General features: G+C 33.8%; 2 protein-coding genes across 5 annotated transcripts; one reads left to right on the top strand and one right to left on the bottom strand.

Moving 5' to 3' along the window:
• Positions 1 to 14,985: 14,985 nt before the first annotated feature.
• Positions 14,986 to 23,528, bottom strand: LOC127808691 (heat shock cognate 70 kDa protein-like). 4 transcript variants are annotated; one of them, XM_052347262.1, is made up of 4 exons: positions 20,118 to 23,024; positions 19,815 to 19,916; positions 19,241 to 19,403; positions 14,986 to 16,929 (listed from the first exon to the last, which is right to left on the bottom strand). In XM_052347262.1, exons 3-4 carry the CDS (start codon positions 19,362 to 19,364, stop codon positions 15,281 to 15,283), a joined length of 1,773 nt encoding a protein of 590 aa, XP_052203222.1. In that variant the 5' UTR covers positions 19,365 to 19,403; positions 19,815 to 19,916; positions 20,118 to 23,024; the 3' UTR covers positions 14,986 to 15,280. The 4 variants fall into 4 exon arrangements, with proteins under 4 accessions (XP_052203222.1, XP_052203223.1, XP_052203224.1 ...); XM_052347263.1 differs by lacking the exons at positions 19,815 to 19,916; positions 20,118 to 23,024 and adding an exon at positions 23,165 to 23,310; XM_052347264.1 differs by lacking the exon at positions 19,241 to 19,403 and having other exon boundaries at positions 20,118 to 23,011.
• Positions 23,529 to 64,745: 41,217 nt separating this feature from the next.
• On the top strand, positions 64,746 to 65,570 carry LOC127808629 (agamous-like MADS-box protein AGL62). The gene has a single exon (XM_052347199.1). It carries the CDS (start codon positions 64,746 to 64,748, stop codon positions 65,568 to 65,570), a length of 825 nt encoding a protein of 274 aa, XP_052203159.1.
• Positions 65,571 to 72,089: the final 6,519 nt, after the last annotated feature.

Below are 72,089 nucleotides of genomic sequence, written 5' to 3'. Positions count from 1 at the left end.
ACCGCTTATTATGTTGACCAAGCAAAAGATAGATTTGCCTTTACCCACAACTTTTTGATTTCCAATCTATCCATCTTTTTATCTTACTGCCTTTGCCGTTGCCGCCTCCCTCCATGTCCTCTTTGCTGTCGCCGCCTCTTCCAGCTTCGACCGTCACCTCTAACTCTTATGTATCCGTCGGCCATGACCTCTAGCTCATCCATCAATGTCGACAGCGGCCTCCAGCTCCACCATCGCCGCTTTTAGACCCATTCCCCTTTCTTTTATCTTATTGCCTTCGCAGTTACTACTTCCCTCTACCTCTTTCTCGTCTATGTCGCCTCTTTCCAGTTTCGACCGTCACCGTCATCCACTGCTTCTTGCTCCATCGTCCTCCATCAACTGCTTCTTTACTTGTGTACGTATATATATGTATATACATGTAACATATATATTGCTTTAATATATTTTTTTAATAATTGTGCATAATTTTTCAACATTTAGTGGTAAAATTTTATCTCATTTATAATTTATTTTTATTAAAAATTAGGTTTTTTATGAATTTTATTTGCATTATTCAATATGTCTATTTTCGTCTTTTTGTTAAATTCAAATAACTTATTAACTCTTCAAACCAAATACATAAGAATAATGCTATTGGTACACCTTTGTGTACACCTACACAAAGGTGTATCAATAACAAAAAAGTCTCTCATGAGGTGTGTGAGGTGCATGGAGGAGAGGGATATTTTGATCATAATACCCCTTTATGTAGCCCAAGATGTAAAAAAATGATGTACGTGTAGCATGATTCAATACATAACTATATATATAACCGACAAAAAAAGCTGTCGAAAAAAAGGGTAAGCCAACGCCCCCCTAAATATCTAATTAAGAAATCATGGAATATAGAGTGAACAATTGTTCTTAAATAGAAAGTTTTGTTTCGTTCCTTACTTTCCGTGTAACGGTGTAAGTTTCGTTAAAAGCATTATTCTGTAAGTGATAGAGTGAGCGAACAAGCTTCCTCTAAATTAAAATATTACTCTTCCTCTAACTAAATGGTGTCAGATAATTAGCTCAATCTTGTTGTCCAAGGAAAAGGATCGCTATTTGTGCATGCTTGAAAAATAAGAGTACGCATTCCCTTGATTTTTTTTAAAAGATAAGATGTTGAGTGGGGCAGTTGAATGAAGTCTTATGGTCGAGTGAAAAAAGAATATAATCCATTAATAATGTACAAGTTCTAAGATTACTCTGCAAAAGTGTGAAGATAAAGAGATCTCACGAATCAACAACAACAAATTATTTAAGATGGAAAGTGAAGTGTTTGTTGTTGTCTCAATCCCATTTTAAGAAATACTCAAGAGAAATTAATACCCCGTTAAAGTATGTTTATGCGAAAACTAAAATGTAGAAGATTTGCAAATGACAAGGTAAAGATAGAGTAGGGAGAGTGGCTGCAAACAACGGGACGAGAACAGTTGACAAACACTAGTTGTTGCCCAGCCAACTTGACATGGGGTGCTGAAAAAGAAGATTTAAATTTACAAGGGGATATAAACCTAAATCTTAAGTTGGAATGTAACTAGTTGCTTTAAGTGAGTAGATTAATAAAAAAAATTGTCTTAGAATAAGAAATGCATTTTTTTACTATGAAGTATGTTTAAATACGTGCGTTAGTGTGAGTATTTAATATCTGGATTGTGTGTGTTCTTATAAATATCTAGCTAGGGAGTTGTGGAATGTTGAGTGGTGTGAATAATATATTGTTCTTGAATCATGATCCTACAAGTGATTAACAGTGAAGAAGCTTCTTCCAAAATATTCCTCTTCCTCCAACACACTCTTCTTTCTTCCCTGACAAAACCTAATGATATTGGCAAGAAATTTTACAGAGAGAACCATTGCTAGCTAGCTTGTTAAGTTTGCAAGCAATATGAGCAACCAAAATAGATAATGGCTTCTACTTGTTAAAGTTTTATTTTTAGCATTATTTTAGTTAACATTTTGTTTTAATAATAACATTTTTAATGACAAAATGAAGATATGGTGGCGGTGCATATAGCCAATTGCATGCTTCCCTTTGGAGGCTTTAGAGGTGCCAGAAGAGTCATCACTGTCGAAAAAATAGAGGAAGATATGGTGAGGACCAGAGAGTTGGCAATGAAGGGACTGAACCTTTGTCAATTGAGGAAGTCTGAGCGGGGATTGGAACCCAACTGCTTGAACAGATTAAGGAAAATGTGGAGACAGGAAGGTATTGAAACCCAATTGAGTAGGGCATGCAATCTGCTGCCAGGAATACACTGAGAAAGGCAAAACGGGAGGCGAGTAGGAATGGTGAAGGTGGATTGTTTAGGTCATTAATGTTTTCTGTAAGGCGTGCGATTGGCAAGAAAAATGGAAGGGAAAGAGGATTGGGAAGGATGCAGCTTGGGATTGTGTTGCCATCCATTTGCTGTTTCTACCTTTGTCATAGCATAATCTCCCCAACTGTGGGGCAGCCGATTGCCCGAAGTTGACAAATAGGATAGACTGCCATTCGAACCACCGCAATTAGTTTCTAAAGGTTTGAAAAAAAAGTACCTTAGAAAACAAAAGATCCAATCACACTTAATCATAAGAGATTTTTACATGAAAAATCATAAAACAAAAAAACCACATCTATTAGTATGACAAAGAAAAATATCAATATATAGTAAAGTTTATAACTACAGAGCTCAATATTCTCTCTCTAAATTCAAGTCCCAATTACACCCAATTCCTAACTCTCACTGGTCTCTCACAAGTAATTTACACACCTTGAATAACAAGTCAACCATTCTAATTATACACCAATTTTCTTGTTCACCACAGTTAAAGTTTCCCTAGCTACCTATAATACCTCGTATTGGCATAAGGTTGTCACGTAATTTTGAGGGCCTTTAGATACCGAAAAGTAGGTTTAATAGTATAATAAATCGCCGAATCAATTGGAGGGAGTACCCCGCGACTTAGATGTCTAAAGAAAATTGTACATCAGTAACGAGCGTTCTGAGAAAAGAATTATGGCATCGAAAGAAATAAGATCAGGAACAGTTTTCGATACAGCAAAAATATAGCTGCCGATTAGGTTGTAATGCCGAATTGTTATAAAGGACATCTAAAAAGTCAACGGAGCCTCTCAAGGACTAGTATTTTACGTATAGAACAACCCTTAAGTGATTTTGGGTTGAATCGAGTGGATTTAGGGTCAAAACGATCAGTCAGGCCTAAGCATAATTTTTTAAATTTGCCCGAGGGAGGTTAAAACGGTAATTTTTCAAAAGTTTCAAGGGGGAAACGAGAAGTACTAATCTTAGGGGTCCTAGTGATGGTGCTAGGAAGATCAGGGGCTTGAGGGTATGGACCAAAATGCAAAAGGAAATTTCAAGAGGGCCAAACTGCAATTTTTAAAAATCTGCCAAAGCATTGCAGATCTGGCCTCGGATTTGGCCGAAAAATCTAGAGATTTGGCAGCCTATCTTCGTCAGGGCATGACCAAGGACGATCCTGGTGGCATGTAAGAGAAGATATGGCCAGAAATCGGCCACATGGGGGTCAATTTTAGCCTATAAATACCAAGGGTTTTTGGCCGATTTTGAAGCATAAAATTGCTCAGTTTTGAGGGTGAATCAAAGCAAGCTAATAAGGGGCTTTTGATCCTTGAGGCAAGAGGAGCATTTCTGGTAAGTTTCGTGAGTTTTCGAGGTGTTTTGAGGGTAAATCGAGAGCTAATCGAAAAATCGATGCGGACCACCACGCCGTGCCTGAAACTGCCCAATCGGGGGCTTTTCTGGTGGCCTTTTGGCCTGAAACCGGTGGCATCGTGATCGACTAGGGATGGGCTTTCGATCGGTGTAATAAAATCAGGCATCGGAGCATCGCCAACGATAGGAAAAATGAAGAAAACGACCGGCGCGTGACTGTCACGCGCCACCCAAATCCTCCAGCCCACTCGCCCGTGCGTGGGGGCGCGTGCCACATAGGTATTTTCCAAACTTTTTTTCAAAACTCTTGGAAAATTATTTTATGTATAGTTATGTAAAAATATTTGAGAAAATAGTTGTGTAGATAATTATTTTGGATTATTAGTGATAAAAAAATAGGAGAAAAATGAGAAAATATGAGAAATTAAGGAGAAAATTATATTTTGATGGTTATTGGATGGTTAGGGTGCCTTGCGGCTTGAGGTGAAGTGACCGGTGCGGAATTTGAGGTGGGCACACAAATCGAGATGTATCGCGCTTTTCAAGAAAAGTTTGAGTTGCGTCTAAAGGTGAGTGGTTCTACCCGAAAGGACTTATAGGAGCTTGTGAATGGTTTACTGTGAGTGTTCGTCCCTATGGCTTGGTTTATTGTGATGGTTTGTCTAAACAATTATTTACACATGCATTGAATTTCGTACGGTAAATTGCATACATTGAAATGTTGATTTTATATGTATGTTATGATTTTCGGCATTAGCATGTTATGTGTTGTCCATGTGGGACGTGGGTGACGTAGCCCTAAGTGATAGCACTCGGGATGCGTACCAAGGATTAATGCTAGGTGACCCACTTGAGACGGGGCTGAGACGGACTTCATCCTACGGTACTCAAGTGGCGGGGCTGAGAGTGGACACCACCCCGGGTGTTGGCTCAAGTGGCGGGGCTGAGAGTGGACACTACCCCGGATTCCTTTGAGCAATAGCATTAATACCGATGTGTCGTTGATTCCGAGGATAGTGCTGATGAGATACTCTTGGGGGCTAGGGTTGCGTTGGGTTTTGGGAATGCTTTTGAGTGAGAGCGTAATGCCTAACAATGATAATGGGGTGATTCCCGGGTTCATATGCCAAGGTTGTCCCTCTTAAGTAGGATTGTGTTTGCCAATGGGTGGATGTGGTCATGTCGCCCGTAGAGAGATTGCATTTTCCCCGATTAGGGCTAAGTGCTTCGTGGGATTCTCTTAGGCTGGTGCATGTCGGGATTTGTCATTTTATATATGATTTTGCATATATTCATGAAAATATTTTTGAACTCTCACTTAGATGATTCAGCATCTAATTTGGACTATGTCCCTGGAATATTCAAACGTTCTAGGTGAAAGTAGTGGCGCCAAGGGAAAGAATGTCATCGAGATGTAGCTGTTATGTTTAGTTTTCATATCGATGTTCAAAGGTTATGTAATATTTTGATATTTTCATGTGAAACATCGATTTGATTATTATCTGTAAAACGAAATTGTCAGTTATATATCATTGAGGTTTCGATTTTGTTTCCGCTGATGTGTTTGATAATACCTGTCTTAGTCTATTAATTGTTTTAAATTTTGATATGCTGAGAAGGTATAATTAGGATTGTCGGGAAATGATTATGATGAGAGTATGTATATCGAGAGACGTAAGTTGTGTGTTTGATGTTTGAAATATATATATATATATGTATATTCTCGAAATCTCGAGGTAACACACGCTTGGGATAAGGGAGGCGTTACACTACCTAACAACAATTAATAATTGACTTGTAAATAAGATTACATACTAAAAAAAATCAATATTAGGAATAAGAAATAATTTTCAAGACTAATTAGAATTTCTGACTGAAAATCTTAACAAACCCCTACTTCAGCGAGAATTCCTAAAAATAATCGCCCATTCTCTGACGACAACCATGACTATCTATTATCGATAATCACCATGATCTCAATCACCAAGATCACCCTACCCCACCATAAATGGTACAACCATTTGGGCCCATACTGCCCTAAGATTTTCTTAGTGTTGAAAATACCTTGCTGAAAAACTATAGTACAACCCCTATGCTTGACTTCCTTGGGAGCTCTTCAGCCATCGACATGTTTTCCACCACACACCTTGCATCACCGTCAAGCCAATGCTTGCGTGCAAACTTGTGGACTTGCTAGAAGTACCACATCTTCTTTCATGGAAACTTTGGTGGTCTAGCGACATGCCATGAGAATGTATATGCCATCTCTTTAGGGAAATCTTCATCTCCCACAATATTGAGATACGAACTTCTAGCGTCACAATCTTTGGAACCCTTTTCCAAACTTGCTTCATCAGTATGACAATCCCTTTTCACATGACCGGATTGTTTGCACTTCCAATTTCTTCTTGGAGTTCTCTTTCCAATTTCTGACAAGTGTTAAATCCTCAAAAATTTTATCTTCATTTCTCAGCCTCATTTCCTTAAAAATTAATTTATTTGCAACCTCTTCAAAACTTATAGTTGGACCCTCATGCATCAAGATAGGCTTCATGTGTGCATAGGAAGATGGAAGTGACCAAATGAGTTTCAACGTGTTGTCCTCTACTTTTATTTTAACTCTAATTGATTCTCGTTCGGCAACAATTCCGTTTAGCGCCCCCAGATGGTCAGAAATTTTCATACGTTTAGTCATCTGCATGTTTGTGAAACTGCTCTTTCAAATAAAATTGATTGTAAACGCTTTTTGCTTGATACAATTCTTCAAGTCTCTCCCAAAGTTCCTTCGCACCAGATATTCTTTGAACATTAGCAAGAAAATTCTTGGCTAGGCATAATCAAATTGCACTTCAGCCTTCAAATCAAGTTCCTCCCAATCATCATATCGCTCATCACAGATTTTTCAAAATTAGCATTAGTCGTTTCTTTACCAGATTTTTCAGAGCCTTCAGGAGTTGGTTTTTCCCTTCAACACCTTGTCTAACCCATATTTGATCAAGATATCCTTGACTTGTATTTGCCACAAGCCAAAATTGATTTTCCCATTGAACTTTTCACAATCACACTTCATCATGCTTGACATATATTTTGTATACTAGGCAACTGATAACCAAAGCCCTGATACCACTTGTTGGGAAAAAAATAAGATAGAAAACAAAAGATCCAACCACACTCAAACACAAGAAATTTTTATGTGAAAAACCTAAAAGGAAAAAATCACGACCATCAGGATGATAGAGAAAAATATCACTATGTAGTAAAATTTATAATTACAAAGCTCAATATTCTCTTTCTAAACTCAAGTCCCAATTACATCCAATTCTTAACTCTCATTGGTCTCTCACAAGTAATTAGCACACCTTGAATAACAAACCAAATATCCTATTTATAGACAAATTTTCTTGTTCACCAAGACTAAGGTTTCTTTGCCTAACAACAATTAAGAATTGACTAGTAAATGTGATTACACACTAAACATGAAACCAATATTAAGAATAGGAAATAATTTCAAGACTAATTAGAATTTCTTGCTAAAAATCCCAACACTAAGTGTGTGGCTCAAGAAAAGAAGAGTCATCTCAGAATAAAGAGCTATATTTAAAGAAGAATGAAATGTATTAATCTTTAGAGTTGTCTAAGAAAGCATGGTTTTATCATGGGGGTTTGGAACACCTTAAAATTAGAGCTGGGATGACAACTTGGTGGTTCTGTTAAAAATTTATCACAATCACATTTAAGATGGTGCTCAACGAACTACTCAAAGAAATTAAATAGCTGAAGTGTATCAAAAGAAGCCTCTCTATGACACAAATGTTGAGGAATTGAGCGATGAGGATGCTCAAGGGTTGAAAGCTGAAGGATTGGGCATCTCCCTCTCTAGAGCTTATCCAGCTCTGAATGTTGGGGCCCCTTAGGGTTGGGAGTAATGATGTACTAAGATGGCCCTCAGTCTCAGATGGTGCCTTCTCTGTTAGGTCTGTCTTACAGGGTTTGTTAAAGCAACGTGACTAGCTCTTATGACATCGATTGGTTTGGATTGGTTTGGTTTGGGTATGGAATCCCTGCCTATTCTTTTATTGTATGGTTAGCAATTAGAGAACGATTATATACTCTTGACAGTGCTAACCTGTTTCATTCTTTTCCCAATAGATATTTTCTTTCTAGGGCAGAGTCTGAGCAACACAACCAACTAATTTTGGAGTATTCTTATTCTAAGCAGGTGCTCTCATTTTTTTGATATTCAAAGAATTTTGCATGGCCCTGGTGTCAATAGATGACAGGAGTTCTATGGGTGACGACCCAGTGGAAAGGTAAAAATCCTTGGTATGTTTCTAATCAATTGGTTTTGCAGGCAATGGTTTATTTCCTATGGTATGAGCGCAACAATCGATGCTAGCGAGGTAACGAGCGAACTGCGGATCGACCAGCTCACCCATCAAGTACAGTGTGCCATGTAGGCACAGTTGGTTACCATCATTTTTCCACATTCTCTACAAAGTTGTGCATTGGGACATTTCTAGCAGCTTCAAACCGACCATCACTCCTAGTTTAGGTAAACCATTCTACTTATAGTAACTTAGATCAGGAAAAATCCCTATGTGTCTCCATTGTCAAACAATAGATGGCCCTAATGCTGACTATGTTTTGACGGTGTTGGATCACTGGGTTGTGTTAGTAAACATCTTGGAATTGCAAAACTCTAGCGACCAAAGTTGATGCTTTCCCTCAATCCTGCTTTGTACGTGATGTCATGTAGAGTGGCTTTGCTACCTCTTGATCTTGCCTGCTTAGGTTGTCGCCTACTTAGTAACTTGGAGCAGGAAAAACCTCTGTGCACCTCCATAATCAAACGATGCCTCGGCCTACTTAGTAACTTGGTGCAAGGAGAACCCCTATGCATCTCCATAGTAAAACAATAATTCCTAAGTTGGGTTATGATTTGACGGTTGTGGCGTTGAGTGTTTGTTCCAGTATGTGTCTCGGGGTTGATTACTCAGCAACGCTCTTTGATGACACTCACTTATTCATCCATTTGGTCCCAGTTTGTCACCTTGTACACATTTTCAGTTAGGTGGCTCTATCTATGGTTGCCTTTAGGTTTGTTACTTGTGTTTGGTCTTCGTAGTGCCTCATTGATCCAGAAGACATGTTTAAGGCGCCTTTGGCCTTGGAGCTGACATTTTGATCCAGAGCTATTTAGTACCTTGTATTTTATGTAGTTCATTTGTTTCTCCTATGTTGTTTAGATATAGTCTTGTCTGGATCTTGAGTGTTTTGTTTCACTTCTATGATATTATACACAAGGGTATGCCCTAGTTTGGGTTCTGTACAGACGTTTTCTCTCTATCTATGCATATCTCCCTTACTTAAAAAATAAAAAGTTATCATAAAAAAACTCTTACAATATTTTTCAACATCATCAAAATTGTATATAAACTTCTCAAAGTGCCTTTATGACCTTGAAATGTCTCATTTGGCTCTTTTTTTTTTTTGTCAAATTGCCAAAAAAACCCTAACTACTTTGAATTTCTTCTAAAGAAGTTCCAACATTGGAACTCAATTGACAATGGAAAAAGGGCTCTTGTTGATGAACTCCAACTATTGGTAATTGGTATGCGTAAGTGCAATGAGATGAGTGGAGCATGAGGGTGTGGTTTAAGCTTCAAACATTGGAGGACCAACCCATTGCACAAGTGGAGTTTCAAAGTGTCATTGTCATTTAGAAATAAAGGACAAAAATGTAACAGACCTGATACAATTTTGTTTTCCACGTGTTTGTATGTACACTTAAATGGAAAACAGCCAGAAAAATCTTGAAAATCAATGAAAACTTGACTAGGTTTTTGCATGGGTATCTTTTTTATAGAAATAAGATAAGAGGGGTACCTCATGTACAAACTACATAGGTGCTAATTGCAACCTGAAACATTACCTCTAGTGTTTCTTTTACTAATACATGTAAATTTAATTCAATAGGACAATGGGCGAGTGCACATATATTTATCTAAATTGCAAAACTAAATGTTTCTTCTTTTTTTTGTTTTCCTAAAACTAAGGGCATATTTGTTATTTTGCCTCACTTATAGTGTTTGTCTAAACAATGGGTACTCACTACTATTTCCAGAACCTTAGGGGTGACTTTGGTGGTCTTTCCAAATTACTCAATATTTATCGTACAAATAAAATCATATATCATAATAATATCGACCACTTTCTTCAAATATAATGTCAATACTATACAAATATAACCTTGTTTTCAAATATTTAACATATACATAAAGCTATATATGGTAATAAGAATGGTATCTTCTCTAAATATTTGATAAAGCCATATATGGTAACAATATCTTCATTTTTATTCAAAATATTTGATGTAAAAATAAATTTATATATCGTAAGTAAAGATAAAACAATATTTCATAATATTACGATAACTGTAATATGTAACACAAACCTAGACACCCTTTATAAATAGAGCCCACACTACAATGTAAAGCCATTACTCCTAATTGACTAGGTTTTGCATAGGTATCTTTTTTATAGAAATTAAATAAAATAGGAGGGGTACCTATGTAGAAATTACATGAGTGCTAATTGCAACCTAAAACATTACCTCGAGTGTTTCTTTTACTAATAAATGTAAATTTAATTCAACAGAAAAATGGGTAAGTGCACCTATATTTATCTAAATTGCGAAACTAAATGTTTCTTTTTTTCTTTTTATTTCTTAAAACTAGGGGCATATTTTTCATTTTGCTTCACTCATAACGTTTGTCATGTTTGTCTAAACAATGGGTACTCATTGCTATTTCCAAAATCTTAGGGGTGACTTTACAATTAAGGAAAACCCTAGGGGAGGCCTTTTCAAATTACTCAATATTTAAGGCCACGTTTTCTTTATTATTTTTTGACCATTTTCAATTTTTAATTTTCTAAAATATTGAAAACGTATTTATTTTATATTTTAAAAATACATTTTCAAAAATAAGGAAAAAAATTGTGAAGAAAACTTAAAACAACAAAAAGTCATTTTGACTGTTTTCATCATAAACACACTCAAAAATTTTAAAACGTAAAAAACACTATAAACAAAAAGAACATGTTTTTAACAATCTCAAAATAGACACTCAAACACACAAAATTAAAAATAAATTCAACACTTAAAACTAAAAACTAAAACACGAAAACATCAACCTTAAGGTTCGGAGCTGAAATTTAAATTCAAAACAATTTTAATAGTGAAATACAATAAAGATAAAGTCTATTTCATCATATATTTAACATATGGATAAAACCATATAGTAATAATATTGATCACTTTCTTTAAATATAATATGAATACTAAACAAATATGACCTTGTTTTTCAAATATTTAACGTATATATAAAGCCATATATGATAATAAGAATGGTATTTTCTCTCAAATATTTGATATATAGATAAAGCCATATATGGTAACAATATCATCTTTTTTCTTCAAAATATTCAATGTACAGATATAGTCATTTATCGTAATATAAGTCATATATCGTAAATAAATATAAAGTAATATTTCATAATATTACGATAACTGTAATATGTAACATAAAGCTAGACTTCCTTTATAAATAGAACCCGCACTACAATGCAAGCCATCACTCTTAGCATTTGCCTCACTCATAACGTTTGTCATGTTTGTCTAAGCAATGGATACTCACTGTTATTTCCAAAACCTTAGGGGTGACTTTTCAATTAAGGAAAACCTTGTATTAGGGAAGGCTTTTTCAAATTACTCAATATTTAACACCATGTTCTCTTTACTATTTTTATGTTGTTTTTAGTTTTTAATTTTTAAAACATTCAAAACCTGTTTACTTTTATATTTTCAAAAACACATTTTCGAAAATAAAGAAAAGTTTTGTAAAGAAAACTCAAAATAATAAAAAGTCATTTTGATTGTTTTCATCACAAACATGCTCAAAAGTTTCAAAACGTAAAAAAAGCTACAAACAAAAATAAAACATTTTCAACAATCTCAAAACAAAAATTAAAAATGAATTTAAAACTTAAAATTAAAAATTAAAACACGAAAAGATCAACCCTTAAGGTTCTAAGTTGAAATTTAAATTTAAAACAATTTTAATAATGAAATAAAATAAAGATAAGGTCTCTTTCATCATATATTTAACCTATGGATAAAACCATAAAGTAATAATATCAACCACTTTCTTCAAATATAATGTGAGTACTAAACAAATATGGCCTCGTTTTTTTAAATATTCAACGTATATATAAAGCCATATATGAAACTAAGAAAATATTTGATATATAGATAAAGCCATATATGGTAATCATATCGTCTTTTTTCTTCAAATTAAAACAATACTAAAAGCCGATCTTAAATCGGGAGTTTCGGTTGCCAATATGTTCACCTTCTTCCAGAGTCGGAGCTTCAACCCTTCAACTAATTAACCCTTCTCATATTATTTATTTATTTATTTGCTAAGTATCCTTCTCATCTCATGTAATTAGTATTGTAACTTGCGAACTTTTCAAAACAGATGATTCAAGAGTCAACTCTTGACATTTATAATTATTTTTTTTATGTATCAAATAAAAGAAAAGATAAATTTTATGTGGCATCCTTAAAATTTAAATAAAAGAGATTTTTATTATTATATTTTAAAAAAAATAATATACATTTTTCAAATTAGGTGATGAAAAGAATATTTTGCCTTTACTATTAAACTATCTTCCCCTCTTTTATTTTTCTTTTCTCAATTGAAAGAAAGGTTCACTCAAAACCCAAATTGATCTGGATTTCAATTAAAATAGACCCTCAAGGGTATATTAGAAATTTCATAGAAGTCTAAAACCATCAGGGATATTTGTGTTATTTTGTAAAGTGTTTAAAGGAAAGGAATGACGAGGCTTTGGGGGTTTAGTGTTATTTTCCAGAATTTTGGGGGTTTTGGCTTTATATGCTAAACTTGTGAAATGGGAATGCAAAAAAAAACTCAAAGGGTATTTTTGTAATTTAATAGAATTTAAGAACCTATCCCCAAGCATTTTTGGTAAAATTGCAATGGTCTAAAACTTGCCGAGGGTAATTTGGTAATTTTCAAAAGAAAGAGTTTCACGGGTATAGTTAATCAAAGACAAAGGTGGTAGTGCCATTTTTTTAAAAAGAATAGGATTTAGTGGAAAATATTTATTTAATATAAAAAAATTGTTTATATTTTATATTTATTTAAAAATATTTTTTTTATATATAAATAAAATTTATGATAATTAACAATTTATTTTAATTAATTGAATAGAAATTAAAAATTTATTTACATAATCATTAATTTAAAGATAAATATATAAAATAACAAAAATGAATATGAAATTCAAACTAATTAATTTAATTAATAAAATATAATTATAAATATTCAACTAGAATCATTATCATTGAAATCATCATTTTATTCCTCATTAACATAAAATTAGTCTCTCAGTCCAGGTTGAGTCGACAGTTCAAGATGCTGATAAGAATGAATAGACGGTCTAGATTGTTGTAACACCATTATCTGTCTATTTATCTGCTCATGTCATGCCATTATCTGTTGCTGCTATTGATGTAGCTGCACATTCTCGTTTCGCACCTCGGTCATCTCGGTCCGAGCGGAATGCAACTCCTCGTTCATCTATATGACCCTCAGTCTCATTTGTTCTAATTTCGATGACAACACATATGAACCATTGAAGCTATTATCGGATCCAGCCGGGTAAGACTACTTAGCTTGAGAGTTAAGACAGTAGACACAACTATTTTTATTCCTACCAGTGACAGTCTGATAAAAGATGTAACGCTCGTCGACTGTAGGTGGAGAGGACGACTCGCTACCCTAAACTGATGCTGAAGATGCCTCCGCACTTAATCTCTTGAACGCCTCCTATATAAATTAAAACATTGACTTTGTTAATTAATAAAAAAAATCATTAAATTGTACAGAAATACAATTATCGTGGCGACATTTGATCTATTATCAATCCACACTTCTTGTCTTTGATCATTTTTTCGAGTGTGGGTTCTCTTATCATTGTATTTAAAAAAAATAATACACATTTTTCAAATCAGGTGATGAAAAGATTATTTGTCTTTATTCTTAAACTATCTTCTTTTCTTTTACTTTTTCTTTCTTTCTCTTATTGAAGAAATATTCCACTCAAAATCCAAATTGGTCTGGATATCAATTAAAATAAACCCTCAAGGGTATATTAGTGATTTCATATAAACCTAAAACCCTTTGGGGTATTTGTGTTATTTTTTAAAGTGTTTAAAGGAAATGAATGACTGGCCTCGGGGGTTTAGTGTAATTTTTCACAATATTTGAGGTTTCAGCTTAATATCCTAAACTTGTGAAATCGGAATGCAAAATAAAAGTCAAAGGGTATTTTTGACCTCTCTTGTGGAGGGTAATTTGGTAGTTTTGAAAAGAAATAAGTCCAAATGTATAGTTAATCAAAGACAAAGGTGGTAGTGTCATTTTTGAAAAATATGGGGTTTTAGTGGAAAATTCTAAACTATTTGAGACAAAAGTGAGAGTCAATCAAAAAACAAGGGTATCTTTGTGGCATATCTCAAATTGGGAAGGAAATGAACAAGGGCTAAAATTAAATAAACAAAAACGAAGAGAGGTCAAATTTATAATTTAAAAAACTTGTAGTGTGAACGCTACTATTGCATTGGCGACCATTTATTTACAGAGATCTAGGCTACAAATTCGACAAATTAATCTCAACTAGATCTAGATTTGGCCAAATCTATAGGTGAGTCTTGAGGAGTAAGGAACAATTTAATTGGAGAAACATGACAATTTGGGCAGTGAAAATTGGCATATAAAAGGGAAGAGTCTTGGCAATTTGCAAAATCAATATGCTTTGATCGGTTTTTATAAGCAGTTCTAATAGAAGGGGCTTTTAGGGAGTATTTTGGAGGAGTTATGAGTGATTTTGGGTGCATTAGAGAGGCTTGGGAAAATATTTTGGGAAGAAGTCATGGTAATTTTAGCCTTTTTGCAGCATTTATAGACAGAAATTCCTAGCCTTTATAAATTAACAATAATTGATAATAGTGTGCAGATGTATTATAAATTTTGTGAGCACTCAATTTTTGAAGCTGAAGTTGTTGCCAAATTCACTTTCTAGAGGTTTTGGATGCTCGATCTGGTTCTTCCCCCCAAATGAATTATGCCTCCAACTGCTAACCTTTTTTCTCTTGATTTTATTTTGACTTCGATAAAAGCATATGTAGTGCCCCCCAATAGAGATGTATAATTAATAATGATGTTGTTTACAATACTTGTTGACCAAGTATTATGCAACTGTTTTTCAGTAGAAACATAAGTACAATTTTAGAATACTTGTTGACCAAGCACCACTCGGTACCTTATTTTAACTTAATTTTAAGCCCCCAAATAGCGGATAAAACCAACAAAAATGACTCTCCATGCTGATTGTTGATTACTGAGAGAGGCCACCACCATACAAATATTACAATATTATTTAAACAAGCTGTGTTGGCTATTTCAAATTTGTCACCTGTTTCACTTGTAAATCTTGGTGATAATAGGGTTCCAAATGCTTTCCAGATGATGCTGTTTTTCTTCAAATTTCAATACTTCTGAAAACCGATTGCAATCCAGCCACTCAGTGGCCTCCTCGATTGCTTCTCCCATCTCCCTCTTTTGAGCTGGTGACAGTTTGGTAGTAATATTTTGATCCAGGAGAGCATTTTTTAGCTTGTACACATAGACCTCGAGAGCATTCTTAGCTTCCATCTTCCTCTTGAGCTCCTCATCTTCAGCCCTATACTTCATCGCCTCCTGTAACATTCTATCAATCTCTTCTTTGGACAATCTCGCATTTTCATTGGTGATGGTGATCCCGCATGTTTGACTAGTTGCCTTCTCCTCAGCGGAGACGCGTAGGATACCATTTGCATCAATCTCAAAACAGACACCGATCTTAGGACTACTTGCGGGGGCAGGAGGAATATTGGCAAAGAGGAATTCACCGAGAAAATGATTGTCGCTAACTCTTGTTCTCTCACCCTGGTACACCTTAATCAATATACTAGCCTGGTTATCATGCGCAGTAGTGAACCCTTCCTTCTTCTTGGTTGGAATACTAGTGTTTCTCGGAACCACAACCGACATAACACCACCGCCCGCAGAAATGCCGATGCCGAGAGACAGAGGGGTAACATCCAATAATACTAGGTCATGGATTTTCTCGGTAGCGTTTCCACCCAAAATTGCAGCTCGAACAGCTGCACCGTAGGCAACAGCCTCATCAGGGTTGATACTCTTGCATAGTTCCTTTCCGTTGAATAAATCCTGCAACATCTGCTGCACCTTAGGAATTCTTGCAGAGCCACCAACAAGGACAACATCATGGATGCTGCTTTTGCTCACATTGGCATCCGTTAAACATTTTTCAACCAGCTCTATACACTTCTTGAAGAGATCCATGTTGAGATCCTCAAATTTAGCACGAGTAACTGTTGTGAAGAAATCAATACCCTCGAATAGACAATCGATATCAATGGTGGTTTCTGTAGTCAATGAGAGATGCCTTTTTGCTCTCTCACAAGCAGTCCTTAGCCTCTGAAGAGCTTTGGGGCTTCCTATTATGTTCTTCTTTTGCCTCCTCTTGAACTCCTCAACGAAATAGTTCACCATTCTATTATCAAAGTCTTGCCCACCAAGGTGAGTGTCACCTGTTGTGGCCTTCACTTCAAAGACACCCTGCTTCATAGTCAAAAGCGAGACATCAAAAGTCCCCCCACCAAGATCAAAGATAAGCACATTTTTGTCTATATCACTACCCGCATTCATTTCCAACCCATAGGCAATGGCAGCAGCAGTGGGCTCATTTAAGATGCTCATGACATTCAAGCCAGCAATAAGTCCAGCATCCTTGGTGGCCTGGCGCTGTGAGTCATTGAAGTAGGCCGGAACAGTGACAACCGCGTCCTTTACAGTTGATCCAAGAAAGGCCTCTGCAATCTCTCGCATCTTCAGGAGTACCATTGATGATATCTCCTCCGCAGCAAATTGCTTCTGCTTATCTTTGTAGGTGACCTGGATCATGGGCTTATCCCCTTGACCAGCTACAACTTTGAAAGGCCAAACTTTCAGGTCACTTTGCACTGACTCATCATTAAATCTCCGACCAATCAATCGTTTAGCGTCTGTCAAGGTTAAAAAGATGAAATGTATATACTCATTGATGCTAACTGGTATTTGAATATCCATTTGCGAATTAATGGTGGATGATAACAGACTTTAACAGTTTGTGTTAACTAATTAAAAGCCCGGACAGTAAGTTATTCGTAACTCATCAATTGGCCCAACTCAATCTTGATCTGAATAGAAAAACATGCATTAATTTAAGTTTAAACCGGGCGGTGTACTTTTGTGCACGTACGCAACTATAATCAGACCCAGTCTTGTTTAAATTAAACAAAAAAAGGAGCAAGGCCGATTTAGATCAAGTTCCAGGAGCCTAATAATAAAATTAATTATATAAAATGATATTTTAGTCGCGGGGATAATTTGGAACAAGTATTCAATATGTATGCATGGTTCGGTTTATATCCATGTAGTCAGACTCAGTTTTACCATGCATTAAACCTGATATAGGAAGTAAACCAACAATCTACAAAATTCTAAAGTTTGATCGAATTATTATTGACGTTGACAACATTCTGGGTCCAAGAGAATTAGTATTAAAAATTTTGTGCGGTTGTAAATTAATCTTTGTGGGTGGGGTTTGTTCAGTTTACGCGGAGAGAATTAATGATAATTATCAACATAATAGTCTTTTCAATTGGTTATCAAGGTCACCAAACGGAAAAATTAATCTTCGACATGGAGAATATATATATATATATATATGTATTGAATAATGACTTATGATGCTACTAAAATAGTCAAATGAGTTAGGATTTAATGCTGACATGGAATAGAAGTTGTCAAAGTTGTGTTAAGTTTGATCTAGTTTTTAGCTATTGTTTTAGGAATTTTTTTGTTATGTAACATGGAGCAGATTTGGCTGCACTTTTTATATTTTTTCTATTTTAAATAAGTTATATAAATAAATACTTTGATTATCAATAAAATTGCTTAAAAAGTCCATAAAAATATCAACAATTGGTATCAAAGCATATTTTCTTGAGAGACCTGTGAGTTAAGAGAAAATTTAAGCCAACAATCTGCAAAATGGAAGTCCATCTCAAGGCACAAGATCTTTGGGAAGGAATTGAGCAAGACTACAAAGTCGTTGATTTGCCGACCAATCCAACCATGAACCAAATAAAGATTCACAAGGAGAGGAAGACAAGGAAGGCTAAAGCCATGGCCTACTTGTATGCTACAGTTTCTCCTAATATTTTCACAAAAATCATGAACATGTCTTTAGCAAGAGCCATTTGGGATCATCTCAAAGAAAAATATTAAGGCAATGAACGAGTGAAGAATATGCAAGTGTTAAACTTGATAAGAGAGTTTGAAATGCAAAGAATGAATGAGTCAGAAACTGTGAAGGAGTACATTGACATGTTGCTTAGCCCTTGCTAACAAAGTGAGGCTAGGTAAGGATTTTCCTGATTAAAGAATCATTGAAAAAATACTTGTTACACTTCTAGAGAGATATAAAGTCACCATCTCTTCTCTAGAAAATGCAAAAGATCTGTCAAGCATTTTCTTGGCAGAGTTACTTAATGTTTTACAGGCTCAAGAACAAAGAAGGCTTGTGAGGATAGGAGGAGTCGTCGAAGGAGCTTTGCAGGCACAAACAAGGCTCACCAGTGAAAAAAAGTTTGGAATCACAACAAGAAACTTGCAAATGTTGGAAACAACAATAGTGAAAATTATCCACCTTGCCCATACTACAAAAAAATCAATCATCCACAACACAAGTGTTGGTGGAGGCCCGATATAAAGTGCAACAAATGTGGTCAACTAGGTCACATCACAATTGTGTGCAGATCACAACAACAAGAAGGAGAAGCTAGAGCTACTGCTGACCAACATGAGGAGGAGGAGTTATTTTAACTCTATTCAAAAAACCATATCCATGCCTATGCCCCAAAAAAATGCCTATGCCCCAAAACCCATAACCAAACCTATGCCTCATAACTATAAACCATAAAATGCCCATATGTTATATCCAAGGCATGCTAAAATTAAAATGCTTTGCATTTGCACCCTCAAAGTCAAGGAGGAGTGTTGAATAATGACTTATAAAGATGCTGAAATAATCAAATAAGTTAGGATTTAATGCTGACATGGAATTGAAGTTGTCAAACTTGTGTTAGGCTTGATTTAGTTTTCAATTATTTTTTAGGAATTTTTTCTGCTATGTAAGATGCAGCAAATTTGGCTGCAGTTTTTATATTTTTTTTGTTTTAAATAAGTTGTATAAATAAGTACTTTGATTATCAATAAAATTGCTTCAGAAGTCCATAAAAATACTATTAGAATTTGTTGAAAAACATATACCTGACGCCTGATCAGAGGTTTTTGAAGCATTCGCATCAATCTTAACATCAGACAGATGAGTACCCAACATACTTAGTAGATTTTGATACTGTGTGGGAGTCAAAGACTGCATAAAATTGTCCATGTCTTGACTCTTTACTTGATTAGTCCCATCACCATTCACCTGATTAATGGCAGAATTGATTTGATTAGACTTTGACTGATTCATATTGTTCCTTTGCCTAGGTTTGTATCCTAGAGGATAGCCATGAAGCTTATAACATTTCTCAATTGTGTGCCCACTATAACCACAATGAGTACATACAGGTCTTTGTATCCCGAGTGCTGTCACTCGAGGCTACGTCACAGGTTAACAACCCACGTCCCATATAAACAACACATAACATGCCAATGCCGAAAATCATAACATGCATAACATAAAATTAATATTTCAATGTATGCAATTTATCATACGAAATTTAATACAGGTGTAAATAATCATTTGAAAAACCATCAATAACCCTAGTCATAGGGATGAACACTCACAATAAACCATTCATATGCCACAAACAAGTTTTTCGATAGAACCACTCACCTTTAGACGCAACTTGATTTCCTCGAAAAGCGTGATATGCCTCAATTTGCGTGCCCACCTCGAACTTCACATGAGTCACTTCACTTTAAGCCGTAAGGCACCCTAATCATCATATTTATCCAACAATTATCAAAATAAAATTTTCTCCTTAATTTCCTCACATTTTCCTATTTTTTTCTCCCATTTTCTCACTAATAATCCAAAATAAATATCTACAAACCTTTTTCACCAAATATTTTTGCATAACAATTCCTAAAATAATTTTCCAGGAGTAATACAAAAAAAAATTGGAAAGTAACTCACCTGCACGTGCCCCCATTCGCCTAGGCGCGTTTCTGCTAGTGAAGACAGCGTGTGCACTGCACGCACATCGTCTTCTCCGACGAGCTAGTCGCCGGCCGACGACCGGAATTTGACCCCGACCACACCTCCTAGAAGCTCTCTCTTCGTCGATCACAAGGGTACCCTTAGGTGCCCGAAACGACCACCGGAAGGACTTTAAATCCGACAAAATCAATCCCGATCCGGCCACCGCATGCAACTTTTCGGCCACCCTTGTAACACCTTCAAACCACCTTGAAAACTCACGAAACTTACCAGAAATGCTCCTCTTGCCTCAAAGATCAAAAGCCCCTTGTTGGCTTCCCTTGATTCGTCCTCAAACTCGAGCGATTTGCTACTCCAAATTCGGCCAAGAACCCTTGCTATTTATAGGCCAAAACCGACCCACATGTGGCCAATTTCCGACCATGTCTTCTCCCACACGCCTCCTAAACTACCCTTGGCCATGCCCTGACGAGATTTACTGCCCAAATCTTTGGATTTTTTGGCCAAAAATTGCTGCCAGATCTTCCATGCTTTGGCAGATTTTCGAAAATTGCAGTTTAGCCCTCTTAAGATTTTCTTTTGCATTTTGGTCCTTATCCTCAAGCCCCTGGTCTTCCCAAGACCATCACTAAGACCCTCAAGATTAGTACTTCTCATTTCTCCCTTGAAACTTTCAAAAAATTATCGTTTTGACTTTCCTCATGCAAATTTAGAAAATTGCACTTAGGCTCGACTGATCGTTTTGACCCTAAATCCACTCGATTCAACCCGGAATCACTTAAGGGTTGTTCTATACATAAAATATTAGTCATTGACATGCTCCGTTGACTTTTCAGACATCTCTTACGTCGATTCGATTTTCTCAGCCTGGTCAACAGTTGTACCGAAAACTATTTCCGATCCAATTTCTTTTATCACCAAAAATCATAACTTATATTACTTGATGATGCTATACCATTTTTCTTAATTATCTAGGGTCCGAGGTACCCCCTTCGGTCGATTCAACGACTTATTTTACTTTTAAACCCACTTTTTGATATTTTAAATTCATCTAAATTACACGGTGACCTCACACAGGTATAAGGTATTACACCATTAGTATTCATCACAGCTCTTTGATTTTCTTCTTGAGATATTAAGGAAAAAAACCTTATTTATGGGAGGTAAATGATCCATAAGGAGCAATTGACCACGGATTTGAGCATATGAGTCATTCAGGCCCATTAAAAAGGACATTACATATTCCATATCGTAATGATCTGCAAGTGACTTTGTACCTGCACAAGAACACTTTCCACATGTGCACATAGGTCTAAAATTGTTTAACTCATCCCAGACAGCCTTAAGTCTAGTGAAATATGCACTTACAGATAATTGACCTTGATTTAAGTTCATCATCTCACGTCTCAATTGAAATATTCTAGGACCATTACTCTATTGAAATCTATCTTTAAGATCATTCCATATATCAAATGCAGATTCCTAATATATCAAACTTGCAGAAATTTCTTTAGAAACAGAGTTTAAGATCCACGAAATGACAATATTATTGCTCCGAATCTAGGCATTAAGTAAAGTAATATCACCTGAAGGTCGCACAATTGTACCGTTGATGAAACCTAGCTTGTTCTTTACGGAAAATGCAATCGTCATCGAACAGCTCCAGGAAACATAGTTCTCTCCAGTCAGCGACTGAGATACAAGGATAAGACCAAGACTATCCGAATGATGGATAAAGAACGGGCTGGAACCATCATTGATGGCGGAATGACTCATCGATGAGGAAGTTGCATCAGAAGCGATAGACCCCATAAGAAACAAAGGAAGACAACAAACCAGGAAGAGACACAGATCTGTTGAAAGAGACACAAGAACGCCAAGTCGTCGGATGAAAACGACAAGAAACATAGATCTGTTGGAAGAAAACCAGATCTGTCCAAGATCGCCAGATGAAATCGACGAAGAAACACAGATCTATTGAAAGAAGCACAGATCTGTCCAAGATAATAAACCGACCGAAGAAAATCGACTCAGAAAATCGGAGAAGATAAATGAAAACGGAAACGATACATATTACCGTAGATGGCTCGTCGAAGCAAAGCAAATAACCAGAAAAGAAACTGAAAACAGAGAACCGACGAAGAAGAGAGGCGAACCCAAACCCTAATAGTGCTCTGATACCATATTCGAAACAGAGAACCTATTCGAGAGAAAGAAGACAAAAATATAAATGCCTCATTAGCCCATTTGGGGTTTTAGCTCCTTTATTATATATTCCTAGAACTAATATATCAAATTGTGAAGTCATTTGTTTTTATATTAGTTTTTGTTCTTAGTATTTCCTTTGGGAAGTCTGTTAGCATATTTTTAATTTGTAATATGTATTAGTTAATTTGTTTCCAAGTTGTCTGGTAATTAGTTAAATCCGGTCAGGATAGGGGCAGTTAGTTGTAACTACCTTACCCGCCTCTATGCTTTATAAATAGGGGCTGGGAGGGCTCGGTTGTGGGTGTGAGATCTCAAGATTATCTTGTAAGGGTTGTGCGGGTGAGCTAGGCTGAGAGATTCTATTTTTCTCTTGGGATTTCTTCTCTTGGTAGTCTAGGGTTTTAGACTAAGGAAAAGAAAGGGTTTTCCTAGTTCATATAATTGCTGTAAAGTTGTCAAGATAGTGGAGATTTCATGGGCCTAAGGTAGTCTGGATGTAGGTCTTTTTTATGAGACTGAACCATGATAAAATCTTGTGTCTCTTGTTGTATTTTATTGCTGTGTTCTATTCCTATTCTTGTTCTTCCTATCAAGTGATTGTGTCTATTATCTTGAGGGATAGTTTGTTGTGAGTTTTGTGACGGTCTTAAGTACTACAAAAATGCCATTGTTTTGTTCAGCAGCAAAATCAGAAATAACATCATAAAATTATAACAGCACAAAAATACAACAAATTCTAATAAATACCAACAATATATATATATATATATATATCATTTCCCATAAGAGAGCGCAGGCGGTGTAGGGAGGTTTACCGAAGATGGTGTTGATGGAGTTCACGGCGACCTGATTCTTGGCGCCCTCGCCGATGAGACGTTCCGCAGCGGTGAACGCCACGTACGACGGAGTCGTCCTGTTGCCCTGGTCGTTCGCTATGATCTCCACCCGTTCGTGATGCTGCCGCCACACTCCCACGCACGAGTAGGTCGTGCCCAGATCGATTCCGATCGCCGGACGCCCTCCATTCCCGGCCATATTTGCCTCACCTGCTTCGGAAACTTCACCACAGCACAAACGAACAGTATACCCCTCTCTCTCTCTCCCCCACACACAGAGAGACACAGACGCACTCTCCCTCTCTCCCCTTTATCTTTGGGAGTCTGGACGAAAAATTGGATAATTTCATTCTCCATCTTTATCTCTTTGCTTGAGTCCCCGTTTTTTACCAGCCCGGCCGCCGCCTTGACTTCCGAAAGTACTTAGAAAGACACTAGGGAAAAAAAATTCCGAAAGATTTTAAGAAAATACCAATATTAATATATTTCCAAAATATTTTTATTATCCAATATTTTGCATTGACACCTATCATAATATTTTGTATTGATATAATACATTATATTATATAATATAAAATATCGCTACAAATTTAAAACTTAAATTTAGAAATAACATCCAAAAACTGATGTCGTCTCTCAAAATTTGTCGAAAACCTTTCGTGATATCTCCTCTGCTTTGGCTTATCCCTTGTACCAGCTACTACCTTGAACGGCCAAAGCCTCGTGTCACTCTGTATATATTGGCCCATCAATTTTATCGCAACGGAAAGGAAAAGGGCTTCAGTGACGGGTATGTTTGGGGCCTGGCTGGCATCTGCAAGAACTCCAATACTCGAGTGAGTGAGAGAGTAAAAAAATAATGGTGTATCAGTAGATCAGAGAGCAGAACATACCTTAACTCCAAAAAGAGCTGGTTGATATAGGAAAATGAGACGTCCTCTGCATGCATGTATCGTGCGTTTGCAAGTGATGGGACTGAGTATCCAGCGTCAATGAGGGTTCCCAAGTGATAGCAAGATGCCGATGGGACTTTCATTAATGTGGATAGAATCTACCATTAATGAGGATCGAATCTGAGACAGACACACGGATACCCAGTAGAAGCTGTAATGATGTTGACTGAGATTGGGCCATGAGGTATGGATTAGATTGGGCCAAGATTGGGCACAAAGATGGGCCGAGACTGGGCCTAGAGATGGGATGGGTCAAATTGGGCCAAGAGATGGGCTGAGATTGGGCCCGGAGATGGGATGGACCTAGAGATGGGCCGAGATTAGGCCCGGACGCTCCATAGCCCCCTAGGTCGAAAGCTCGAGAGGCGAGCGTTCGAGCTAAAGAAGGGAAGTCTTGGTAATTTGCTAAATACGCTAGTTTTGGAGAGTTGAATTGTGGTTAGGACCTTGTCAAGATAGGTGGCTGAGTTGGCGCACAGTTATGTGGGTGGATTTTAGTTCTAAGAACACTTGAAGCCGGCTTGACCTTTATGGTAAAGTAATTTTCTTCGTGTGTTGATCCGTAATGTGCGTGGTTTTGGGATTCGAGGTGTTTTACCCAGGAGATGGGGGTCTTACAAGCGATAATTGGTAACTCTTTATAAGGATCCCTTTGGGGCTAGGGTTTCTTCGGTGTCTCATGATTTTTTCGAACTCTTGGCGTCCCCGAGTTTCTTTATATGTATGAAATGCTTTTTACGAAGCTACGGTTGCGGCTTCATCTAACCAAGTTTCAAGGTTTGGTTTTAGAGGCGATGAATGTTGCCCTGATGCAGCTGCACCCAAATAGTTGGGGCTTCATTCGTAGTTTCAAAGTGCTGGTTGAGTTTCTTAGCCGCAAACTTATTAAGGCGGTCTTTTTTCACTACTGTCACTGGAAAAGGGTCTACCGGGGTGGTTAGATTTCTCTAACCGACCGCATGGGGAAGTCGGTGCTTAAGGCTTTTACTTCGTCCCTTAAACATTTTAAGGACGACTTCTTTAAGGTGGGCTCAAACGAGAAAGAGCTCAGCTTTTTCCTGGGTAAGAGAGTTAGGGAGAAATACCCCTCGTGCTGACAGTCGGAATCGAACCCCCAATGGAGGTGGAGTATGAAGGTCTTGATTTGGAGGATTGGGCCCTAGCGGATGCTTTTACGTTTTCCCCCCAGCTCGAGTCAGCGAAACTCGTAGAATTCGGGGTGAATCCTCAAACCTTATATGAATATATGGGTACATTGTTGCTACATGTCTTTGTTTTGGTTTTCGCTGATCGATGGCTCTTATTGGGACTTCATGTTTCAGGGTAAAGGGCATTGTGTTTAATGGCGAAAGAGGTGGTGAGGCGCGTGGCGGAGAAGAGCGTCGGGGTGTCCTCCGAGACGCTTGTAAGCAAGGGGAAAGCCATTGCTGTGAAGTCGAAGGGTCCCATTCATGCCCAACTGATTTCTGCGGTTGTTGCTGACACCCATTCCCGCCAAAGGTCGAGAAGGCGCATCTTCACCGAAAAAGACGTACGGTAGCCGTCGAACCGAGGCCTTCAAGTCAAGTTCCTGATGCGCCAGGCTTTTTGAGCCAAGCTATCGATGCACTGGGTTCTTCGGGTCTTGGGTCGGCTACTGATGTTGTGGGCCCTTCGGGCTCAAATTCACTTACCGATGCCCCTACTTTCTCGAGCTCGGGTTGGGTTGATGGTGAGCCGGCACCAACCCAATTGAAGCATGATTCGAGACCAAACTTGTGGGATTGCGATGACGCCAAGGACAATCCCCGAAGCCTCTGGAGCCATGCCTTTCGGTTGGGGAAGTTTGTCAAGGATCATCTCCTCATGGAAGTTGATCAGAAGATGCTTGCCTTTTTTGGGAGATAAGGGGTTGTATCGATGGATGGAGATGTTACAACTGCACATTGCCAGTTGTTGTGTCATAGATTTTTCGAAAATAACGTCCATCTAAGAGTTTTTATTGATAAATTCAAGCAGGCATATTTTTAATGAGTAATTCCAAGAGTATTTTTTTCAAAGAATAAATCATAATTAAATTGCAAGAAAATAATTAATAATAATTATAATGTAAATATTCATAATTTTGGGGGCAAAATGGTCCAAGAAAAAATGTGGCACTATTTTGTATAAATTGCGTTGTAAATGAACAGTAAAGGACTTTTTGGCACAGTTCCCAAACCTCCTCCTTGTCTTGTTGCCATACCAACATTCTTCCTTGCGGCAGTATGCCCCAACCCTTCTCCTTGTTGTCGCCATAGCATTCCAGCATTCGTTCTTGGGACAGTCTGCTGTAAAATTCCAACACCTTGCCGCAACATCCTTGCGGCATCCTGGCAGCATGATGGTGTCTTGTGGCATTACTTCTTGCGGCTCCCTCGTGGCATCCTTACAGCATTCCTTCTTGCGGTAATTTTACCGCAACATTCCTCTTGGCCTTGCGACAGTCTTGCCGCAACATCCTTTTGGCAGCACCTTCTTATGGCAATTGATCCAACGGCAATCTGCTTCCAGCAACCCAGATGAAGGCCACCTCCCCCCTTACGCAAGTGCCAAGCGGGTCCCCAGTTGCTACATCCGTGCAAGGCACCTCAATTAGGATTGTATAATATATTATATGATGATAGTCACGCACTATTGCAATAGAGATTGCATAATATATTATATGATAGCCCTGTACAATTGCAATTGAGATTGCATATTATTTTATATTATGGCCACCAGATCCCTTAGCAAGCCACATGCCTCCCACTAATTTTATTAAAGCCTTCCTTAGTAAATTGGCCTTCACGTGCATGCTCTGCAATTCCCCCAAGAGCCCCACAGCTTTATGCATATACTTTACATATACTCCCATGTAATAGGCCTACCATTAGTATATTTAATTACATTCCGTATTGAGTATATATATATATACCATGAATATAATTAATTCAATATAAAATATGTATAAGATTAGCTCCACAAGCAAGTGCCCATGAGCCCACGTTTTGGCTTGGTCCATGCCCTCTCCAAGTGTCCTTCACATTTAATATATGTAAAAGCATTAATATAATTAATTAATTATATATGATGCAAGCAATTAATTAAGTAAAGAAGAGTTAATTAATCATATTGCGATCCTCCTTAAAGGAATTTATCCTCATTTTATACAATCAGGATCTCAGATATATCAAATTTAGAATAATAGAAAATATCTAGAAATATCATGTCAACTTGGAGCTTCATCCAGCTAGGCCCCTTAGAGGCCAAGAATCTGCTCTAGCAGCTTACCGTGAAGCTCACCTTCACTCGGAAGACTCCTTAGGCAGTTCGGCCCTTCGAGGGGATTCCTCTTAAGTCTACCCAAGTGCTCGTGATATGAATAAACCCTATTTCGTCAAAAAATGTACACATTAATATTTGTTAATTATCTCTTTTATTTATTACATATTTTCCTTCTCATACTGACTTAAGCATCAAGGGATATACACGGGCGAGGAATCGCCACGCGCCTTCTAACTTGTTCATGTGAGTGCAGTAATGTCCTGAACAGACCGAAGTTTACTCTTGAATGGATCAACCTGCTACTAAAAATGCCCCCGGGGGCTTATTGAGACCCCAACTAGATAATCGAAAACTGGAGTTACCCAACGTACATCACTACAAAAAATTCATTAATTAGTGACGAATTTAGTGACGTAAATTTTTCGTCACTATTTAGAGACGGATTTGCCATCGAAATTTCGTCGCCAAATTTTTAATTTTTTTTTATATTTAGCAATGGAATATTCCGTCATTAAATTTTTTTAATATTTTTTATTAAATTGTTAAATTTAGAGATGGAATTATCCGTCAAAAATAATTAAATAAAATAAAATTTATTTAGCAATGGGTAACCCGTCACTAACTAATTTTAAAAAAAATAAAATAAAAATTATTTAATGATAATTAAAAAATTAAAAAATAAAATAAATTTTATTTAGTGACAAGAAAACCCATCACTAAATAATTTAAAACATAAAAAATAAAATAAAATTATTTAACGATGGGTAATTAAACAAAATAAAAAATAAAATAAAATTTATTTAACAATAATTAAAAAAATTAAAAAATAAAATAAAATTATTTAGCAAAGGGCAAACCCGTCACTAAATAATTTTAAAATAAAAAATTATTTAGTGACGGCATTACTCGTCGTTAAATAATTAAAAAATAAAAAATAAAATAAAATTTATTTAGGGATGGGTGAACACGTCGCTAAATAATTCAAAATATAAAAAAAATAAAATTTACTTAATGATAATTAAAAAAATTAAAAAATAAAATAAAATTATTTAGCGAGAGGATTACTCGTGGCTAAAAATTTTAAAAAATAAAAATAAAATAAAGTTTATTTAGTGATAATTAAAAAAATTAAAAAATAAAATAAAATTTATTTAGCGACAAGGAAACCCATCACTAAATAATTTTAAAAAAAATTATTTAGCTATTACATTACTCATCGCTAAATAATTAAAAATAAATAAATAAAATAAAATTTATTTAACGACGGTAACTAGTCACTAAACAATTGAAAAAAAAATAACATAAAATTATTTATCAACGGGATTACTTATCGCTAAATAATTAAATAAAATAAAAAATAAAATAAAATTTATTTAGCGACGGGATTACTCGTTACTAATCCCGTCGCTAAATAATTAAACAAAATAAAAATAAAATAAAATTTATTTAGCAACGGATAAACTCATCACTAAATAATTTAAAAAAATAAAAATGAATTAAAATTATTTAGCAACAATTTGACCCGTCACTACATAATTAAAAAAATAAAAAATAAAATAAAATATATTTAGCGATGGGTAAACCCATCACTAAATAATTTAAAAAATAAAAATAAAATAAAATTATTTAGCGACAAATTACCAGTCACAAAATATTTAAAAACATAAAAAATATAAAATTATTTAGTGACGGGTAATCTCGTCGCTAAATAACTAAGCTAAATAATTAAAAAATAAAAAATAAATTAAAATTTATTTAGCGACGAGTAGACCTATTGCTAAATTATTTAAAAAATTAAAATTAAATTTATTTAGTGACGGGTTAAGCCATCCCTAAATAATTTAAAAAATAAAATTAAAATAATATTTATTTAGTGATGGATATTTCATTACTAAATAATTAAAAAATAAAAATAAATTTAAATTTATTTAGCGACTGGATATTCCGTCATTAAATAATTAAAAAAATAAAATTAAAATTAAATTCATTATCTGTTGCTAAATAATTACAAAAATTAAATAAAATTAGGAATATTTAGCCTTGAAATATTTCATTGTTAAATAATTAAAAAAATTTAAATTATTTTAGAAATTTTAAATTTTAAATTATTTAAACAAATATATGTATAACTTCTATAATATACAAAAACATCTCGAGAGTGTCGTTTGGATCATCACTCCACTCTTAAGGATAGACTTAAAGATTAAAACAAATTAACAACATAAATAAAATTTTTACAACATTATTTATGTAAACTGAAGTCGTTATTTAATCAAAATATAATTATGTGACAAAAATATTATAAATAATTGAATACAAGTTTTCATATAATAATTTTTTCTTGAATGATTTTATGGTCCAAATGAAACCATTCATCATATAGAAAATTTAAAAAACTTATATGTTGAGGTATCATTAATTTTTTCGATCATAAATTAATATTTGAGAATATTAATTAATTATTTGATTATTTGAAACCAACCAAGCATATTTCTTAATTAAGTTTTTTGCTTTCACTTCATTTTTCTTTTCTTCAATGCATTTGATAAATTAGCACATACAGGTGATTAAAAGACTAAAATGTTGTAATACCCCATGTTTGTATGAGGTTGCCACGTAATTTAGATAAGTTTAGAATACCGAAAAATTGACTTGATAACAATTATCAGTACCGAATCAACTGCAGGGAATGCCTCGGGGTGAAATTGTTTAAGGAAAATGATAAGGTCTCGACGAGTGTTTTGAGATAGGATTTATAGTATCCAAAGAAATCGGATCGGAATGATTTTCGGTACATCTAAAATACAGCTGCTATTTAGGCTGCAAAACCAAATTATCGTAGAGGACTCCCAAAAAATCAACGGAATCCTAGAGGGACTCCATTTTTTCGTAATGAGCAACCGTTCAGTGGTTTCGAGATGAAACAATAGCCCAGTAAGGACTCTGGGGCAAAATCGTCATTATCGAATAACTTTGAAGATATTAATTTTATGTTTTCGATATTATAATGCAACTTAATTTGGTGTTTAATGATGTAATTGCTATTAGGAAATTGCTCAAGTGATATTATGAGAAAATTGGGGTTAATGCATAATTTTTATATATATTAAATGTAATATATAATATATATATATATAGTATATATAAATATATATGGGTATGGTTGTGTGTGCGTGGAAGCCATGCCCTGCAAAATTTCATGGCTGAGACTTACGCAAGATTAAAGAGATTTTAACAGGATTTAGGGAGAGAAATGGTAGCTAGATTTGAGGAAATGGCGGTCGAATTTGAGGGATTGTGATCGTATGATGTACAATATATATATATATATATATTGCGTGCTGTGTGTGCGTGTGTTCGCCCATCCTCTGCAACCGAAAGCCATACTCTACAAGTTTGGAAAGTGTTGCACGCCAAGTTTGCTAGAGTGGTGCCCATGCTTCATCAGCTATAAATAAAGAAAAGTTTGAGATATTTGAGCAGAGCAAGCAACAGAGAGTTGTAGAGAGAGAAAAAAAACAGCCGCGAGCTAGCTCCAATGGCTGGGCTGCGAGTTCAAGCGGGCGGAGGGTGGCCAACAACGTCGCGGTGACCGACGAGCTCGATGGAGGTCCTCGAATGGCTCAGAATCGGCGAAGAAGGCCGGAGGCGCGGCCATGGCAGCCACGAAGCTCCTGTTGCAACAGCTAGGTGGGATCATGGCCGCGGGCAGTAGAGGCGGCGGAGGAGGCCGCGATGGCGGGCGGCGTGGAAGCAACCGGAGGCTCGACCGGCGGCAATAGGGGCGGTCGAAGGTGGCTTGGGATGGCTGGTTTCAGCCATGGCAGCACGCAGGCACTGGTTCGCGCACGCAGAAGCAGGGGAAATAAGGGAATGAGGAAGAAAAAGAGAAGAGAAGAAGAAAAAAAAGGAAGAAAGAAAAAGAAAAGAAGGAAAAAAAGAAAAGAAGAAGAAAAAGAGAGAAGAAAAAGAATGCGTGAGTTGGAGGAGGAAGGAGGGACGAAGAAGATGAATAGGAGAAAGAGAAAATAAAAAAGAAAGAAAGAAAAGAAAAAGAAAGAAACAATAGAGAAAAAAATAGAAAAAATGTTAGAAAAATCTTGAAAAATAGGATTTAGGGATTTAGTAATTTTTCAAAGATTTTGTCAAGAAAAATGGTTCGAACATGTATTTCGAGAATATGGCACGCATACCGAGGAAGCCAGAGATACTAAGTTAAGATGAGTAAAATTTCTTAGAAAATTTTAAAAATTCAAGAATATTATTTTATAAATTTTCGTAGTGAAATATTTGAGAAAATATTTTTGAAATATTTAGTTTAGATCTATTGAGGAAAAATAGAGAGAAAAAAAAAGAAAATACAAGAAATTATGGAAAATAGGTTTTGGATGCTTATTTAAATAATTATGGTAATTATGATGCTTTGAGACTTAAGTTGAAGTGACTTATGCGAATTTTGAGGTTGGCACGTAAATCGAGCGATGCACAAATTTCAAGGCAAAGCACGAATATCGAGGTAGCCCGATAAGTTAGAAAAGGTAAGTGCTACTTCCCAATTAAATTTAGTTTTATGGAAAAATACTTAATTTGTAAGTGATTTATGTTTGGAAAAACTCGATCCTCGGGAATGCTTTCATCATATTGACATGTTCCGATATGTATCCATCACGTAGACTGCAGACATGACATGCTATGAAATGCATATATACATGTTAATATCATTGATTACACGCATCATGGCCATAAGGAGTACGAACTAGCACCGCTATTTTACCAAGGGTGCCCTCATACACCCCGTTTTCAAAAAAGATGGTCGTAAAAATGGTAGGTAGCATGAAGAATGCAGTTGACACCTACGATGAGTAAGACATTGCATTCATGCACGAAATATGTTTTCTGTACCCTTACTTAGATGATTCATCATCTAACTTGGACTTTACTCTTGGAATATTCAAACGTTCTAAATGAAAGTTGTAACAGATACGAGGAAGAATGAGGCATGAAATGACACTTAGTAGAGTGCATAATAAATGAAATGTATGTAATGTAGCTCCTGTATTTAAGTTCTGCTATTTTGAATTCTGAATGTTTTGAAAGCATGAGAATGTATAACCTTATTTAGAGTTAAGATTAGTTGAGAACTTATGTTTTGTATTAAGCTATGTTAAGGAATGAAGATGTAAGAATTGATTTCTGGTCAATGTTAAGATATCAGGTTTTGATCCTTACTTCCGCATTTAATATGTATAATGATTTTCTTTCGAGAAAAAATGAATTGGGAATTTTGGAACATTTCGATGAATGATGTGGTTTAGCATTAGTTTGAAAAGTTTATTATTCCAGAATTGTCTTAAGTTATAATGCGCCCGATAAAGCGAGACGTTACAAATGTGATATTACATATGACACGTTTTTAATTTGATATGAACATACATACTACGCAAACAACAAATCTATTGCAAACAATAAACGTTACAATAGTTTTATAAATATAGATTCAATATAAGAAATCCATCACAAACATTTGGATCATATCATTATCTCAAAATAATTTTTTTATTATTTTAAAATTTAAATGAGATTGCAGAGATCAGTGGGATCATTTGCGTCCTAGAAAAAAAATATATATACACATATGAAAAAAATATTAAATTAATATATTAATCAATGATCATATGGACAAATACATCCAAAAAGACATAATATTACTTAAACTAATTTTGATATATGTTCTCTATACAAATCAATAAGCACTTCTCAAAAATATATAGAAATTCCTAGAAAAAATTTCTTTTATCGTTGGAATTGATGCACCAAGTTTTTTGAGTAATACCCATGTTAAGATTATTTTTATTTGTAATATATTATAATTCTATATCAATCAATCAAAATTTATGAAGAACCCTGATATTAGCACAACCAGTGATTGAACATTTGACAATACTTGACATATCGTATCAAATAAAAATGAAATTAAAAATCTAATAATTAATATCAAGTGTCTTCAATATTTATAGTGTAAATTAAAAAACATAAATAAAAGAGCATAAAGATTCAATGAAATAATCTTGATCAACGAGAAGTATAATTTTTAATTCTATATTTAATTTATTTGTGTATTTATATTTTATAATTTTTATATTTATATTTTATAAATAAAATATTTATTTTTATTAGTATTTATATTATTTTATTGTTTTATATTTTAATTTTTAAAAATAAAATATTATATTTTAATATTTTAAAATTAAATGTTTAAATAAATAATATTTACTTTTTATTATTTAATTTTATAATACAATATTTTATATTATATTATAAAATATTATATCTCAGTATATATTTTATTATTTATTTATATTTTTTAATTTATTTTAAATCCCCCCACGTGTCCCATCCCTGCCCCACCCCCAACCCCCAACCTCCTCCCCCCACGTGTCCCCCTTCCCCCTCACCCCCCACCCCCCACGTGTCCCCTCCCCTCCAGCGAAATTGAAATCCACCCCCCGGCCCAATTATTTTAATTTCCCGCCACCTCCCCCCTATTTAAATATCCCCCCCGCCCCGCCCCCCTCAGCGTTCCTTTCTGCGTCTCTCCCTCCCTCCTTCAGTTCGGCATCACTCCATCTTATAAGGTATTTTTTATTTTTTTTATTTTATCATTTTAACTGTTAGATATATTTTGAATATTTGTTAGTTATAGATTTTTTTTTTAACGGATATGTTAATTTTATTTTAATATTTTTGTTATTTATATTTATCACATGTATGTTATTGTTTATTTTACATTTATATAGTTATATATTTTGTATATTTATTATTATGTATTGTGTATATATTATTAATGATTTATACAAAAAATCATTAACAAATGTGTAAAAAAATTATTATGTCAAATAACATTTGTAAATGAAATATTAAGTGGTTATAAAAAATAAAATGAATATACAATTTTTTTTAAAACAGTGTTTTATGTAGTTATTTATTAAATATATTATAATAATTTTAAATAAAAAGCTTAATATTTATATTTTAATAAGTTTTTTATAAATATTGTTAGTTAGTTAGGTATTTATTAAATACAAGCTTTAAAATTGGAAATAAAAATATAATGTCATAAAATTTAATAAAAATTTTAAAAATAATTTTTTTAATAAAAGAAATATTAATTTATATAAAAAATTTAATAAATATACTATTTTTTTTTGTAAAAACAGTGTTTTTAGTTATTTATTAAATATATTATAATAATTTTAAATAAAAGCTTAATATTTGTATTTTAATTAATTTTTATTTATATTTTAAAATTAAAAATACAAATATAATGTTATAAAATTTAATAAAAATTTAAAATATAATGTTTTTTAAAAGAAATATTAATTATATACAAAAATTTAATAAATATTCAATTCTTTTGTGTAAAAACAGTGTTTAAGTAGTTATTTATTAAATATATTATAATAATTTTAAATAAAAAGCTTAATATTTGCTTTTTTTTCTATTCAATTAATTTATTAAATTTTTAATTATCAAATTTTGTATTTATTTATAAATATAATTATCAAAATTTTAATTTGTATTTTAATTAAAATATTTCTCAACATAATTATATAAATTATAAAAATATACAAATTAAAAATTTTAAATGTGAACTTTCGTAAATAGTAATAATTATGAAAATATTTATTTTTATATTTATACTAATTTATATAATTATATTTTTATTTTTATTTTTATTTTTATTTAATTAAACTTAATTAATGAAATTATTTTTTTTAATTTTTACATTCTTGCATGATTTAAAATAATTGAATTTTATTTAAATTTTAATATCTGATTTTAATTTTTTAATTATTATTTTTTAATTTTCAGATTCTTAACTAATTTAAAATAATTTAATTTTATTAAAATTATAATATATAATTTTTTTATTTTTAAAAATAATTTAGTGACGGAAAACCATTACTAATCTGTGACGGGTTCCTCGTCACTAATCAACCCCACAAGTATTAAAATAATTTAATTTTAATATAATTTTATTTAAAATATAATATATATTTTATTTTTTATTCTAAAAAAATAATATAGTGACGAAAACCCCGTCACTGATTTGTGACGGGGTGATTCCCATCACTAATCTCTGACAGGGTTCCTATCACTAATCAACTAAGGATTAAAATAATTTAATTTTAATATAATTTTATTTAAAATATATTTTTTATTTTTTATTTTTTATTTTAAAAAAATAATTTAGTGACGGGAAGCCTCGTCGCTAATCTGTGATGGGGTGATTCCTATCACTAATCTGTGACGGGATTCCCGTCACTAATCAGCTTAGGATTAAAATAATTTAATTTTAATTTTATTTTATTTAAATTTTTATTTTTTATTTTACAAAATATTTTAGTAACGGGAGTCCCGTCGCTTATCAGCGAAGGGTAGTCCCCGTCACAGATTAACAATAAAAATAATTTAATTTTAATTTAATTTAATTTATATTTTAATATATGATTTTTATCTTTTTATTTAAAAAATATTTTAGTGACGGAAAGGCCGTCACTAATCTAAGACGGGGCTACCCGCCACTGATCTATGACTGGAATGCCCGTCACAGATTAGTGATGGGATATTCTCATCACTAATTTGATAGAATTGAATTGATATGGCACACATCAAGAGGGGGTGAATTGGTATAATTAAAAAAATTCTTTTGAGAAGTAAAAATATTTTGGTTAAAAAAATTTTTATCACTAAATAAGCAAAGTCAATAGAGCAAGGGTGCAAACATAAAACAGAAAAGATGAAGAGCAATGAAGACACAGATTTATAGTGGTTCAGTCTTCCAAGCTTAGTCTACTACCTTAGCTATCCACTAAAGATTTTAAAAACAATTTCACTATCAAACCCTCTACTCAATATGAGCAGGTCCTCTAGTCCTTGACTAGGTAGAGTTACAACCTCCCAATTTAATGGGCCCTCTAGCTACTGCTAGAAAAAATACAGAAAATGAAGTAGAGATTCTAAGAGTACAACTCTTAGTTACAAGCTCTCTCTTTAAATGAATGATCGAGGCTTAAAAGAATAGAACAGTAAGATATCAAAGCCTCTTAAATGGAAATACAGAGAGAAAAAGGTAAAAGCTCGATGTAATAGTGAAGGCACGGTCGTTTAAGATATTCAATGTGTTTCAGCAGCCTTCAATGCGTCTTCAACCACCTATTTATAGTTGATGGTGAGCAAGTTCAAAATTTGGACCGTTGTGGGTGGTTGGGCGAGTATTTAATGCGCCAAAAACTAGCCGTTATAAGTTTCTGTGAAACACATAGTCGACAGAGAAAATGGATTATTCAACTATTCTATCAAATAAAGCTAAGCATAGTCGACAGACAGAAAGTGATAGTCGACTATTTTTTAACACAAAAATCCCATAGTCGACAGATACAAATGCATAGTCGATAGATGTGAAAATGTGAAGAGAATTTTGAATTTAAAGAACAAAAATAGTCGACAGATAAAAAGCCATAGTCGACTATTCTTACTTGATAGTCGACAGATTAAAAAATAGTCGACAGATGCCTCACATAGTCGACAGATCAAACCAACATAGTCGACTATCCTTATACATAGTCGATTATCCTTAACAACATAGTCGACTATTCTAAGGCATAGTCAATAGAATGAAACACATAGTCGACTATCTTTTTGAAAACATAGAAAACTTTAACAAATCCTCATTTTGATTTTTTTGAAAGCAAGTTGAGATTATCAAAAGTATATTTTGAAATAAACATTACTCAACCAAACTCAATATTTCTTCTATAGGTTTTCATATCTTGCTTCAAAATTCATGTATTACAAATTTGTTTTCTCATTCATATAATCCATATCTTGCTTCAAAATTCACATATTAAAAAGTTATTTTCTCATTCATATAATCCATATTGTAGATATTGATTTTCATATAGTTATTATCAAAACCATTTTATTACTAAGAGTAAAATATCATAATTCCGTGACAAAAATCGTTCGTCACTAAATCCGTGACTAAATTTCTGCAACGCCACTTTTAGTGACGGATTTTTTTATTTTAGTGACGAATTTTCCCGTCAGTAAATTTGATTTTTCTTGTAGTGAAAATATTCGATGTTAAGATATAATCATATATCATAATATAAGCCATATATCATAAATAAATATAAGGCAATATTTCATAATATTACGATAACTGTAATATGTAAGTCATATATCGTAAGTAAATATAAAGTAATATTTCGTAATATTACAATAACTAAAATATGTAATGTAAAACTAGACTCCTTTTATGTTGGGATGAGCCAGAAACTCAACCCTAATCAACCCCCTTTAAACTCAAATAAAAACTGATCGATTTCTTACACAAATGAACGGACAGAATCATACACAAAGCATAAAACGAATTAACGATATCAACACAAGTGATTTACCATGGTTCACCCGTTAAAGAGGGCTACGTCCACGTTAAGCTCCGACAAAAGGAGTTCACTGCACTATAGGGATACAAATTTACAGCCACAGATTACAAACAGAAAACCACTCTCCAATCTTACTGTACAAAAACAATTTCTCAGAAATTTAACACAGCCCCATAACCACAATTTAAGGTCAGAGGCTTACAACTTAGAGAACAAAACAAAATAGAACATCTATATAGAGAGAATGAGTAAAAGAGAATGATCAAAACAAACCCTAGATGCAGCGGATAATCGGAGGTCGTCTCAATTCTCATCCCGAGGTGATTGTAGCTAATATAAAGGAGACTCAAGCGGTGGAGATCGCGTCATATAAAGCAGAGAGCAGAGCATCGACGATAGGGGAAGAGGCAAGCTAAAAGACAAAGAGAAGCACGTTGAAACGGCAAAAGCGGTTTCCGTTTTGGCCCTCCACCTAGGGCCCAAAACGCTGCCGTTTTGGGCAACCATAGGGGTTGCCAAAATGCCTTCCTGCCTTTGCCAAAAAACGCTGCCGTTTGAAGCTTCACTTAAAACAAAAATCTTCACCTTGAAGCTTCAATCATTAAGGGACAATCCATTAACAGTGCAACAAGCTACAATCTATGCCATCATTACTCAAGTTGTTTGGTTTTTCAACCAATTGTGACATGCAGCAAGTCCAAACAATGTTTGAACTTGGCTGCAGTCACAATTTTTATCCTCATATCAGCTAGGTTGTTTTCTGTTGGGACCTTTTGAATAATTGCACTTTCCTTGGCTACTTGGTCCCTTACAAAATGAAACTTTACATCTACATGTTTGGTTCTCTCATGATATACAGGGTTCTTACATAAATGTATGGCACTCTGACTATCAGAAAATACTATAACCTTACCTTGTAACATATGAATCTCTTTTAACAAACCTTGGAGCCAGATGGCTTATTTGAAGGCATCAGTGACAGCCACATATTCTGTCTCAGTGGAAAACAGTGCAACCAGAGGCTGCAACTGAGACTTCCAACTGATGCAATTGCCTCCTAAAGTAAAAAAGAAAGAAGTTGTAGATTTTCGAGAGTCCTTGTCACCAGCAAAGTCAGAGTCCACATATCCAACAAGATTAAAAACATCACAATTCCTTTTATAAATTAACCCAATATCAGCAGAGCCATTAATGTACCTTAACACATACTTTAAAGCTTCCCAATGAATTTTACTAGGGTTAGACATGAATCTACTAAGTAGAGAAATTGAAAATGCTAAATCAGGCCTAGTACTAATCATTGAGTACATTATGGTTCCAATGACATTAGCATATGGGATTTTTTCCATCTTAAGCATTTCAGAATCAGATATTGGACACTATTTTTTAGATAAAATGAAGTGACCAGCCAAGGGAACATTTACTGGTTTACAACCAGACATGCCAAACTTTTGAACAGATTTCAACAAATAATCATGTTGATGAATTTTCAGACAAGAATTACTCCTATCCCTTTCAATAATCATTCCTAAAATTCTTCTAGCAGGTCCTAAGTCTTTCATATCAAAGTTGGTATTTAGCAGAGATTTTAACTCACAAATTTTAGACTTAGACTTGCTAATTAATAAAATGTCATCAACATACAGCAGCAAATAAACAGGAGTATCAGATAACATGAAGTAGAAGCAATTATCATATTCACTTCTGTTAAAACCAATCCCAAATGCAAAATTGTCAAAATTTTTATACCATTAACCTGGAGATTGTTTTAACCCATACAAGGACTTCTTTAACAAACAAACATGATCAGGATGTTTCTTGTTAACATAACCTACTGGTTGATCCATATAAATTAGTTCTTCTAAGTCCCTATGTAAGAAAGCAGCTTTAACATCCAGCTGTTCTAATTCTAAATTATACTGAACAACTATTGCAATCATCATTCGAATAGTTTTAAATTTAACAATAGGGGAAAATATTTCAATATAATCAATACATTCCCTCTGGGTAAACCCTTTAGCTACTAATCTAACTTTAAACCTTAAAGGATCAGAGGGTAACATATCTTCTTTAACTTTGAACAGCCACTTACATTTTACCAGCTTCTGGTTCTGAGGTCTAGGGACCAATTCTCAAGTGTTGTTGGTCATCAAAGAGTTCATCTCTTTGTCCATAGCTTGCTGCCATTTTAAACAGTCATGGGAACTGACAACCTCCTCATAGGAGGTAAGCTCACTACTTCTCATCTCCAAACCTGCCACTAAGGCACAGTAAACTAAATCTGAGTAAGAATATCTTGCATGAGGCCTTATAGTCCTCTTGCTTCTGTCCCTTACCAACTGGTAGTCCCTAAGGTTCTGGTGAGGAGAGTCATATTGCTCTTCCTCACCTTCAGGAGCTACAAATGGCTTCTCATGATCACTTTCATGATCAGATGGTAGGTCAACTTTAGGATTTGAAACATATGAGGAGGAAGTAGCCGGCAGATCAGGAACATCTGCCGGTTGCTCCACCTCATTTTGGGTATTACCAATTATAGGGAAGTCATCTGGGGTGCTAGGTGTGGGATAGTGTTCCAAATTTTCTTATTTACAAAGGAAGATAGATTCATTGAATATAACATCTCTGCTAATTATTATCTTAACTCCACCTGAACTCCTATCCCACAATCTATATCCTTTTGTACCATCTTAGTACCCCACAAAAACACATTTGATAGATCTAAGATCAAATTTTCCCACTGATTGGTGGGCGTATGCCTCATAACCAAAAACTTGAGATAATTGAAATTTAATTTTCTGCCTGTCCATATTTCTTGAGGACACTTTAGGTTTAATACAGTGGAAGGGCTACGATTTATCAAGTGGGCAGCAGTGGAGAGAGTCTCTCTCCAAAAGGTTTTAGGTAGGCCAGCTGTAAAAAGGAGACACCTAACTTTCTCTAACAAAGTCCTGTTCATTCTCTCAGCCACCCCATTTTGTTGGGGTGTGTTTCTCACGATTTTATGCCTAACAATGCCATGAGAGTCACAAAAATCATCAAAGTCTCTATTATAGAATTCTAAACCATTGTCAGTTCTTAGAGTTTTAACCCTCTTGTTAGATTGGTTTTCTACTAAGGCTTTCCATATTTTAAATTTATCTAAAGTCTGATCCTTAGTTCTAAGAGGAAAGACCCAAACCTTCCTTGTAAAGTCATCCACAATGGATAGAAAGTACCTGTTCCCACCAAGAGTAGGCTTTTGAGAGGGGCCCCACAAATCAGCATGCACATACTCTAAGCATACCTTCGCCAGGTGAGTTCCTGTATGGAAACTCATCCTGTGTTGCTTGCTTAGGATGCATGACTCACAAAAGTTCAAAGGATCTGTAGGCACTGAACCAAGGTAGCCTTGGTTTGATAGTGCCTTTAGACCTTTCTGACTCATGTGACAAAGTCTCAAGTGCCAGAGATCTGTCTTATCAGCTTTAGCCATGCATGCAGTTGAAAAATTAACAGAGGGTAATGAATAACCATTCAAAACATATAGACCATATTTTTTAGTACCAGTGAGAATTAGGTGTTTATTCTTAAAGACATGCATATTCTCATTTTTTTTTCTTTATAAGAATAACCTAATTCATCTAAGGTTCCAAGATATATGAGATTTCTTTTTAATCCAGGCACGTATCTAACATTTGTAATAATCTTAATCTTGTTATCATGCACTTTCAAAGATATATCACCCATGCCTTGAACACAAGTTTGATTGTTACCCATATACACAGCTCCTGTTTCTTTGTTACTAAAATTTTGAAACCACTCGATGTTTGGGCACATGTGAAATGAACAACCAGAGTCCATTATCCATTCATTAGCAACAGTTGAACTAGAAACAATAAGAACTTCATCTAGGTTATTGGAGCTGCTTGCAGCTACCGATGCATCCCCCCATTGTTTTTGTTTCTTTAGCAAGTCATAACAGTATTTCTTTATGTGACCCTTCTTCCCACAATGGTAGCATTTCCATTTGGGCTTTTGCTTACCCTTTTTACCCTTACCCTTAAATCCTTTAACCTACAGTTTGGTTACTATTTCCTATGTTATTTCTCTTATTAGATTTACCTTTAACAAACAAGTTGTTAGCTGGTTTCTTAGATGCATTTAATTCTAATTCTCTTGCCTTAATTCCTGAAATAACGAGGTCTAAACTAGGTACAATACCAGTATATTGTAAAGCATGTTTAACCACATTATATTCATCTGGTAGAGAATTTAAAAGGATCATAGCTTCACTGGTATCACTAAGGGCTTGATCAGTTCCTCTTAACAATAAACTAAGTTTGGTAAACTCATCTATGTTTCCATCCATAGATTTAGAAACATTCATCTTAAAGTTAAATAGCATACCCTTTAAATAAACTAAATTTGAAGCAGACAAAACAGAGTATAATGAATCAAGTTTATTCCATAGTTCAAGAAGGGTATTCATGCCATCTACTTTACGTATAACACTATCATCAAGATGCAGAAAGATAAGATTGAATGCTTCTTCCCTTACCTCAACAACTCTTGTGAGTTGTTTTGCTGTCCATTTCTCTTCGTTAGATTCAAGTGCAACAAGCACTTTATGAAGAGAGAGCAGGACTCTCATCTTTTTCTTCCAACTACCGAAATCGCTTTTACCATTGAATGTACCAATTTCAAATCGGGTTGATGTCATCTTCGCCTTGCACGAAGGTACTCTAGGAAACCCTAGACACTGACCAGACTCACACAGTAAAAATAATAGACCGACGAGAGACTTACAGTAAACCCTAGGAATCCAAGAAAACAAACACCATACCAATAAACCCTAACTGAGATAAAACTTAGTCGTAGGTACTGTGAGTATAAAGGCTCTGATACCACTGTTGGGATGAGCCGGAAACTCAACCCTAATCAACCCCCTTTAAACTCAAATAAAAACTGATCGATTTCTTACACAAATGAACGGACATAATCATACACAAAGCATAAAACGAATTAACGATATCAACACAAGCGATTTACCATGGTTCACCTATTAAAGAGAGCTACGTCCACGTTGAGCTCTGACAAAGGGAGTTCACTGCACTATAGGGATAAAAATTTACAACCACTGATTACAAACAGAAAACCACTCTCCAATCTTACTGTACAAAAACAATCTCTCAGAAATTTAACGCAGCCCCATAACCACAATCTAAGGTTAGAGGGTTACAACTTAGAGAACAGAACAAAACAGAACATCTATACAGAGAGAATGAGTAAAAGAGAATGATCAAAACAAACCCTAGATGCAGCGGATAATCGAAGGCCGTCTCAATTCCCATCCCGAGGTGACTGTAGCTGATATAAAGGAGACTCAAACGGTGGAGATCGTGTCGTATAAAGCAGAGAGCAGAGTATCGACAATCGGGGAAGAGGCAGGCTAAAAGACAAAGTGAAGCACGTCAATTGAAACGTCAAAAGTGGTTGCCGGTTTGGCCCTCCACCCAAGGCCCAAAACATTGCCGTTTTTGGCAGCCATAGGGGTTGCCAAAAGGCCTTCCTGCCTTTGCCAAAAAACGCTGTCGTTTGAAGCTTCACTTAAAACAACACTTTATAAATAGAGCCCGTAATACAATGCAAAGCCATCACTCTTGGCATTTGCTTGCTTTCCTTGAGCTTTTTCTCTCTACCTCTTTCCTTCATTCTCTCTTCTTTCTCGTAAATCATACAAGGAGTATAAGCAAATTAGAGGCCAACAAAGAAATGACACTTCCAAGAAGCGCGAAAGGGAGGAAGATCGTCTCCCTACATTCTTGAAATATCTAGATGATCTTTACAAGGAAGCCACTGAGCTCAGCACGCATTGCGACGCAAAGGTTGCCATCGTCATCTCCTTGCCTTCTAGCAAGCTCTACACTTTTTGGTCACCCCAACTTTGAGATGATTGTTGATTGATTCCTTAACCTGGACCCCAAACAACCCATTGGCGGGATTGGCGATCCTGTTGAAGATGCTAACACCAACATTAACAAACTTAGCCCCAAAGATATCCAGAAGCTGAAGGCCTGGCTTTAGGAAATGAAGGAGAAGATTCGTGAGCACCACGCAAAGTTGGTCGCCAACGCTCCCCCTACCGTAGCGGTGGCTGGCGATGATGCTAGTTCGAGGTCTTCTTTTGGCTATGCTGGAGCTGGTTCTTTGGGCCATGGCCTAGGAGGCATGCCCTAGGAAATGATGTTTTAGGGTGATCCATTAATAAGAGATCAATGTGTTTTTATAGTTTGAGTACGGGTGTTGTAGTTCCATTGATCTGATAAAGAATAAATTTAAAAGAATGAATCTTATGCATATATATATATATATATATCTTACTGTTTTTAATAAGAAACTAGTGAATCACCCGTGCGATGCACGGATATCGCAAGAAAAAAAAATCGTTAATACGGAAGTTATATAATTTTGTAATTATAATAAATTAACATCATAATAAAGAAGTAGAAAATAATCATGTTACAATCATGAGAAATGAACAAACATACAACAAAATTAATTATTCAATTATTCCAGAATATGTATGTCTCTTTTTGTCTGACTTTTTTTTTATTTTTTGACAATTTTTATGCTTTTATTATGGTCTTTTTACTAACACATATGTGTGCCTTTAACTAAAGATTGTATCCAACGTCTATAGTATTCGTGACTTATTACAGTGAAGTTAACGTATACTATTTCTAACACACTATTTTCACTTTGATGCACAAAATACTAAAAATATGACATGTCTTATTTTGAACTCTCAGTAGCAAGGTAGTTGATTACTCAGTATAAATGGTGATTTCTCGATTCATTTTATTAATTATTTGATTGAAAATGTTTCTTGTTCGTTATGATTTCAATATTGTATGTGTTATTAAACTATAGCTCAATTATGATAAATTTTCGTGTAATATGCTACAAAGAATAATTTGTGCAGTGAAAAAAAGAAAAGAAAAAGAATGCATGTAAGAATGTAGGAACGTTAAACACCCACTATAAATTAGTGGACTAAAAAAAATATACAAATAAATAGAAGTGGAAGAATACAAAAAATGAGCAAATACATAAGTGTGAATCAATAAAAAAAAATAAATAATAAAAGAAAACAAAAACATGTAGATCAAACAAATTGTCTAGATATAAATCCAGCAACAACCAAAATATTTAGAAATAAAAAATTAGCAAACCAAGTTTGCCTTGCGTAAGAAATTATAACAAAAGCCAACAAATAAAATTCAGTAGCAATTAACAAAACAACCTCAAAAGTTTTATAAGAATAGGTCATAACAAAGAAAAAAAAATATTGTAATTCGAAGCCAATCAAATAAATTTTTTTTCAGTTATCCTCCTTCTTGATCATCAATTGAATTTTCTTAGTTGGATTTGTCAAGAAATCGCTAAGGAGAACCCTTTTGGCAAAACACCTTTCATAGTTTTCCAATGTATGTATAACTTACAACCCGATTTCAGCAACGTAGTAACTTCATCATTAGATGAAGAAATTTAGAATATAATATCATTAATTAGTACTTACATCATACATATTAGGAATCCTCAAACTTATTTTACAAATATAAATATTAAATTCTGAAAATTGATGAAGTATATTTTCTCACTCAATTTCGATCTTTTTAATCTTTCAATAAAGATCAAATTCTTGCTCTTGAGAAATGTGAGCATAATACGTTAGAACATGTTTTAGCACATAATCATTCTTAACACATTACAAACATTAAAACCTTAAACACTATACTAATTTAACTTGCTCCTAACATACAAGTGCACTTAGAAATCAAATTAACGTTAATTACCAACTTCATCACACTAAAAACTTCACTACGTTTGCAAATTAAGTTATACATAAAATTATAACATTTAAAATTATAAAAAATAAATTTAAATTAATTAAGCTATATATAAAATAAAGAGAATTTAAATAATCAATTAATTATATAAATGATAATAATCAAATTTTTAAAGTTGATTATCCATATATGACTTCATATATTTCTCCTGTCAATCAATTACCACATTCAAGATATGTCAAATTTTTAAGAAAGTAATAAAAAATAATATTAAAATATAAAATTATAACATTTAGTTATATATAAAATGATAACATTTAAAATTATAAAAAAAACCTTACTCCTAGCATACACGTGCACTTAGAGATCAAATTAAGGTTAATTACCAACTTCATCACACTAAAAACTTCACTACGTTTGCAAATAAAGTTAAAAATAAAATTATAACATTTAAGTTATACATAAAATTATAACATTTAAAATTATAAAAAATAAATTTAAATTAATTAAGCTATATATAAAATAAAGATAATTTAAATAATCAATTAATTATATAAATGATAATAATCAAATTTTTAAAGTTGATTATTCATATATGACTTCATATATTCCTCATGTCAATCAATTACCACAATCAATTACCACATTCAAGATATGTCAAATTTTTAAGAAAGTAATAAAAAAAATAATGTTAAAAAATAAAATTATAACATTTAGTTATATATAAAATGATAACATTTAAAATTATAAAAAAATAAATTTAAATTAATTAAACTATATATAAAATAAAGATAATTTAAATAATTAATTAATTATTTAAATGATAATAATCAAATTTTCAAAATTAATTATCCATACATGACTTCACATATTCTTCTTGACAATCAATTACCACATTCAAAACATGTCAAATTTTTAAAAAATCAACAAAAATAAAAGTTAAACTGTAATGACCCTAAATTGGGTCTAGGTGTTTTAATATTTAATTTTAACTCAAGGGCATTCTAAATGTGGGTCAAAGTATTTTAACAATTCATTTTGATGACATAAAATGATTTTGGATTAATATGAAATTTTCTTAGTGCATGTGATCATGAATTTAAGTGTATGGGTCTAATTTTTAAGAATTTAGGAAATTAATGTTTTGGGCTCTATTTAAATAATTAAATGAGTTCATGGGTTTATCAGGTGGGTTAAATGAATTGTTGGGTTGGGCTTGGGCCCAATGATGAAGGGGATTTGAATTCCATGTGAGCCAGAAAAGGAAAAATGGAAATTTAAAATATGTGTCAAATATCAAGAATGTCCTAAAAAGATTCCTTGTAATGAGATAAAGGAGGGGCAAATCAGTCTTTTGGGGAGGGGGGCACCTCAGCCTGCAACTGTTCCTTCTGCCTCTTATTTTTCTGCTTTTAGCCAGAACGCATCTCCTATTTTAGGCAATGCATATCACTTCTTTCCCTCACACTGTTCCATTGCCTGCCATCTTCTCCTCCATCCATTTTCTGTTTGATCTTCTTCTTCTCCCATTTGGCGGTTGATGACCTGAGCTCAGTGGAAGGGTTTAGCCACTTCTTTCTGGTTGGAGCAGCTCCTAAGGCAAGTTTCCTTAGCCTTCTCAATTGCGAATCTATATATATATATATGTGTATTTGTCTCCCTGTTGCTCTGATTCATCGCGTGGGGAAGTTTATATAAATATAAAAATATACACATATGCACAATCTTGTTGAAGTCACAGCGGGAATAGCATCACCCCTATTTCTTCAAGTGAATGGCATTTTGGTAGGCAAGGGTACAAACCTTCTTCATTTGTATCCAAAAAGCTGAACTATATAGATTCATATATATATATACATGTATATATAATTGTATGTGCATCGCCCCTGTTTTAGCAACCCACTATGATCTAGTTGCAATTTATATATGTATATTCTCTCACTCCATTCGATTGCTCCCTTGTTCTTATTTAACTCAAATGAGTGCTTATATATATGCATATACCCTCTGTTAAATGCCTCTGTACTTGACCCACTTGTATATATAATAGCCTCCATTGTTGTACCAGTTGAGTGACCCACTTGAATATCCTTATATATATATATATGTGTGTGTGCTACCAGCCCTTGTATATACATGTGCGCACACCCCCTGCTTTTGTCCTAGCTAATCCTCCATTTACATATTCATATATTCATATATATATATAAGCATGGCATTGTACTCTCGTTGTTTATTCGAATACCCCCCTGCTTATTTCAAATCGTATATATATATATACATATATAAACTCGACTTCATCTCTCCCTTGCCATATTCAAATCACTCGCTTAATATATATATATATATATCTGTGCCCCATTGAAGCATCCCTCTACCTATTTGAGCAACCCACTTATATATACAAATATATATATATATTATATAACCATCCTAATGTCCCTGTCCCAGCCAACCCACCCAGTTATATACTCATACATATACATTTATATGTGTGGCAGTGCAGCTGCTCACTTGGGAGTTCTCTCTCTCTCTCTTAAGTCTCTGTTTTGTTTTAACAATCTTATATGCTAGCCAAGAATGTAGACCCACTGAAAGCCCAAGCACCCAAATAATATAAACAATATTTATTTATATATATATATATGCACATATTAAGCACTCAAATCAATAATATATATAAAGGTATACACACCCACTAGGGACATAAACACCGAAATAATATATATATATATACTTATGTGTGTGTTTATGTATACATATGATGCACCCACTGTAAAGAATCAAACCCACTCAAATTAAATAATATAAATATATACATATGTTTATGTGTGCATATGTACGCACCATTGTATATTGCCATAAGCATTATTTAATTACCTATTAAATGAATTTTTAATATGCCTAAATTTATGAGAATTTATATCAAAAATTTCCTTGTATTTTTTAAAGTCATTGGAATATGGCCAATAAATTAAATACCACGGTGTGTAAAGATTAATAGAGCTAATGTACATGATGTGGTTCTTTTAGTTGCATGGGAACTTAAATAATAAATTTGAGACTTTTTGTGGAGGTATATTTGTCATCAATACGTGATATTAAACCATGTGGATACTTATTTATACATTTGAGAGCATGACATCAAGGTCGGTAACCTTGCGTGATTTCATAAATAGCATGTCAAAATATGATAAATATACCATTGTTATTAAATTTTGCGCACCTATTATTTTGCGCGGAGGGAAGGGTACCCTAGAGCACCTGGCACGGGACGAGGTGGCCATAGCCCGGCAGGTAGGCTCCATATTGAATGTGAGTTTTTATTCTTTTGATGCACTTCGGCATATGTTATTTAATGGCTTGCGAGCCTACGAGATTGGATTCTGATAATTAATGTTATATGTACATTTGCATAATAATATATGGTGACATGATATATTTAAATTGAAACGGATAATGACATAAATTATGAATCTTGTATGAGACTGTCGAGTTCTTGATTACTCTTTTTGATGCCACCCTATTCTTGATTCTTGTTCGCTATTCATTGCTTCTCGAACTTGTTGAGCCTTGTGGCTCACTTGATCTTCCTTGCCATTCCAGGTAAAGGGAAGGCCGTTTTCGTGGGTGAGTCCAGTGGGATTAAGGCCTAAGGATAGGGGTGTACGAAGACGCGTCCTAACTTGAAGATCCTATTTAGCATTTTGGTGAGGCTTGATGAAATGATTTTTATTTTGTTAGTTAACATTAGAGCCTTTTAATTATTTTGTATGGCCTTCGAGCCCCAAACTTATGAGATATTGGAAGTGTAACCGAACCTTAATTTAGTTTTCGCTACTAGTAATGAATTGAGTTGTTGTTTTATTTATAGTTTGTTCTATATCATCTCTGTGATGACCTCCTTTCGAATATCCTATGCTAGCGGGAATATTCGAGAGTGGGCCCTTACATAAAAAATAAAATTATAACATTTAAGTTACATATAAAATTATAACATTTAAAATTAAAAAACTAAATTTAAATTAATTAAATTATATATATAATAAAGATAATTTAAACAATCAATTAATTATATAAATTATAATAATCAAATTTTCAAAATTGATTATCTATACATGATTTCACCTTTTTTTTCTTGACAATTAATTACCAGATTCAAGATAAGTCAAAATTTTTAAAAAGTAACTAAAAAAAAATAAATTAAAAACTAACTATTAACTGAAAAACTTAATGTTATGACGACTTCTAAAAAATTAAACTGTTACACAAAATCTGTTTATCTTAACATGATTTTACATATTGATTATCCATACAAAATCTGTTCATACATGACTTTACATATTCCTCTTATAATTAATCACCACATTCAAGATAGGTCAAATATTTAAGAAAGTAACAAAAAAAAAAAGTTAAAAAATAAAATTATAAAATTTAAGCTATATATAAAATTATAACATTTAAAATTATAAAAAAATAAATTTAAATTAATTAAATTGTATATATAAAAAATAAAGATAATGTAAATAATTAATTAATTATATAAATGATAATAATCAAAATTTTAAAATTAATTATCCATATGTTACTTTATGTATTTTTCCTGCCAATAATAAAAATATAAAACATAATAAATTTTTCAAAAGAAATATGACAACATATGATAAATATAAATAGCCTATACAAAATATTTTTATTTAAAATTATAAAAAAATAAATTTAAATTAATTAAACTATATATATAAAAAATAAAGATAATTTAAATAATTAATTAATTATATAAATGATAATAATCAAATTTTTAAAATTAATTATCCATATATAACTTCACATATTTTTCTATCAATAATAAAAATATAAAACATAAGAAATTTTTCAAAAGAAATATGAGAACATATGATAAATATAAATAGCCTATACAAAATATTAATTTTGTCAAAATAACTTAAACGACTTATTTAAAAAATAAATTTAAATGAATTAAATGATATATATAAAGTAAAGATAATTTAAATAATTAATTAATTATATAAATTATAATAATCAAATTTTTAAAATTGATTATCTATACATGATTTCACATCTTCTTCCTGACAATTAGTTACATTTAAGATAGGTCAAATTTTTTTGAAAAAAACAAAAAAAAATAAAGTTAAAAAATAACTATTAACCGGAAAACTTAATGTTAGGACGACTTTCAAAAAATTAAGTTGTTACCCAAAACCTGTTTACATTGGTAAATCGGAAACACGATTAAAATTAATTGATTGACAACCAAAAGCCTAGTTAAACTAATTAAATAAATGATAATAATCAATTAAGTTATATATAAAATTATAACATTTAAAATTAAAAACAATAAAATAAATTAATTAAACTATAAAATTATATAGAACTATAACATTTAAAATTATAAAAAAATAAATTAATTAAACTATATATAAAATATAGATAATTTAAATAATCAATTAATTATATAAATGATGATAATCAAATTTTTAAAATTGATTATTCATACATAATTTTACATATTTCTCTTAGAAAACTTAAAGTTAAAAAGTAACTATTAATTGAAAATTTTAATACTGGACAACTTCCAAAGAATTAAACTAAATAATAAATAAATAATAATAAATAATTCATTTACATTGACAAACCAGAAACATGGTTAAAACTAATTGGTTCAAAATAACAAAATACAGTTAAACTAATTAAATAAATGATAATTATTAATTAAGTTATATATAAAATTATAATATTTAAAATTATACTAAAATAAATTAAAATTAATTAAAAATATATATAAAATAAAGATAATTTAAATAATTAATTAATTATGTAAATAATAATAATCAAATTTTTGAAATTGATTATCTATACATGACTTCACATATTTCTCCTAACAATCAATTACCACATTCAAGACAGGTCAAATTTTTAAGAAAGTAACAAAAAAAGTAAAGTTAAAACATAAAATTATAATATTTAAAATTATAAAAAATAAATTTAAATTAATTAAATTATATATAAAATAAAGATAATTTAAATAATTAATTAATTATATAAATGATAATATTAAATTTTTGAAATTGATTATCCATACATGACTTTACATATTCCTCCTGACAATCAATTACCACATTTAAGAGAGGTCAAATTTTTAAGAAAGCAACAAAAAAAATAAAGTTAAAAAATAAAATTATAATATTTAAGTTATATACAAAATTATAACATTTAAGATTATAAAAAAATAAATTTAAATTAATTAAACTATATATAAAAATAAAGATAATTTAAATAATCAATTAATTATATAAATAATAATAATCAAAATTTTAAAATTAATTATCCGTATATGACTTCACATATTCCTACTATCTATAATAAAAATATAAAACATAATAAATTTTTCAAAAGAAATATAACAACATATGATAAATATAAATAATCTATACAAAATATTAATTTTGTCAAAATAACTTAAATGACTTATTTAAAATAATCCAATTTTGCCTAAATAACTAATTTAACATAACCTACCAATTAATTATTTTTCAAAATTAAGTAATAACATATACATATATAAGATTTGTATTTTTTTTGCATGATTTTGAAACAAATTAAAGGTTTTAGAGTTTTGAGTGGTGGTTTTATTGAGAGATAATGAGAGATAAATTATGAAAAATAAAATAAAAAATTAAATTTATTTTTTAAAAAAATTTACTTGGCAATACCTGATATCTCAAGATTTTTTTTATTTAAAAAAGTTTTATTTTTTTGTAATTTATTTCAATTAAAATTTTATATTAATATTTAAGAATTAATAATATAGATTAAATCTTGTCTCTTCATATACCATGCTTACACATTTTTCAAGCATTTTTCAGCTAAAAAAAATTATCTACAGATTCCAAGAACTACACGTTTTCCACAAATTTAGATTTAATTAATGATCTACAAAAATTCTATTTCGAGTAAGTAAAAAATAAACAAAACATAATAAAATATCAAAAATAGAAACTGAAAATGGGCGGGAAATAGATTTGACGGCTGTTTTGTTATAATATATATATAGATATTAAGTTTGTGCAAAATTTATACAGAATAATGTGGCAATAACATTTGTTAATTGTGAGGATATTTTGATATAATTAACTTGGTCATCTTGGTGTTATATATATATATATATATTTGATTTGATTGTTGTAATGGAAGAATGAATGTTATGCTTATTTCTTCTATTTGTTAGAAAAAAAATAAGTTTATGCACTAACATTTGTGATTAAAAACATATGTGACATTTTGGAACAATTAACCTGGATGTCCTTTGATCAAAAAAATTTAGGGCAATTCAATCTGGAACTTGATGCTATGAATAATGTTCGAAGAGGTGTTCCACCATATAAAATAACGTCGTCTTCATTGATGGATATACTAGGATAATTTAGGGCAAAAATGATATGATTTGCAACTTGACTTCCCCACTGGGATGTTTGAGAAGGGATCTACAAGGAGATATTGCACCGTGTATCATAGTGAGCTCCACCAATACTTACGTAAATGTTTCCAGGGATCCCATGGGCTGAGCACAGAAGTATACACCAGGATGTTCACGACCTGCTGGAGATATTTAGGTCCGCAGCTGTAGAATCAAAGACAAGGGTCAATGATAGATCCTGGGGGATCTTTCAAGTACCAAACCAGGGTCTAAAACAAGAGTGTTGCAATCTGGAAACAATGGACGAGGGGGGCATCCATGGCAGTGTTGAAAATGCACAAGAGGGACGCCTCGCAATCTAAAAACAGGGGAAAATAGAGAATGGTTTGGGTGAAATGAGGGGAAGAGGACAGGGGCAGTCAAGATTAATTGGGGGAAAGCAGTGGAAGGTGGGGTATCGCAACAAACCACAAGGAGAAAACCTAACTTGCAACTATGAAGGAGGCTGAGGGGATATAACTATGCTGTGCTGATGGGATGGTGGTGGTGTTGGTTAGAAACCATGGTGAGATAGGTCTTAGCACCGAGAAAGTGAGGGGATTTCACAGTAAACTCATGGGTGGAGACGATTTAGGGAGAGTATTCTACTCCTACGATTTCGAGAGAAAGATATAGAAAATTGTTTATTTCATTGATCAGAAATATATACTACTATTGCCTTAGAAAAAACACTACTATAAAAAAGTCAATCACGTTTAGTGAAGCCTAAAGTGTAAAGCCTTGTCCCCTTTTTAATTCTCCAAACTATCCTAATGGAATTCATAAAGGCCAACATTTGTGTACATATCTATGGCATAAAGGGGTATCATGTGCCATTTCCATTTTTATTCTTGAACCTACCTTGCAGTTACAACTCCTTGTTCGAAACGACAACAATTCCTTGTACTTACAAACTCAAAAATAGTTATATCAATTATTGGAGATGGAGTGTTGGAAAATGAGTTAAATTAATGAGTTGGAAACCCAATAGTCTTAGCCATCAATCCGAAAGATATAAATCAAGGCATGCATTAACTAGAGAAGTAATGCATTCACTATAACTCCAAACCACATTTAGAAATTAAGGTGGTGTTCTCTTTGTGTTTCATTTTTGAGTTTTGAGTTTTGAGTTTTGTATTTTGAGTGTTTGTTTTGAGATTTCTGAAAATGCATTCTCTTTGTCATTCTGAGAAATTATTTCTCAAAACTGAAAATTGAAAACGCGTTTACTTTCAAATTTTAAAAAAAAAATATTTTATGATATTTTATTCATAAAACATCATCAAATAAATTATTTTATTCACAAAATATTGTCTAGTTAACCCAATTTTTAATTATTTTATTTGTGTGCAGTGTATATCTACTTGTTAATGATAATGTCTATGAATCTATCTGAATAATAATAAGCTACTTCAATATTTAATGGCTATTTAAATTAAAATTAATTATTATTATTATTTAAAAAATTAAAACAAATATAAAAACGATGAAGTGTATTTTTGTAACACTGTATTTTCAATTTTTAAATAATTTTAAAAAACATTGAAGGAGGCGGTGATGCAATCGCAACCGCCTCCTTTGCTCTTCCTCTTAAACCTAAAGAGGAAGAGTAGAAGATGAAAAGCAGAGGAGGCGGCGGATTTGGCTGGAGGAAGTAGCGAACTTGGGACAATCAGAGTTGCTGGAAGAGGCAGTGGCTGGAGGATGAACAGCGGCTATGGCTGAGGACGAACAGTAGCGGTGGCTGAGGGCGAACGACGACTGTGGCTAGAGGGCGAACGGCGGCCTCGGAGAGGGTCGATCTGAGGCGATGGTGGCTGGAAAAGAACGAACGACGGCGATTCGAATGGCTGATCTTGGTTGACAATGGTGTTTCACAGAGGAGAAAAGTGAAGATCAAACAGAAGAGAGAGAGAGAGAGAGAGAGAGAGAGAAGAGAATACAAAAGGGCAGAAGGAGGCGTTTTCCGTGTTTTGGGTTTGGCACCGTGGTTTTGGCTGAAAACGGCCAAAACGTATTTTTGGCGTTTTCAGTTTTGTGTGTAAAGTTTTTTGGTATTTTGAAAAATGTATTTTTGAAAATGGATAAGTAAATGCGTTTTGGGTGTTTTGAAAAACTGAAAACAAAAAACGGTCCGAAAACGGCAAAGATAACAGGCCCTAAGTTTTCCTAAAATACATAAGTTCAAATTCGTCTTAAAATCTATCTCGAATTTCATATGGATAATTTTGTCTCAAAATTCATCTCAAATTTGTTGTTTTCTTGTAGTGGAATTAGTCTCATAATAAAGAGTGATAAAGTACGTTTAAATATGTCTGTTTGTATTTTGAAACACTTAAATATTTAATATATGGTTAGTGTGTGTTGTCATATATAAATATCTAGCTAAGAAGTTATGGAGTATGGAGTGGCTTGAACAATTGTAGAATGTTAACGATATATTTACTTATGGAGAATGTTTTTTGTTTCTCATCTTCGTTTTTATACTTTTATTTTTATAGAAAATCAGAAAAAAATAAAAAAATGTGTTGATTTTTATTAAATATAAAACCAATTTTAGACTTCAAAAAATAAGAGAATGTGTTCAAAATTATGTAAAATAAGAGATGTAGAGATTGACGGCAAAAGGAGAGGTGAATGGTTAATTAGGGCAACCTGATGAAGAAATGAGTTGTTATAGTGGCAAAAGGAGGTGTAGTGGTGCTAATGGAGGGATAAGGATGGCAAGAGGACATGAAGAGAGTGCTAGTGATTCTTCTTGTTGCAAGTGGCAAGGATGACGATGGCAAGAGGAAAGGCCAATTGTGCTTATTGTCGAAGTGGCAAAAGGCGGCAGGGAAAAAGATTGGAATGTGTGGTGAGTGGGTACGAATAAAACACTAGAAAAAAATAGAAGTAAAAGAGAAAAAAATATTATTGACATGAGTCAAAGTGGGGCTCAAATTAGAAAAACATGTTTTCACTAAATAACATTTTAAAGATGGTTTCTAAAGTCTAGTGCAATATTTTGATGCTTAATCTTTCAATATTATGATGCTTAACCATTATATCAAATGTGCCACAGATTTTTTTTTTTTTTTGCTAGATTGATATATTATAGCTGAAGCCTACAAACAAGAACAAGTTGAGCTGCAATAGACAATAACAAAAGCTAGACTCTAAATATAAAGCAATCGTTCTAAGCTTGTACTTTTGTTTTAATGCATCTAGAGGAATGTTGTCTTGTTGTATTGATTAGCTTCCTCTAAAGAATTTTTCTTTTTCTTTTTTGTTTTTGTGGGTCTGTTTTGGGTTACGTTTCCAAGCGTTATAGTTTCTTTTTTTTTTTCTTTCTTTCGGAGGGAGGGGGGGGAGGGAGGGTTGTCTCTTGTCTAATCTTTGGTAGTGGTTTTGGTCTTTGGGTTGTGTTGGGCAGATCTTTTAATTTGCTTGGGTGGCGTTTTCCTTTACTGTTAATAAAATTTGCAACTTTTTGATACATATTGTTATAAATGGTAACATGATTGGAAAAATGATAATAATAGATAATAAAAAGAATATGATATAATAGGGAAAGAGTTGCATAGAATATTACTTTATACATGTGTGTAGTTTATGTTGTAAAAGTTCCTGTTGCGGAAGAATACTTATCAAAATAGAGGGTTAGTACAGATTATAAGCAAAACCCAAAAGATCGAAACAATCAAGAACAGAAAAGAGTAAAAATAAAACTCCCTGTAAAGGCGTTTCAAGGCTCAGATATGGATCTGTCCAGTTTGTACCACCCAAGTAAATCCAAGGAATAAGGACATCAAGCCACACGGAAGCACACAAGAGCCAAGCCCCGAAACCCCCAAATCTGACCACGAACCCTCTCGACCAAAACACAAAATCTTTTTCTCAAACCACTCAGATTATGCTCACAGCAAGATCCACCAAGGAACAAGAGCAATCACGAAGATATGGGACAAAGAGTAGTGACTGAAAACTTACCTCTAAGGGAGACCATTGGAATGGATTAATAGAGGACACCCACGGATCGTCCAAGCAATCCACAAGGAAAAATACGGACATCAGCAAGGAAAGACGGATCAAACTGAGAGGGAAAAGGGAACACATCGGATCAACCATACAAGGAAGCTATCGGGTGAGCAAAGAGAAAGAGAGAAAGAAACGGCCATCAATAAGGGCAACCAGAAAAGAAAAAGCCATTTTATATGACAAAGCTAGAGTAAGGCAGGGGAGTAAGTGGGCTTGGGCTCGGGCTTCTGTGAAGAAATCAATAACTGGGAAAATAAATCTGCTCAAAACAGAGAAGAGAGAAATGGAATAAAACTTCTCTAAATCATAATCCGTCAGTTCAAGACTTATGCCTACTAAAATATATATATATATATATAACATGACTAATCCTCTACATCCGTTTCTATTTACATACACTACTGCTGCTACTGTACATATATGTAAATAAATCTAACAGTATAACCAAGAGCCCCCCCTCAAGTTGGAGATTGGGGAGAGCACAAGCCCAACTTGACAACCATAGATTGATGATGAGCAGCTGTCAAAGGTTTGGTGAACAAATCCGCAAGCTGCAATTGAGAAGGAACAAAGAGTGGAGCTATAAAACCTTGTTTGAGATAATCGCGGACAAGATGACAATCAATATCAAGGTGTTTGGTGCGCTCATGAAAAACCGGATTGGCAGCGATGTGTAGAGCAGCTTGGTTGTCACAATGAAGGGTAATCGGCAAGGGAACCGAAATATTTAGATCCTTGAGAAGATTAGAAATCCAAACAAGCTCACAAGTAGTGGACGCCATGCTGCGATATTCAGCTTCAGCAGAGGACCGCGATACCGTAGGCTGTTTCTTAGTCTTCCAAGAAATCAGAGCACCACCCAAAAAAACACAAAAACCTGTTAAGGATCGTCGTGAAAATTTGTAAGAAGCCCAATCTGCATCACAATAGGCTGAAAGTGATAGGCTGGTAGAAGCTAGATAAAAAAGACCATGAGAAGCAGTGTCCTTAAGGTATTTAACAACATGGAGAGCTGCATCAAAATGAGGCTGACAAGGAGATGACATGAATTGACTCAAATGCTGCACAGCATAACTAATGTCTGGCCTTGTAAGATTAACATATAACAGCTTACCAATTAGCCGTCGGTATTGATTAGGATTGGAAAGAGGAGTACCTTGATCAGGTTCTAAAGATAAACCCTTAGACATAGGGAAAAAAGAGCCTTTAGTATCTTGTAAACCAGTTTCAAGAACAAGATCCATTATGAACTTATGTTGAGATAGAAATGTTCCAGAAGAGGATCTAGCAACTTCCAAGCCAAGAAAATATTTGAGATATCCTAGATCCTTAATAGTAAATTTCTTATCAAGAGCTGCCTTAGTGGATTGAATGAAATCAATATCATCTCCAACAATAAGGACATCATCAACGTAAACAAGTAAGGCAACAAAATGAGAATCAGTTTTGTGTGTAAAAAGACAATGATCATAAGGAGATTGAACAAATCCAAGCTAAAAAAGAAAACCACTAAACTCCAAATTCCATTGGCGTGAGGCCTGTTTTAGCCCATAAAGGGAACGTTTCAGCAAACAGACCTTGCTGGGATCAACAGAATAACCAGCAGGTGGAGTCATATAAACCTCCTCATCAAGATGACCATGTAAAAAAGCATTATTAATGTCAATCTGATAGATAGGCCAAGTTTTGACAGTAGCCACTGCTATAAAGAACCGAACAGTCACTAACTTGGCAACAGGAGAAAATCTATCCTTATAATCCAGACCTTCTATTTGATTATATCCTTTGGCTACTAATCGGGCTTTGTATCGATCAATTTCTTCATTTGGTTTATATTTGACACGATATACCCATTTGGAACCAATGGGTTTCTTACCCTTAGGTAAATCAACCATTTCCCAAGTACCATTTAACTCTAAGGCCTGCAACTCATTCTCCATTGCTGTAACCCAGTTAGGATCTTGAGATGCTTGATGAAAAGTACATGGCTCAGGGGCTGAAGATATATTGTTTAGGAAAGAAATATAGGCCGGAGAAAAAAGAAAAGATTCAGATTGAGAAAGATGACAATTACCTGTAGACGCAGAAGTGGAAGCATAGGCAGGTGAAGTTTGAACCAAGCTGACAAAGTCACTAAGCCAAACTGGTCGTTGTGGGACACGAGTACTGCGGCGAGGTTCAGGTAAAGAGGATTGTAAATTTGAAGTTGGAGAAGAAACATTTGATGTCCTGTCAGTCAAAGGAATAGAAGGCAAACCTGAAGCTGGAACAAATTCAGGTGTAGGTAAGCTGATTGGAAATTGAGGTAATGGTGTATCTAGTTGACTGGACGAAGATACTTTGTCTTGAAAAGGAAAGGTAGATTCAAAGAATGTAACATCTCTACTAACAAAGATAGTGCGGGTGGCAAGATCAAACAATTTGTATCCTTTGTGACAATGAGAATAGCCAATAAAAACAGATTTAATGGCTCTTGGAGAAAATTTATCTTTATGAGGGAAGGTATTTGTGGCATAACATAGGCAACCAAAGGTTTTCAAAGAAGCATAATCAGGTTCTTTATGAAACAATCGAAAATAAGGGGTTTCCCATTTAAGAACTGAAAGAGGCATTCGGTTTATAAGGTAAGTAGCAGTAAGCACACATTCAGACCAAAATTGTTTAGGTAAATGAGAACGTAGTTGTAAGGCTCTTGCCACTTCAAGTAAATGTCTATGCTTGCGTTCAACCACTCCATTTTGCTGTGGAGTGTAAGTACAGGTTTTTTGATGCAAAATACCTTTAGATTGCAAGAAAGTAGACACAGAGTGGTTAAGAAACTCTGTACCATTGTCTGTTCGAATGGATTTGATTGAGGTTTGAAATTGGTTTTCAACTAACCGAATGAAAGCTTGAAGAAGAGAAAGGCTTTGACTCTTGTGTTGAGCCATGTAGGTCCAAGTGGCTTTTGAATAGTCATCAACAATAGTAAGAAAGTATTTGGCACCAGTTAAGGAAGGAGTTGAATATGGACCCCAAAAATCAACATGTAAAAGTTCCAAAGGATTGGTGGTTTTAGGATCATGAAGAGGAAAAGGCAACCTGGTTTGCTTTGCTAAGGGACAGACATCACATGAAAAAGTACCATCAAACAAATGCTTCAATGTAGGTATGTATTTCAGGTTTTTAACAGGCATATGCCCTAATCTGTTATGCCACAAATCACAACTAGAAGTAGTAACAAAGGAATTACCAAAGTATGGTAAAGTAACAGGTAGAACACAACTAGAAGTATTGGTAAATGCTTTATTCTTGTAAGAAATTGTTGGTAAAGTATCTGATACAAGAGGTAAATTGAGAGATTTTAGCTGGAAAAGAAAGCTGGTTATAGTGTCCACAAGGAAGCTTGACTTGTCCAGCTTGTACAATCTCCCTTCAACCTTTCCTACCGCCAACACTTTATGCGTCCTCAGGTCCTGTATGAGGCAACCAATAGGAAAAAAAATTACTTGCAAGTGATGATCAAAAAGCAATTTACTAATAGATAAAAGGTTGAAGTGGAATGAAGGAATGAATAAAACATCTTGAAGCTCAATAGCAGGACTTAAACAAATAGTTCCTGCTTGTGTAACAAATGTGGTGGTGTGGTTAGGTAAATGGATTGAAATTTGGTGTGACAATTTGTGTAAAGAACGAAACAACCTTTTATGATATGTAATGTGGTCAGTAGCACCACTATCAAGAATCCATGTACCCTCACCAAGCATATCAAAAGAACAAGAGTTAATAGATCTTGGGTTACCAGCAAAATCATTCAGAGCAGTATTGAGTCTAACATTTGCAGCATTGGGCTTGAGCATTTTTAGAAAAGCCGCTGCAATTGAGTTTCCCAATTCTTGATTATCCGACCAGACAGCATCTAGAGGTGTATCAGAAGTTAATTCAGCCTTGTTAGTCACATTTGCAATAACCTTTTGTGTTGAATCTTTATTCATCTTCTCCTTATACCAATCAGGATAACCAATCAATTTGAAACAAGAGTCCTTCAAATGCCCATTCCTTTTACAGTTTTCACAAAAACTTTTGTTCTTGAATTTCTTCTGATCTCTCTTATTGTTTGGACTTTGCTTAGAGAAAAACACAGCTCCTTTATTAGTTTCATTCAAGGTAGAAACTACCTGACGTTGTGACTCTATTCTCAGAATCATCGAGTAAGCCTTATTAACACTTGGCAAAGGATCAAGTAATAAAATCTGACTCCTCACCTGATCATAACCATCATGCAACCCCATAAGGAATTCCATCAACTTGTTTTCTTCAGCAAATTTAGATATAGCCTTAGAGGCACCACAAGAGCAGTTTGGTAAAGGCTTTACTGCAGCCAATTCATCCCATAATCGTTTGAGTTGAGTATAATACCCAGATACAGAAAAATTATCCTGACTAACGGAGCTTATCTTGCGTTGGAGTTGATACACAAGTGCTCCATTACTTTCCCCAAATCTCTCCTCTATCTCACGCCAAAGTTGTCTAGCATTGTTAGTGTAAATGAAGGCATCTACAAGATCCTTAGAAATCGAATTTAACAACCAAGAGGTAACCATATAATCGCACCTCTTCCAGAGATTAAACTCCTCGCTATTTTCATCCGGAATCGGAATTTCCCCATTTACAAACCCTAGCTTGTTCTTAGCACCTAGGGCAATTTGTATTCCTCTACTCCACGATCTATAATTGAGACCAGTTAGTGGAGCAGAGACTAAGATCATACCTGGATGATCTGAGGCATGAATTTGTAGCGGATCTCCTGCCGCAATATTAGATCCGTTCGATGCCATGAAATGCTGTCGCTGGTTTGATTAAAACAGAGAATCTGAAATTGAAGATCGCTTCGATGACGGATCTGAGAACGTCAAATGAAATTGGTGAAACAAATCAAGCAGATCCCATTGATCTCTGCTCTGATACCATGTGAAGAAATCAATAACTGGGAAAATAAATCTGCTCAAAACAGAGAAGAGAGAAATGGAATAAAACTTCTCTAAATCATAATCCGTCAGTTCAAGACTTATGCCTACTAAAATATATATATATAACATGACTAATCCTCTACATCCGTTTCTATTTACATACACTGCTGCTGCTACTGTACATATATGTAAATAAATCTAATAGTATAACCAAGAGCTTCCTTAAGCCTTGAGCAAATGGGCCCGGCCCATTTCTCTTCCAAAGGCTTAATAAAGGGTTTATGACCCGACTTTTTTAATAGGTTGCCAATGGGTGGTACTTTTAGACTATACTTTAATCCCAGATCGAAGCCTATGAAGATAAATTCGAATCTTCATCATAACCTTAGACTTCATTGGAAAACAAAAAACAATAGTCCAATCATATTCTCATTTTAAACTTTAAAACAAAATAAAACTAATTAACTCTGAAAAAATTAATTATATATTACTAGTTTGAGAACAATTGGTCCATGAGGTGCAAGGGATGAGAACCTCCCTTCACAATTAATGGTGGATAACTTTACTCATAAACAATAATCATGTTGAGTTTTGTCACCCCCATTGCCTAGTTTTGTGACTAGTTCTTGCAAAGTCTTCTATGGATTAATCTTTCTAATATAACTTAATTGTTATATCAACAAATAATGATAAATTTAATTATAGAGTAAAAGTGTTATTATAAAAGATAACGTTAATTCTCTATTTATTACGTACCTTAAGCTTTTAGATGAAATTATAATTAATAATGCTACAATAGTGACAATTAGTGGTAATACTTCTTGATTTGAAACTAAATAAAAAATGGGATACCACAATTGATAAAATTATAAAAGTTCATTCTAAAATTGAAAATAACGCGTTAATTTTCTATGTTCGTAATTTATGCTACTACTCTTTATTTTTTAAGTAGTAGTATAGCAAGAATTCCTTTTCATCGATTAATTATATCAATATTCCTAAATATATATATATATATATATATTGAAAATATAACTTGAAATGGTAAGTAGTAAGTAAGAATCATAGAATATTTCTCACCATAAAAAGGATTGCACCAAACTTTGAAGCACAAATACAGCTTGGAGGCAATACTTCGATGTTTCCAAATTGTTTTTAGTTTTGGAAATGGCAAAGATAGCTAGAAATTCTTTTTGGGCTATTTCTATAATTTGCGAAACGTTTTAGGGTCGTTTTACAAAATATAGAAAATGGCCAGAAACGCGTTTCCAGTGATCGAAGTCGCAAATCTCGAAGTTCCTCTTTTCAGTCTTCTTCTTCTTTTTCTTTTAGCTACTTGTTTTCAAATTTCGAAGCTCCCTCTCTCGATCGTTAGAGCATGCTACTCCAGTGCTCCCTTGTTGTTGCTTTTGGTTGTCGATGCTGCTTTGGTGCTCCCGAAGTTCCCTCTCTTAGTCGTCGTTGTTGTTGCCTAAATAGAGGCTACCTAAAGATGACGAAGGTGAGGAAATGATTACGTGTGTGTCCTCGATTATATATTATTATCATATAATATATTATATATATATACACACACAAATAATGCTATTTGTATAGATAGGGTTTTTATAGATGGGTTGAAGGACCATATTGCCCTTTCCTCTTCCAGCAACCTCCCATCTCTCTCTCATTCTTCTCATCGCCACCGCCGCATTCTAGTCGTTGCAATCGACCCTTCACCGCCAACCCTCTTGCTCTCGTTGTCGCCTCGCCTGCTCTCACTGCTACAACCTCACCGCCTCATGGCTACCGCCTCTCCTAGTTACCTCTGCATCCTCTAGCAATTGGGGTCCAATATAACGACGAGGCGACGACGAGAGGCGAGCCAATTGCTAGAGGATGCAGCAGTGACCAGGCAAGGTGGCAGCTATGAGAGGAGGCGAGGCGAGGCGACAATGGTGAGAAGCAAAGAACAACAGCGAGAGGGCCGACAGTGGAGGTCAGTTGCTAGAGCAAGGAAGGGGGGAAAGAGACAGAGAAAAGGGTGAACAAAAATCGCGATATATCACTCGTATACTCACCTATAAAACTCTTTTTGTATAAATAACGAGCCTCATATATACACACACATAAGCAAATCACGATGGTCAAGAGGGACAACATTTCTTTTCTTTTTTTCTATAAGTAAAAAATTATAAAATAAAAGCCAACAACAAAGCCACCATAAATGAAGGCCGAGCCATACCCCAAACCACCAAGGGGAAAAGAGCAACCTAGGCACCAAATATCTAATGTCGTGAGCTGAAACCAAAATTCAAAACATTTATTAATAGTGGAACACTCTAGAAATAATGCATCTTTCCTTAAATATTTAATGTAATGGTAATAACCACCACCCATTCTCTAAAATATTTACTAAATAGATAATTCCATATATGGTAATAGATGAATCACATGTAATGCAAGATTCATCTCCCTCTATAAATAGAGACCACCAACACAATTCAAAGCCATCCCAGTAGTCCGGCTTCTGTGTTGCATTACTTCTCCTTTAAGCATTTACTCTTTATATATTCCCTTCATTTCCCTTCAATTTCTCACAAACCATACGATCATGGAGAACAACCAACCTAGAGGCCGACGAAGAATCGACACTTCCAGAAGGCGCGACACAAAGGAAGAACTTCTCGTCACCTTCTCGAAACGTCGAGCTGGCCTCTACAAGAAGGCCAGTGAGCTATGCACCCTTTGCGGTGTGGAGCTTGGCCTCCTCATCTTCTCCTCGAGTGGCAAACCTTTCACTTTCGCACACCCTAACTTTCAGGCAGTCGTTGATCGATTCCGTAACCCCGACATCCAACGACCCATCGGTGGAACTGGAGATCCTATTGAAGATGCTCGTCTTAAGGCGAGCATCGAGACACTTAACCAGCAATTGATGCAGCTTAGGGTTCAGAAAGAGATCGAGAAGGAAAGGGCGAAGTATTTAGCGGAACTTGCTGCAAAGCGTCAAACAAAGCTTCTGACTAACACAAACATTGACGAACTCAGCCCCGAAGATGCTCAAAAGCTGAAAGTCTGGCTTCTAGATTTGAAGGAGAAGATCCGCAAGCACCGTGAGAAGTTAGTCGCCAATGCTCCCCATGTTGAGGATTTTCCGACTACAGTTGGTGGCAGCACGGGTGATCCCGGCACTGGTGCCTTTTCAAGCTATGGGGGTCTTAAAGATTTTTCAAATCTTGGTGAATTGATATCATATTTTTTGGGTACAGGCGCTTCATCATCAAGCTATTATCTGGGTGAAGATGGTCCTTCAACAAGCCATGGTAGTGGTGGTGGTGGTGTTGGGTCTTCATTGGGCTATCCTGGAGCTGGTTCATCAAGCTTTCTGGGTCCTCCTTCTTCTTCTTCAGGCTGTGGCCAGGGAAGCATGCCCTAGGAAATGTTGTTCTAGGGTGATCAAATAATAAAGATCTATTTGGGTTGTTTTTTTTTTTTCTTTCTTTTTTTTTAATTGAGGTGTTTTCACAATTTTTATTTGAGTATTAGGGTGTGGTTGATTGCAATGGTGGAATTTAGATGGAAAGAAAATGAATTCTAGGGAATTGAATTCTAGTGAAATTGAATTCCTAGAAATTAGAAATTTAAGCTGTTTGATTGGCATAATTTTTTACCTGAAAAATGATGTTATTTTCTATTTTTTGGTATTTGATTGGTAATATTTTTTTATAGAATTTGGTCATTTTCCTAACATTTCGTGTTTGATAGGCATTATTTTTCATGAAAAATGACACATTTTTTCATGGAATTTAATGGTGAAAAATGTATTAAAAATATTTAATTTTATACAGAAAAATCAAAATAATAACGTATTTTAAGTTAACTAAATTATTTTCTCAAAGAAATGAAACCACAAAATTAGAAAAATATATATTTTCCAAACTTATTAATTTATACGTGATTTTTTATTTTTTTTCTATACATTTTCTTTTCCATGAGTCTTTTTGTTCAACTCCAGCAATAAGTCTAAGCACTAGAAGCAATTTTGAGAACTTTCGGAAACAAAATTATGAGTGCCTAAGCCTAAGCAGTGGAAGAACGGCGCACAATGGGTTTCAATTGCTTAGAAAATCAGAGCTTCTCTCCCAAGAAATTTCATTTCCTTGATTTGAAGGAAAAAGCCATCACGTGAGAAGAAATGGGAAAATGAGTTCTTTGAAAAAAATTAGTTGTGAAACAGTGCAAGGGTGGAAAATTAGGTGGAAAAAAGGACTTTTCCAAGGAAAAAAATGGCTATAAAAGAGAGCCTTAGTGTAATAAAGAATAAATTTAATAGAAGAATGAGTCCTATGCATATATATATATATATATATACTATATATATATACACAAATTTGAGAGGAAATTTTGATGATATAGTTAACTTGGACATCCTTCCACACACCTTAAGACACTAGGAATGGAAGCCTCGACTACTTCCCAGGTTGACAAATTTTACAAATTAACTCCACCTGCTTTAATAGTAGGCAAATCTTGCATAAGCTTGCCCTTAGTTGTATAGTTGAGTCCAGAGTAATAAAAATGAACCAACATTTTGTGCCAAAACTCAGATTGATCAACCAAGCTTGGAAATGCACAGGATTCATTTTGCATCCAATCGAAAGAGAAACTTTTGTCCTTCATCTTCACAGAATATAGCTTAATACTAACATAATTGTAAATTACACAAGACTTATCCTTAAACACCACAGAAGATCTTTTTCAAGCAATTGCTCAACTCTTAATAGGTTTTGATCAATTTCAGTTACAAATAAAACATCTAGAATGAGTTTTACACCTGACTTTAGAGATTTTTGTTTTGTCAAGATCCTTGAACATGGACTCATCAAAGGTCATGTGATGAGTACAACCACTATCAATTAACCAAACTTTACTTATTCTGTTGGTTGCAGAGCAAGTTGACACAAACAGCTGTTCTTCCTATTTGTCATCTTGTTGTTTGTTCTGCAAACTTTCTCCATATATATTTCCCTTCTATTTGCACTTCTAGCATGTTGCATCAGGTCTGTACCAGTAATATCTACTTGAATGTGTTGTTTTCTTACAGTGTAAACATAGAGGATATTCTCCTTTCTTTTCCTCGTTTCTTCTACATTTACCTTGCTTCTTATTCTTATTGTTCCAATTCTGCTTTCTTCCACTATTTCCATACTGATTTTGATTCTTGTTTTCCGCTTGAAATGCACCTTCAGTCACCTCCTCCTTTTTAGGTGCTCTCCTTTGTTCCTGAGCCTGGAAAGCATTTAAAAGTTCTGCCAAAGAGATTCTGGTTAGATCCTTCAAGGGATGAAATTTTTATTCAAACTTTTTTGGCAATTAAGTGACTAGGATTTTCTCTACAATCCTGCTCTCTGGAAGTTACTCTCTATATAATCTGATCTTGTTACAAATTGTCATTAGTCTATCAAAATACTCTTTGATAGTTTCTGACTCAATTTTTTGGGTCTCAAACTCCCTTATGAGGTTCAAGACTTGTATCTATACCTTGTTCTATCATTACCTTGAAATTCTTCCCTAAAAAAATCCTAGGCTTGGTTTGCTATATCACAAGCCATCATTTTAGTGAAAATTGCCTTTGACACAACTAAATGGATATTGTTAAGTTGACGGGTATGTAAATAAAATTTTGATAATAATAAAAATATTTTTATGATATAAATATATTTTATTAGCATCTTGCAATGTAAAAAATATGTTTTGATGATAATAAAAATATTTTTATGATAGAGATATATTTTATCAACTCATTGTGTTGAAAAAATGTTTGCTAAAAATGATTAAGTATCTTAGATCAACCGAACTTGGTCAAAATGTTTGACCTCGCGTCTTAGGTCGACTTAGCCTTTGACCGAAATTATATTTTTGGTTACTAGATAACTTTGGTCGACTGAAGTTGTGCCTTAAATAGACCAAAGTTCAACAATCATTTCTGATTGTCCTAATTTCTGCATCTCTTTTTCTTTCACGCCAAGGGTATATTTTTTTCAAATGTGTTTTTATCTTGTACCTCAAAGTCATGGTTTGATTTCCTCATGCTAAAAAGTAAAAATCTCTCTTTAAAAAATATTGTCCCCTATATTTAATTTATTGACTTTTCTATGCAAAATTTTTAAAGATGTGTTTAAATTCTATAATCCAACAAATGTTAGCTGGAAATGTTGAAAATGCTGAAAGAAATTTTGAATTTCAAATTTGCTTCTTACCTATTTTTGTAATAGCTAGTTCTCTGAAGATGTGTATAAATGTAAGGTGAGTATGAATGCTAATGCAAATATATACAATAAAAAGAACAAATAATTGACAAAGCATTCAAACAAAAGTCAGAAGATTCAAGTGCTAGAAGTGTGCTGGTTAGTGGATTTCTTAATTGTTAGTGACTTGTTTGAGATTGTCTATGGTTGTAAGTTTGTTATTTTTACTCACTTATTATGCTAGGAGATTGTATTTGCTAGTTGTGTGCTAGTGGTTTTTGCTTAGAAAAGACATTTTTTATTAGTTCTAGCTCTAATTAAAAACTAGTATTAATTCTCCCTAATGTAATTTCAAGCTAAGTCTTAAGAGAGATGATTAGGCTCTTTAGAGCCGAATCTTTATAAAATTCTCTTGTTCTTTGTCGTTGTGTGATTTTATTGTTCTCAATCCTATTGCAATAACTACGTATTAAGATCACAAATTTAAGAGTTTTCAACAAGAGTTAAAATTATTAATTTTTAAAAAACTCAATTCACCTCCTCTCTTGAGTATTTATTTGGGCAACATTATAAAATACTTAGCTTTGTGCTTCTTCATTTTCTCTTCTCTGTGATTCCTAATTTGTGCAGTAGTTGGATCTTTAGGCAATGGTGGTGGATCCCTTCCTGTTTCAACAACATCCCAAAAATCATTAGCTTCTAGAAAGGGTTTCATTCTTGTAACCCAAACTTGATAATTGTCTCCTATTAATGCAGGAGGCAGTGTCTGGGTTCCATTGTTTTCTACCATGATTTTCTTTAGCAATGAAGGTTTATATGTTTAAATTTGAAGTGAAAGGTTTAATCTCTCACTCGCACTCAATTACAAGCCCTTAAGAACAATAAGGCTTTGATACCAATTTGTAGGTTCTTAGTTCAAAACTTCAACAAAAAAAAACACATGTGAGACTGAATTGATTTCTTTTCATCGATTGAAACTAGTATCTATACAAAGAAAAATGACTAACATGGATAAACTCTACCCAAATTCAAAAAATAAAATTTAAAAACTGATCAAATCCAACCAAATTATATCTTGATAAAAAATTATTCATCTTTTGATTTTTATTCTTATCTGCAGAAAAAAGATGCATTCTTCAACAATTCCATCATAGACCAATTTTTCTTCCAAATGTTTTGAGTTATACTCTATTGGAGGTCCATATATCAAATCAGTGAAAAGAATAATATGTTGAATATTGATTCAAAGTTGTTGATTTAGTAGGTTGATTGGGTCAAAATCCTGTTTGCTGATTTAGTGAGTTGAGATAATTTCATTTTTTTTTAAATCTAAGTTCAACAATAAATCCTATTTTTTTGTTATTCAGTTGACATGTATTGCCCATTTAAAAGCTCATATGAATAAAAAGAATGAGGTTACAAGCTTTCACATTCATGTTTTTTTTTTAGTTTTTGTTCTTTAACTTCATAGCTACCAATGTCTCTAAAATTCCAACAGTGGTATCAAAGCATTCAATGATTTTAAGGGGCCTGTGAGAGAGAACCCATCAACGCCTTCTTTATTTCTATGGCTTCCACCAACACATCATCTCTTTCACCACCAGTTTTTTATGGAGAAAATTATCAAATATGGGCTGTCAAAATGAAAGCTCATTTGAGAGGTCTCAATTTATGGCAGTGGGTCGAAAGTGAAAGGGAGATACCTCCGCTTGGCAACAATCCTATGACAATTGAAGAGGAAACGCTTTTCTAGTTGGTGAGAAGTGCACCAAGAAGAATTTTTTGGAGAGAAGTGCTCCATGAAACTGAATTTTTTTTTTTTTTCAACATTTGAAAGAAGTATTGATTATGATGAGAAGTGCATCAAGAAGTGAAGAGAAATGCTTCACAATTGGGAAGAAATTTGGAGAGAAGTGCTCCATAAAAAGTTGAAGTTTTGCAACTTTGAATCAAGGAGCAATGTTGAATATTGATTCAAAGTTGTTAATTTAGTAGGTTGATTGGGTCAAAATTCTGTTTGCTGATTTAGTGAGTTGAGATAAAAAAAAAAATTAAATTTAAGTCCAGCAATAAATCCTATTTTTTTATTATTCAGTTGACATGTATTGCCTATTTAAAGGCTCATATGAATAAAAAGAATGAGATTACAGGCTTTCACATTCATGTTTTTTTTAGCTTTTGTTCTTTAACTTCATAACTACCAATGTCTCTAAAATTCCAACAGGATAGTCTCAAACAAAAGACCAGACTTGTTCTCAACCAAAAAAAAAAAAGGATTTATTTTCTCGATTCCATCTTCTAAGAAATTAAGAAAGCAAAAGGAGCCAAATAAATAAATCCACAAGGACATGAAAGGTTGACAGTACTTACCAAGGATTTGGGCTTGCAGATCTCTAGCATCTCTCATATTGAAGATGTTTTCAACAAGAGACAATTAGCCACAAATTAAGGATGAGAGGAACAAAGTGAGCAACTTTCAATCTTGCGGAAGCCATCAATAGCAACATTCTCCTCCAATTCTTCATAACCTTTCTTAATGCAAAGAAAAAAGCTTTTCTCGTATGCTCAAAAGAGGGAAATTAACTGTCTACCTCCATTTCCTTATGATCATAATCGAATGGATGGAGCCACCACATGATAGAGTTGGAGGTTTCTAAAGACAATGCTATTTATAGATGGTCCACTCTTCTGTGCTGCAGATTGTCGACATTTTATTTTCTCATTGTTCTACTTGTTACAGTTCTCGTATGTTAACAAACTGAAAGATAGATTGTAAGGATTTCTTTTCAGACTGATGTTCATGGCATCAAGATAGAATAAAATTCTTCATTTTATATACTCTCCCTATAACAGTAATTTCAAGTGCTAACATGGTTCTAACCTGTAAACATCAGGTCTTTCAATTTGATAGGCTTAGAACAAAGGAATCAGTTGAATGAGGACTTTTAACTGATATGTCTGTTTTATGGCATATCAAAATAAGTTGCAAAGTTTGTCAAATGAACCTTATTTTCCCCAGTATTTGTCCCTGTCAAGAAGGACCTTGGGAAAGTTTAAACTAGATATACATTCCATCTCACTTTGGTATTATTTGCAAAACATTCACAAATTCTGAGGAGTGAGGACTACCTATATGTACGTCAAAATTGTACAAGTCTAATTTTATGTTCTTCTTTCATATTTACTTGAACAAATATTGGATTCTCTATGTCGTGAAATTTTTGTTGGGTATGGGACAAAAAGGATTAGTGACAGTTATTGTGGTAGTGGTAGACTATGTGAAAGGGAAGACACATGTGTTCTCTCAATACCGATAAGCTTGGATATAATCCATTTGAAGGCTAAATTTTTGACATCATTGGAGAAGAAGACCATTTTTATTAATCTCCCATTTGGGGATAGTTCAGAAGCTTCATTGGCATTTTCTCTATAGTCTGAATTTTATTATAAAGTTCAGAACAAGGTGGGCTCAAGAGGTTGGGGCCCTAAGTCATTATTAATTTAGGGGCCCTTTAAAATATAATAAAAAAATTCTTTTATTTTTAATTTTTGAAAACATTTTGGGGTCCTTCTTTTTTGGGTGTCCTAGGCATAAGTCTTAGTGGCCTTGTCCTTCAGCCGGCCATGGCTCAAAATATTCAATTTTTTGAGTAACAAAACCGAACCACACTAAATTAATTAAGATTAATTATTTTTGTTCAAAAATT

Source organism: Diospyros lotus, chromosome 8 (genome assembly GCF_014633365.1).
Source record: "Diospyros lotus cultivar Yz01 chromosome 8, ASM1463336v1, whole genome shotgun sequence".
NCBI classification, from domain to species: Eukaryota; Viridiplantae; Streptophyta; class Magnoliopsida; order Ericales; family Ebenaceae; genus Diospyros; species Diospyros lotus.
The sequence above is the reverse complement of the archived record's forward strand: the minus strand, read 5'-3'. Positions and strand labels throughout refer to the sequence as shown.

Bases quoted from the DNA above. Each gene is read 5' to 3' on its own strand.
- LOC127808691 (XM_052347261.1), bottom strand. From the start codon at position 23,384: ATGGCCGGGAATGGAGGGCGTCCGGCGATCGGAATCGATCTGGGCACG. The intron at 16,930-23,164 runs GTAAACCTCCCT...TAACCTTGACAG, and splicing joins CTCCATCAACACCATCTTCG to ACGCTAAACGATTGATTGGT.
- LOC127808629 (XM_052347199.1), top strand. From the start codon at position 64,746: ATGGAGAACAACCAACCTAGAGGCCGACGAAGAATCGACACTTCCAGA.